The sequence below is a fragment of the Melospiza georgiana genome, chromosome 22 (assembly GCF_028018845.1).
Source record: "Melospiza georgiana isolate bMelGeo1 chromosome 22, bMelGeo1.pri, whole genome shotgun sequence".
Lineage (NCBI taxonomy): Eukaryota > Metazoa > Chordata > Aves > Passeriformes > Passerellidae > Melospiza > Melospiza georgiana.
Genome location: NC_080451.1, coordinates 8808197 through 8869144, shown reverse-complemented (window position 1 = coordinate 8869144; position 60948 = coordinate 8808197). Strand labels below are relative to the sequence as shown.

General features: G+C 44.6%; 3 protein-coding genes across 3 annotated transcripts; 1 reads left to right on the top strand and 2 right to left on the bottom strand.

Annotated features, from left to right (window-relative positions):
- The first annotated feature begins 834 nt into the window (after window positions 1-834).
- On the top strand, window positions 835-2588 carry LOC131092611 (transcription factor HES-5-like). The gene is made up of 3 exons (XM_058039394.1): window positions 835-1051; window positions 1268-1448; window positions 1578-2588. Exons 1-3 carry the CDS (start codon window positions 989-991, stop codon window positions 1817-1819), a joined length of 486 nt encoding a protein of 161 aa, XP_057895377.1. The 5' UTR covers window positions 835-988; the 3' UTR covers window positions 1820-2588.
- A 4626-nt stretch (window positions 2589-7214) lies between these two features.
- MMEL1 (membrane metalloendopeptidase like 1) lies at window positions 7215-28751 on the bottom strand. The gene is made up of 22 exons (XM_058039398.1): window positions 28588-28751; window positions 23846-23905; window positions 22614-22775; window positions 22147-22227; window positions 21115-21210; window positions 20751-20869; window positions 20121-20186; window positions 17433-17567; window positions 16768-16857; window positions 16399-16535; window positions 15847-15940; window positions 14444-14572; window positions 13467-13565; window positions 13011-13094; window positions 12655-12758; window positions 11783-11841; window positions 11088-11207; window positions 9997-10130; window positions 9410-9475; window positions 8407-8502; window positions 8075-8151; window positions 7215-7314 (listed from the first exon to the last, which is right to left on the bottom strand). Exons 1-22 carry the CDS (start codon window positions 28739-28741, stop codon window positions 7215-7217), a joined length of 2262 nt encoding a protein of 753 aa, XP_057895381.1. The 5' UTR covers window positions 28742-28751.
- A 12659-nt stretch (window positions 28752-41410) lies between these two features.
- TTC34 (tetratricopeptide repeat domain 34) lies at window positions 41411-54537 on the bottom strand. Its single transcript, XM_058039159.1, has 7 exons — window positions 52937-54537; window positions 52672-52897; window positions 50873-51065; window positions 49301-49467; window positions 48611-48875; window positions 47478-47692; window positions 41411-41929 (listed from the first exon to the last, which is right to left on the bottom strand). Exons 1-7 carry the CDS (start codon window positions 54535-54537, stop codon window positions 41411-41413), a joined length of 3186 nt encoding a protein of 1061 aa, XP_057895142.1.
- Between the last annotated feature and the right edge of the window lie 6411 nt (window positions 54538-60948).

Below are 60948 nucleotides of genomic sequence, written 5' to 3'. Positions count from 1 at the left end.
ACTTTCTAACATAACACATATAATATTCATTTTAATATTTGAGAAAAGCCAATAATAAAATACGCAATTTTGACAATATTCACTTTGATATTTGCATAAAGCCAATCAAAAACCACACATTTTTTCCCCAATATTCACTTTAATATTTGTGAAAAGCCAATCATAAAATACGCATCTTTCACAACATTCACTTTAATATTTGCGAAAAACCAATCATAAAATACGCATTTTTCACAACATTCACTTTAATATTTGTGAAAACCCAATCATAAAGTACACATTTTCCCACAATATTTACTTTATTATTTGCAAAAATCCAATTATAAAATACGCATTTTCCACAATATTCGCTTTAATATTAGCAAAGAGCCAACCATAAAATACGCATTTTTCCACAATATTCACTTCAATATTTGCAAAAAGCCAATCACAAAAATAGGCATTTTTTCACAGTATTCACTTTATTATTTGCCAAAACCCAATCACAAAATGCACATTTTCCAGAGGCAGGAGCTGCTGGCGTGTGCCCGGTGCGCCTGGGCGCGCTCCTGGAGCATCAATCCCGCCATGGGCAGCCGACCTTCCTCCTCCTCCTCCTCCTCCTCCTCCTCCTCCTCCTCCTCCCTCCTGTGACCCCCGTGCTGCCCCTGGAATGCCATGGATCCTTGGCATTACTCAGCAGCCCTTCCCATCCCCTGATACGCGCGGAACCGTGCTCGTGGCTTTTCGGGGAGCGGCGCACTCCCCACCTGCTCATCTGGGAGAAGGAGGTCATTATCCCCCAGCCATTCAGTGCCACTGGAGCATGCAAGAATAGCTGCTTGTCCCCTTTGTGCTGCCCCCGTGGCGGGGATTGGCTCTGGAGTGTGGGAAACGCCGCCGAGCCGCAGACCCACACGCTCAGCGCGTATAAATATCGGCCGCAGGCAGCCCCCAGCAGCACGTTCCTCCTGGATCCCACTCCAAATCCTCTCTCTGCTCAGGACAGATGGCTCCCAGCGCTGTTTTCCTGGAGCCTGACAACATGCTGACGCCAAAGGAGAAAAATAAAGTAAGTGCGAGCACAGCAGAGCAGTTTTTGCACTGGGTGAGACCTTGCCTGGTTCTGCTGAGGAGCACTGGGCAGCAAACAGCCCTGGGGAGGGCCAGGGAGAGGATCCTTTAATCACAGGGCTCTTTTCCTCTGCTTTTTGCACCTGGGGAATCCAATGGAGGGTCAGGGAGAGGATCCTTTAATCACAGGGCTCTCTCCCTTTGCTTTTTGCAGCTGAGGAAGCCGGTGGTGGAGAAGATGCGCCGGGACCGCATTAACAGCAGCATCGAGCAGCTGAAGCTGCTCCTGGAGAAGGAGTTCCAGAGGCACCAGCCCAACTCCAAGCTGGAGAAAGCCGACATCCTGGAGATGACTGTCAGCTACCTGAAGCAGCAGAGCCAGCTGCAGATGAAGAGTAAGTGTTGGGTTTTCTTTCAGTCCCCATTTTACCGCAATTCTGTGACTGTTGTATGAATCTCGAGCCATGGACAGCTGTTCTAAACTATTCTTTCTTCCCTTCTCCCTCTTTTCTCCCCTTCTCCAGCTGCAGGATCCTTCCATAAAAGCTCCCAGTTTGACTTCAGGGAGGGCTACTCCAGGTGTTTGCAAGAAGCTTTCTATTTCCTCTCTCTCCACAAAGTCCGAACTGAAACTCAGACCAAACTTTTAAGCCACTTCCAGAAGAGCCAGGCAGCTGCTCCAGAGGTCTCCTTCTGCCCTGGGAATGCCAGTGCCCTGAAACAAGTGTCTCCAAAGGACAGCAGCCCTCTCTGGAGGCCCTGGTAGTCAGAGGAATCCTCACTGCGCCAGTCCAGAGGAAGGATCTGACTGCATCTGATAGTCCAGCTCTGATCCTCTCTCCTGTAGGGAATTTTATTTCCCCCCCTTTGTTGTATTTATGTGTGAGAGAATGCCGTGCTTTTGGCTTTTTTTGGGATGCTCTGGCAAAAGCTGAGGTGTTCTGTTTAGTGTTGAAGCTGTGTAGGCACTGGTGCAGTGCTGCCCAGGCAGGGGCAATGTCTTCAGAATGAAGGAGGGTGTTTGTAAATGTTACTTTTGTGATGGACAGGAATTGCTGTAGGAGATTTTCTCTACTATTCCCAGTAAGAGCCATCAGCTTTGCTCTGGCTTGACTGACAACTCTGGTTGGCCCAGTCACTCTGGAGGATAAATTTATTTCCACTTGGTTAAAGTATTTCCCTCTGTTTGCTCATCAGTTGTGCAGCACCAAAAACGGGTTTGGAGTTTTGGTTTGGATTTCTCCCCCATGGCCCTTTTGTAGTCCTGTACATAGAGTGTGAGGGATGACCAGGAGTTAGGAAGTTATGTGGAATATTTCTACTATTTGATGCTTTTTTCAATTTAGAAAAAGAGTATGTTATTGCTTTATGTTAAAGAGAAGTAGTAGGTAACAGGTTTGATTTGTCAATGTTATACATTCTGGGTGTAAGCTATGCTTTTTTTAGCATTTTCATTATAATAATGATTTTTATCTGTATTGAGTGGTCGAATTCCTGGTGGATGATGTTTCTCCCAGTGCTGGGACTGCCCTATGGCTCACCTGCATACTGTGTATGCATCTCTGTGTGTGTAGAGAGCAATAAAATGCATTTGTGTGCAACTCCTGTGTGGGTCTCTCCATCTGAAGGATGTGCAGCTGCCTGCACCCCTGGGTAAAGTTGTCATTCTGAAGAAATTTTTTTTTTTTTTTTTTGTAAAGCTCAAAGAACTCCCATTCACGTTTACTCTGCATATTCTTGAGAATCCCACAGATTCCTGCAGAATCCTACTGATCATTCCCTCAGTCCTGTCCCAAATCCCTCACCTGAGCAGCAATGTCCTCCTACACCGGCCCAGAACCTGACTCCTATTTCCACACCATTTGTTCACAAACTCAGCCCACTAAGCTGAGTTTTGAGGGGTGGGTTTGTGCCAGATTTATTGGGGTTTCTACCAAGATTTAAGGGGTTGGTTTTCACCAGGGTTTGCGGGGCGAGTTTGTGCCAGGTTTAGTGGGGTTTGTACCAGGATTTGAGGTGTTGGTTTGCCAGGTTTTGAGGGGTGAGTTTGTGCCAGGTTTAGTGGGGTTTGTACCAGGATTTGAGGGGTTGGTTTGCCAGGTTTTGAGGGGCTTCTATCAGGATTTAAGGGGTTGGTTTTTACCAGGATTTGAGGGCTGGGTTGGCCAGGTTTTGAGGGGTGGGTTTGTGTCAGGTTTAGTCAGGTTTGTACCAGGGTTTAAGGGGCAGGTTTTCACCAGGTTTTGAGGGATGGTTTTTGCCAGGTTTAGTGGGACTTGTACCAGGATTTGAGGGGTTGGTTTGCCAGGTTTTGAGGGGTGGACCTGTGCCAGGTTTAGAGGGGTTTGTACCGGGATTTGAGGGATTTGTACCAGGATTTAAGGGCTTGGTTTTCTAGACTTTGAGGGATGAGTCTGGGCCAGGTTTTGAGGGGCTTCTATCAGGATTTGAGGGCTTGGTTTGCTGGGTTTAGAGGGGTGAGTTTATGCCAGGTTTAGTGGGGTTTTTACCAGGATTTTAGGGGTTGGTTTGCCAGGTTTTCAGGGGTGAGTTCATGCCAGGTTTAGAGGGCTTTTTTACCCTGATTTAAGGGCTTGGTTTGCCAGGTTTTGAGGGCAATTTAATTTTCTTGAGTCGTTTGTATCGTGCTTAGAGCGGTTGGCTTGCTGGGATTCCAGATATTTGTCAGGTTTTGAGGGGGTTGCCACAATTTAAGGGGTTTGTCAGGCTTTGAGGGGTTTTCTCCCATCACACCTGAGGAGGTGAGCACTTCCCCAGCTCCACCTCTGCCAGCAATCATGGAAATTCTCGTCTCTGTGGTTCTGCAGGCTGGTGCAGCTGCCCTCACAAATATCTGGCAAAGAAGGAAAAGTTATGTGCCCCGTAAATATGAAGAACATCACTGTAAAGGGGTAGCTTTGTAATAATATCCTGAATAATGGTCTTATTTCTCCAGCTGAAAATTCCCCTCCTTGCTTGTTGGTGGGGCTGTTTCCTTTCCTTTGCAGCAGTGCAGGAGTCAGAGGTGTCTCTCTTTTTTGGGTAATACATTCAAATCTGCTTTGAGAGTGACCCAACAGTGATTCTTGCTCTTAAGAGAGCAGTAGAATCCTGGCTGTTGGAGTGGAAAGAGCAGGATTTGCTGATAAAAGCTGATAAAAGCTGATAAAAGCTGACTCTTCATGCTCTGTGTTTCCTTTTGACATGGTTTTGGTGTTAATGAGGAGAAAGGAGATCAAACAACTTCTCCTGTGCAGGAACTTGGTGCCTACCCCAAAGAAACCAGGCCTGAATTGGACATTGAACTGTGACACACAATGGGGATGGTTAAAATACCCAAACACAACCCCCCTTTTTTTTTTCTTGTTTTTTTTTTTTTTTTTTTTTTTTTTTTTTTTTTTTTCCCTCCTAAATCATCATGAAGAGAAAGGCAGCTTGAAAATGAAAAGGAGGGTTTGCAAAGGAGTTCATGAAACAGCCCAGTGGCATCTTGTGAAGCATCAAAGTGGCAATAGCTGAGTGATCAAGGCATGGGAGTGTCACAGGGGCTGGAAACTCTTCCTTTTCACATCCCCTTCAGGAGCACTGGGCTGTGTGGAATGCCTGGATTTTTCTTCTTTCCCCATGGACAGTTGACACTTGGTATGCATTAATTGTTCCACTTGTTGCTTGTTGATGGGAAAAACTGCCTTTTTTTTTTTTTTTTTTTTTTTTTTCATTTTAAACATTCTGCATAATACACAATGCAGTTTCCAAACGGATTTTTGTACAGATTTTTTCAGTTTTTAGGAGAAAAAAAAGGAATTGTACACAGCAATTCCATGTAAAACAAATTAAAAAAAAATAATCCATTGTGTCAAGCAAACCATGTAGCTTTTAGTAAAGAAAGCTAACATCCTCTGTGTTCACTGTGTCTAAAAATAAAGTTTTTACTGAAGAAAACACATTCTCTTTATGGAGAGAGAATGCAAATTCTTACTGAAGAAATTTCCTGGTACCTGCAGAAGGGAAAACTCTGAGTTATGTGGCTGTTGGCTTTACCTCAAGGAAAAGGATTATTCTGAATGTTTTTAAGGAAGAATTTGGTGAGGATAGAAATGCTTTGGGTATCTGAATTGTCAGTAAAATGAGATGTGGAAGAATCTGGAGAGGCACAGAAGAAAGCCCTGAGTGGATGTGCTGGGACATCTGGGAGGTGACATCCACATGACCATGAGGAGTGGAAAAAATGGGAAATATTGGCTTTTTTTCTCAAGGAAAATATGATAGACAACCTCTTAATTTTTTCTAATTTTTTTTTTTTAATTTTACTGTGTTAGTTTTTTCAGCAGAATTAGTTCTGGGTGGTTTTTCAGAGTAAGGTGTTTCAGACACTCTGGTTTATAGGAATGCCTGTGCAAAATCCCAGCTGCTGTAGGGATGTCTGCACAGCCGGGGACTGAGGTGCAGCATCCACCAGGATCAGCAATCCACCAACTAAAAATGAATTTTTTTGCAGGATTTGATGTCAGCACCAGCTGTGGTTCGATGGAGCTGAAAGCTGCTCCTGTTGGATGTGAATTTTGGTCTTTTAGGAGCTGGAGCAGGATTTGTCACCAGGTGGCAGCATGGGAGAGGGAAAAGCTTCATTTCCTTCTGGGAAACATCAGGATCTTCTTTTCCTCAGCATCTAATAAAGCTTCTTCTCGCTGTCCACGATTTAAAACACCTCTGGGTGCACAACTTCCCATAGGGCTGAAGCATTTTGTGATTGTGGGGAGGTAACACAGTGGTCGGCAGGGATTCAGGGCCATTTCTCTCATCTCCAGTTTGTGTGTGGGCACAGCTGGACTGCTGTGACATCTTGGATAGAATAAACTGCATTTTGTATACAATAAAATGCATTTTGAAGAGCTGCCTGGAGTCCCACATCTCTCATTCAGGCTCTTTCAAGATGGGATAAGCTTACATGAAAAAAATAGAGGAACTTCCATGTGCTGTATGTGCAAGTGTTAATTCACTTGGAATTAACCCTTCCAGGCACATTTTAGTTTTCCCTTTAACAGTTGCATGTGCCAGAACCTTTAATAGCCCATCTCCAGTCACACAGGCAGTTACACCCTTGCTGTCAAATGATTCCTATGCTAAAAAGAAAAGCATTTGCTGGAATAATATTGAAAACTCACTATTAAATGCTGGAAGTTTAAGATATTCTCATTATAGCAGGATGCTTACCAAGGAAAGCCCCCCATATTCTCCATAGGGAAATCCTTGCTGAATTCACCACCATGATTTTTTTTCCTTTTAAATTTTATTAAAAATTAATACATGTTACATTTTCAAGTGTAAATACTGAAAAATAGCCTATGGCAAAATAAAAAGGCACAGGATTAAAACCAGCTTAATTGTTTCCATGGATACATGTCTGCTATTTGGCAAAAGGTATTTTATACACTTTCTACAAGAATAAGCATAATTTTAAATATATCTCTGAAGGGTGGGACCCTGTAATTTAGCCATAAAGACAGAATTTGTACTCCTACAATGTGATAATTGTGGTGATGCCTCACTTGAAGGGGGTTCTTTGGAGCAGAGGAACTCAAGTGCAGGAGGAGAGTGCGACAGGCATCTTGACACAGAGCTCACTGTCACCACAAATAGCAATCCATGAACCACAAAGCAGTGATCAAAGTGCAGGGGCACAGACAGCATGAGAGTTTACACCAGCCCTAACCTGCTCTGGGGGAAAAATGCACCAGAACCAGAAGCAGAACACTGGAAACGGAGCAGTGGAACAGTCTCAGACAGCATTGCTGAGCCCCCAGAAAGCGGGGCTTGGCGTATTAAAACTATTATTCCTTCCTGAAAAATAGATTCGTGGCTGCTTGTTGGTTTCGTTTCCTTGTGTGAGAACGAGTCCTTGTAACCCTGAAGCAGAGTCTCAGTAACAGTCAGGATGTCCTTGGAAACAGTCCTTGAGCCCGGGGACGCAGCGCGGCTTTGCCAGCCCCGGGCTCCATCCCCGCCACCCCTGTGAGGTTCCCAGCGGCTCTGGGACAGCTGAGGGCTTCCCTGGCTCTCCCTGCAGCAGCTGCCCCTGCTGCTGCCCCTGGGGCTGAGCAGGACGCCGGGCACATCCCTGCCAGCAGCTGGTTGTGGTGGCACCAGAGTGCCATGGCGGGTTACCACACGCGGCACGTCCCCGCGGGGTGCATGGCCGAGCCCTTCTTGCAGTGGAACACCTCTGAGAAGGCCTCAAAGTTCTGCAGGGAGCCCATCACCCTAAACAAAGAGAAGGGACTCTCATTCACATGGAAAATGCTGCCCTGGGGGATAGAAAGTGGTTTGGGGCCTCACGTTGGGGAAGATGAAGAAGGAAAGCCATGTAAATAGGATTGCCTGGCAAAAGATTTTGAGAATATGGAGACTATAAGCGAGATTGAAATGAAAGCAAGCTTTGAGATCCTTTAGTTACTGAACAACTGGAAAACAATGGTGTGGCTGGCTGAAGGTAATTCCCTTTTGATCAAACAACACCCTCTGCTTGCAGACAGGCCCAAGGCTCAGAGCAGACCCTACAGCTTGGCAGAAGGGGTCCAAAGAGGAGTTTTTAGGGTTTAAAATGTAACACAGTATGGTAATGTACTGATTCTTATAGGCTGTATGCAAATGCTATAGGATTTGTATCTTGGATTAGATTGGTTAGTGAAAACTGGAATATTCAACAGAGAAGAAGATTCATGGTATTGTAATGAGAACTTCTCTCTCTTTTAATCTTCCTCACTCTCTCATCCTCTTTACCACACTCTTGCCTTCTTGCTCTTTACCTCTCTCCCTTTTTGGGCCTGCTCTGAGCTGTGCCTGGCATCTCCCAGCAGGGCCCTGCATCCAGGTCCTTTGCAATAAACCCCAAATTTCAAGCCCTGGATTCAAAAATCTCTCATCTCCATCCATCCCACCCACACCTCAGAACTTGACTGCAGTTCAGAATATGGGATGCTTTAGGAAATGCAGGTAATATGGACAATGAATAAAAACGCACCTGTACTTCAGAGGGCTGTGCACATCTGTCTTTATGGACTGGCTGGCATATTCTGGTCTGTAGGAGCCACACCAAACCTGCACAGGGAGATTCATCATTAGTGGGTCAGTATTGGGAATTCATGTCGGGAACCTCTCAGCTTTCCTTAGAACCATCCCAGTTTGCTGTGATAACACTGGGGTATGTTTTATAGAGAGGTAGAATAGATGTAATTATTTATTAATTAGCTTTTGTTTTATCAAGGTCTGGTGCTCTGGGACGGATCTATCTGCCCTTGATTTCCTCCAGGGGTTTGCTCCAAGGGCCTGAGGCACAGCCCTGTGTGTTCTCACCTGGGCAAAGTTGAGGAAGAAAAGCTGTTTGTGGGACATGTTCAGTCCAGGCAGCTTTGGCTCCTTCCCTTCCTGTTCCAGCCACTTCAAATAGGCCTGGAAATGATCACAGAGCAACTCAGAGCAGCAGCAGGAGGATTTTGAATGGGAGGAGGGATTTTATTCACCATATGCATTAACCAGCATGCTTCCCTTCTGTATTTGTATACATTTTCTGTCTCTAATACAAACAGTGCAGAGAATTTTATGAAAAAGCTGTCAGCATAAGCACTGTTGACTTCATGGTCTCTTTCTACAGGAATTTGTATCTGTAAATAAAGTGTTAAATCTCTCTGCTTCTCTATAGTGATGATTTTCTCTCTTCAGGTAACTGCTCATTAAATAGCAGATAACAACCTTGCTCAATGTTAAATCCATTACCTGTTATTGTTGCACATTAATTGGCCAATTTGCTTTTTTTAGGTATATTGACATGATGGAGACAAGTTAATGTGCCCTCATGCTGGTTAATTCCCAACACTCTGGTTTCTGCAGCCTCCCAGGTGCTGAGACAATCCCAAAGCATGAAACAGAAGGGAGAATGAGGGTAAAAAGAGATCCAGCACCACAGAACATCCACGGATTCCGTGTGCAGGCACATCCCCTCCACGTCTGTCATGGCTTTTAGAACAATCCTAATGAAGTAATTAATTGGAATGGTGTCCCTTAGGGTTGGAATTTAGATTTCAAATTCAGGGTGTTCTCTAAACACCCTTAACACCACAGATAAAAGGTTTTACTGTGATATCTATTAGGGTTCTTTGTAGGGAAGGACATCCCCTCAGCTCCACCTTTGGGCTGCTTCTGGGTGCAAGAATGGCAGCAAGCCATGGGCTCATGAGCTTCCAGGTGTGCAGCTGAGGTTTTTGCTTTTGGAATATGCTAAAAACCTGTTAATTGTCAAATTTTAGCATAGAATAGTTCACAAAACAGGTAAAGTTAAGGTTTTAAAGGTGGGGATTACCTTATAAGCCTGTCGGACTCCTCCGTTATCTGCAATATTTTCTCCTAATGTGCTTATGCCACTGACCTGTAAAAATAATAATTAAAACAAAATAAAAAAGAATGACAGGCCAGTTATACAACAGCCTGACATGCCTGGAACAGAGAGAAGCTGTGACTTTGTGCTGGGACAAGAAAGGAGAGAATGAAATTAGAGAAATCACAGGGTAAGAGCTGTAGGTTGGAACAGGACACACACAAATATGACACGAATATGACCCGAATATAATATAATATAATATAATATAATATAATATAATATAATATAATATAATATAATATAATATAATATAATATAATATAATATAATATAATATAATATAATATAATATAATATAATATAATATAATATAATATAATATAATATAATATATAACACAAATATAATATAATATAGACAGAACACCACTGCACACAGACCCTGGGCTTTCTGGGCCACACCAGAGTCCCCAGTTCATCCCAGTCCTATAGTAGCTGGGGTTTATGCTTATCCCCTGTTAAATTCAATATTTGTGCATAGCCAGAGCTGTGGCTGTTATTGTCACTCACGTTCTGTCCCCCTGCCAGCTCCCAGGTGTAATTCCCATACTGGTGCACCATGCACAGGGACTGCTCCTTGAAATGCAGCGCTGAGAAATTGCTCCACCAGTCCAGCATGTTCCCATCCTTGTCAAAATTCCTTCCTGAAGGAAAACCCAGGGACAAAAGGAAAGTTTTGAGCAGGATTTTAAAACTCTTGCAGTGTAGCAGCCGGGATGTTGGAGCTGCACTCCCTCTTTCCTCCTTGGATTTAAATATTCTGGGCACAGTTTATTCTCTTTGTCACAAAGGAGTGGAATTGTGGGCCCTTTAATTCACTGATTTCCTGTTCAGTCTGCAGCCCAGGTATAGCTCCAAGGCCTGGTTTTATTTCCAAGTGGATTTTGCAGATATGGTGTAACAAAACCTTCCCTCAGCTCTGAGGTGCTGGTTCTGTGTGGCCACATGTCAGAACTGAGGTTTATAGAGAATTAAAAGCTGGAATTGATGTTCTGGAGTTTGTGTTCTTGGTTTTCTGGCTAGAAAAAGGCTTTTCTTTGCTCTGGAACTCAGTTTCTGAGGCAGTTTCTCTCATCTGCACAAACTTATTGAGCACAAAAAAACCACGTGGAAGAAACTCCTGACCTGTAGAGTCAGAAGTGAGCTTTTCCCCCAAATTCTTTTACATGACATTTGAGAAACTTAAAAAAGCCAATTTATTTCAAGCATTTGGGTCAGAAAAACAAAGTCTCCTGGGATTTCAAGACTCTGCTGACATTTGTTCTATCCCAAAAATGTTGTTCACAGATTTCACTGTATTCAGGAGCCCATGGATCTGCTTGCTTTGTGTTCCTGATGTGATGATGCTTTAAAAATAACTTTTTTTTTTCCCCTGAGAATTGTAATTTCCTCAATTTTTTTTTAAACATCTGATTAATTCCAGTGCTTTGTTCAGGAAACACTCCCTGCAAAACCTTCCATGGAGTGCTCCCAGTGTGCTCCTATTGCTGCTGAGCTGGATGTGGCTGTGCAGGGATTTCAATCCCAGTGCACTTTAATCCCTGCCATTCCTGCCACGAGTTTTAGCTGAAATAAAACCATTTTTTCAGTCATCTCCTCACCGTTGTCATCGAAGCCATGCGTGATCTCGTGCCCAATAACCATCCCAATCCCTCCGAAATTCAGGGCCTGGGGCTGGTGCTTACTGAAGAAGGGGGGCTGGAGAATCCCAGCAGGAAAAACTGCAAAGACGGGGAGAAGGAGGGAAATGCTGTAAAATGGCTTGATTTTGCAGATTGTTTGCTTGGTGTAAGGGTCAGGAAGGAACAGAAAATATAAAATGATTAGAAACAACCTCATGCCTCATGCGAAATCGTTTCTCTCTTGCTAAATGGAAAATGACAAGCTAATAAAGGTTTAATTTAGCACATCTGCAGCTGCAGTATCTCCCTGTTTGAGACCCAAGCAGCATTTACATTAAGCTCAGCCTAATTTCTGCAGACTGGGTGGCTCTTAGCAGTGTCATTGCACAGGGCAAATGCAGAGCTGCCCCATGGGCTGAAAACTCAGCAGCAGGAGCAGCCCAGGACACACTGGGGGCATTCTCTGGGTGCTGGCACTTGGCTTTCAAACCCAAGGCTGCTCAGTGACAGGGGATAATACTGAGGAGTTGAATATTCATCAATAAAGTGCTTAAGCTGAACAGCCAGGCAGCCTTGCCCACAATTCCTGGATGGGCACAGGCAGGTTTGCCTCTGGATGCAAACCTGAACTGTTTTGTGGAAAAAAACAGCTGGTTAAAAGTGTTTAAACTTACCTATCTGGTTCCTGTTGGGGGAATAGAATGCATTGACCACTGCAGCTCCAATTATCCATCTGAAAATAAATGTTGCATATAGTCAGTCATGATGGGTTTTTTTCCCCCAGACATTTTTTGAAATTTAATTCTGGTTAAAAAGTGCAAAATATATAGGAAAGAATTGTAAGGATATAATCCTTTCAGGGATTATTTATTTCTATAATCTATATAATCTATATCTATATCTATATTGATATCTGTATCTATATCTAATATATATATATAATCTATATCTATCTATATATATACCTATATCTAATCTATCTATATCTGTATATATCTATATCTATATCTATATCTATATCTATATCTATATCTATATCTATATCTATCTATCTTTATATATCTCTATATATATGTATATATGTATGTGTATATATATATGTATACATATATACATACACACACATATTTGTACTATATATCTATATATATGTAATATATATATATATATTCTCAGGAATGTATGGGTGGATATATAAAGAAATATAATTTCCTTGTTAGGAGAGGGAAGAACCTTGTAACAAGAAGGAAAAATCCCTTATAAAGAGATTATATAAGGCAAGAATTCATGTAGGAAAAAGGGTGCACTGATCACAGCTGTGAAGAATTCCTGAGACTAGGAAATTGCTGGTGGCTTCTTTATGGGCAGCTTTCATCCCAAACAAACAACATTCAAAGGGAAAAGCATTTTTCACTTCATCTTAGAATTGTTTAACTCCTTGATTATCTCAGCCCCAGGCATTCCCAGGTACCCACAGCATGAGCTGAACGCCCCCACCATGAACCCAGAATTTAGGTTGTGTCTGTGGTTCTGTCTGGAAACTCACATGTCTTGGTCAACTCTCTCTCTCAGCTTTTTCAGGCTCTTCTGGGCTCCAGCTCGCAGGTTTTCCAGGATGTTTTCAAAGTAGCTGTGCTCACTGAAGTTTAACTGCACAAACAGGGATCCATTGGTCAGCCGAGCAGGAAGAGGAACTCCTCGTCCCACTGAGTGTCCTCTAAAGGACGTTTTGGTTGCATGGTTTCACTGAATAGTTGGTTCTTTGCACCAATTATTTATTAATGTGTTTATTTCAATGTCCTTGGAAAGGGCAGTTGCACAGGTACAAATATTCCAGTGGGAAGAAAGCAAAGGCAGGGGTTTATTTTGAGGGATTTAGTGAGATATGCACAAAACACTTACATTGGCATATTCCAGGTCCAGTTTCTCATTGTGATCTTCCAAAATGTAATCTGGGTAGCCAATTTGTTCTTTGATTGCCATTGCCTGGAAGAAAAGAGTTGAATGTTTCCTCTTAATTGTGGTTTTTGTTGGTGTGCTGTTGTTGGGTTGTTTTTACCAAAGTTTGAACACAAAGAATAGTGAAATGTTTTGGTTTTTTCTTGGCTTTGGAATGGTGCTGATGGTCCTGAGGTCAATTAAAAGTTGGAAAAGGTTTTTTTGGGGGGAATTACGTCACATCCAGTTGGCATTTTTATTGATGTGGGCTAACAAAGGACTGAAAGGAAAGGAGAATGTAACAGGATCATAATGTCCTCTTTGCCTCTTGTTTGTGGAGAAACTGGATATGGTGATACTACAAAATTCCAAATATTTCATGTTCATGAGGGAAAACTGAAGTTCTTTGTTGTGTCTGACCTTCTCACGAGCTTTCTCCTTGGATGCCTCATCCATCCACTGTAACTCATCCAAGGTCTCCACGAACACTTCGCGGATCTTCTCTATTAAATCTCGGACCTGAAAGAGAGCCAGGGAGACACTCATCATTGCCATGCCCTATTCCCTGCTAGGGAGGGATGAAAAGCTTCCTGCTGGAAGGCCATGTCTCCAAATTCTGTGCTCTAAACCATGGTACTGAGCACCTCAAAGTGTGGATGTGACAGTTTTTGTCAGGGAGTCAAACAGATAACTTTCCCTGGCATTGTTCTGGGAAAAGCTGCGAGAAGCTCAGAGAAAAGAATTAAAACAATTCTTATCTTGGTCTGTGCACCTGGTATTTAGGAACATTTGGAATGTTGTACGTGACTTTATAGAGAGAAATGTACAAGAAAGCGTTGTTCCTAACTATCCAATGGCATGAGAAATATTGTTTGAGAACCAATCAGGTTCTGAGTGAACAATCTTGCCTATAAATATGGGGAGTTTGGTAATAAAGTTTTGCTTTATGCCTTCTGAGATTTTGGAGTGAAATGTTGTTCTTAATACAACAGTGACATAAAAGAGCATCACAAATGAGTCCTTGCACCTTCCTGACTGGTGGATAACTCTCCCAGGCACCAGAGGGAATGGGCATTGTGGATGTGTTGCTGTTGAGTCATGAACGACAGAAAACCCATTCCTTTTTATATTCTAGTCCACTACAGGCGGACCTGATTAGTCCCTTAATCAAAACACCATTAGCTAATTAAGAAGACACCCATTTGCAAACAACCTTATGGGCTGTAAACAGCTTATTACAAAACACCAGGTGCAGATTGTTCAGAATTCTTTCTCTCCAGCTCCCTAAACCTTCCCAGGCCGACTCATGGCAAAGCTCATTTGGCTTCCTCCCTCTCTCTGACCAGAGAGCTGCCAGCAGAGTGGATGTACAGTAGTATGAAGGGTAAACTACATACCATCCTCTTGCTCTCACCAGCAAAAGTCTCCCGGACATACATGGCTCCCACCGCGTTCTCCAGGTTGTTGTTGACGTAGCTCACGCACTCCCGCCAGCGCGCCTCCTCCAGCGTCGTCCCGTACAGGGCCTGCAGCAACACAGCCCACATCCACCCAAAGCTCTTCCAAACACCGACTAAACTAACCCAAACACTGCCTCAATTAACCCAAAGGTTCCAAACCACCGCCTAAACTAACCCAAACACTGCCTAAATTAACCCAAAGGTTCCAAACCACCGCCTGAATTAACCCAAACACTGCCCAAATTAACCCAAACACTGCCTAAATTAACCCAAAGGTTCCAAACCACCGCCTAAATTAACCCAAACACTGCCTAAATTAACCCAAAGGTTCCAAACCACCGCCTAAATTAACCCAAACACTGCCCAAATTAACCCAAACACTGCCTAAATTAACCCAAAGGTTCCAAACCCCCACCTAAATTAACCCAAACACTGCCTAAATTAACCCAAACACTGCCTAAATTAACCCAAAGGTTCCAAAGCACTGCCTAAATTAAGCGAAAGCTTTCAAACCACTGACTAAATTAAGCCAACGCTTTCAAATCTTTCAAACCGCTGCCTAAATTAATCCAAGGGTTTCAAAGTACCACCTCAATTAACCCAAAGGTTCCAAACCGCTGCCTAACTTAACCCAAAGCTTTCAAAGCACCACCTAAATCAACCCAGTTGTTTCAAACCACTGCCTAAATTAACCCAAATGTTTCAAAGCACCGCCTAAATTAACCCAAAGCTTTCAAACCGCTGCCTAAATTAACTCAAACACTGCCTCAATTAACCAAAAGGTTTCAAACCACCACCTAATTAACCTAAAGGTTTCAAACCGCCACCTAAATTAACCCAAAGCTTTCAAACCACTGCCTAAAATAACTCAAACACTGCCCAAATTAACCCAAAGCTTTCAAACCACTACCTAAATTAACCCAAATCTTTTAAACCACCGCCTAAATTAACCCAAAGGTTTAAACCTACCACCTAAATTAACCCAAAGCTTTCAAACCACTGCCTAAATTAACCCAAGCACAGCCTAAATTAACCTAAAAATTCCAAACCACTGCCTAAATTAACCCACCCAAATGAACCCAAAGCTTTCAAAGCACTGCCTAAATTAACCCAAAGCTTTCAAACCACTGCCAAAATTAACCCAAAGTTTCCCACTGCTGCGATTGGGCGTGTTTGAGCATTCCACAATGTGATCCCAGTGTCTAGAATGGTTTGGGCTGGGAGGGAGCCTAAAGTTCATCTCTTTCCAAAGCCCTGGCTGGGTTTTTGTGCCAGGCAGGCTGGGTTTGGTGATGATGAAGGGGCAGTGGTGCTCTCCTCTTGGTGAAGAGAGGAAATACCTTCCTGTAGCTGGCCCGAGCGTCCTTGAAGCGCCGGCTCAAGCTGCTGACGCGGTCGATCACCAGCCGCCAGATGAGGTAGTTCTGGATGGTGCTGTGTGGGAAAGCAAAGCTGAGCTTAACCCCCTCTAAAAACCAGCCCTAGGGCAGGCAGACAGAGGGGAATCTGAATTTTGGATGGAGACAATGAAGGAAATCATTGCTGCCAGTGCTGGGTGTCACAGCATCTCATTTAACTGCAGTTATCCAGCCCGAGGATTGGGCTGTCGTGTCTGTTCTGGGATTCATTTCTTATTTTTCTTCCTTCTGGAATGTAACAAGAGCTAAGCCTGTCATTGTTTTTTCCTTCCCATTTAACCTTTTCTAAGCAAGCAGCAAGTGAGGCACCTTGTGCTGCAGTATTTGGAATTTGAAACCTCCAAAAGCATTTCCTGTATTTTACAGGAGTCTCAGTTTCCCTCAGAAGCTCAGAACTAGCAAAGGGGGTCCAATAATTGACATTTCAGCAATCCTCCTGTGACTTTTGTTTTATCTATCCTGCAGTTTCTTTACCTGGCTGAGTACTTGGAGATAATTGCTTTCAGCTCTTGCAGATAAGGCATCCCATACACAACCACCTCCTCCTCTGGGTCCACCTGAACACTCACTGAAGACATGACACGTTGGATGAAGAAGGTCCAGTTAAATTCCTAGGCAGAATTTAACAGAGAGACATTCCAGTGTTGGATGATTAAATACCTCAGTAACTTTTGACAATCTTATGGCCTTGAATGCAGCTTTTAAAGAGATTCTGAGGGTAAAATCAGGAATGGGAATGATTTTATACCTCTTTGTTGAAGCACTGACCAATTCACAAAGCCATTTCCAACTGGCAAGTAGTTAAGAGACCCTGAAGGATGAGACTGCTCATGAAACACTTACATTGAATGCAAACTTTTCCTGCAGCTCTGCTAAGGTCATTTTGTTGTACAACAGGGTCACATCGTGCCTTTCCTCTGCTGGGGTGGTGGCCTGAGGACATTCACAAGGTTATTACAGGAATCAATGGCTGAAATCACATGCAGGTGCACACACACACACACACACTCTAACAATATTCAGATTAACCAGTTCGTTTTGGGGAAAAGGAAAATCATTTGGTTGTGCCCAGTGCTGCTTCCAAAAATTCAGTACAGGAACCAATAATGTTTCAGGGATATGTTGAACCAAGTGGTTCCTTCTGTTCCCTTTAGAGTGGAAGGATTTCTGGGGGATTTTTAGGGTGCTGTGGGTTATTAAGGATACAAGGGAGCCTGCCTGCCCTGGTGTTATCCCAATGCATGGCTAGCAGAAGGTGAATTAGCCTGCTTTAGAATAGCTCCAAATAGAAATAAGGCTGGGACTGGAGCAGCACAGCAGGCAGAATTAGAGACACAGGGGCTCTGATTTTTGGGCTGCTCATGGCACAGAAAATCTTCTTCCCCCACTTGTTCTGGTCTGTGGCTTTTCTTCTGCATTGAAAACTCCTGCACAAACCAGCAGGAGACTCTTCCCCCTCACCCCTTGTCCACACAGCTTCCTGAGGATTTCCTGAGCTCTCTACTCACATTTGCAATCTCTGTTTCAAGCTCCATGACCTTTGCCATCTCCTCCTGGACAAAGGAATCATCCCTGGACACGTTCTTGTCCTCGCGGATCATTTTGGCGATGGTGATCATGAACTGCAGGTAAGCCTCCCTCACCTGCACTCGGACACAGAACAGGCAGGAAAGGTTTGCTGTCCATCATTTCATAGAATCCCAGAATGGTTGGGGTTGGAAGGGACGTTAAAGCCCATCCAGTGCCACCCCTGCCATGGCAGGGACACCTTTCACTATCCCAGGCGGCTCCAAGCTTTGTCCAACCCAGCCTTGGATGCTTCCAGGGATCCAGGGGCAGCCACAGCTTCTCTGGGCACCCTGTGCCAGGGCCTGCCCACCCTCACAGGGAGGAATTTCATCCCAGTTTCCCCTCTAACTCTACCCTCTGTCAGTTTGAACCCATTCCCCCTTGCCCTGTCACTCCAGGCCCTTGTAAAAAATCTCTCTGTCGCAGACATCTTTTATGAAAAATCCTTTCTTTAGGGTTTTTCCTCCTGAGAAGCTGAGAGGCCTCAGGAACAGAATGTAAACATTGATTATCTGCTGCTGTGGAATGCAACAGGTGCATCTGTGATTGGCCCATGTTGGATATTTGTATTTAATGGCCAATCACAGTCAGCTGGCTCTGACACAGAGCCGAGCCACAAACCTTCGTTATCATTCTTATTCTATTCTGAGCCAGCCTTCTGATGAAACCTTTTCTTCTATTCTTTTAGTATAGTTTTAACGTAATATATACCATAAAATAATAAATCAAGCCTTCTGAAACATGAAGTCAGATCCTCATCTCTTCCCTCAACCTGAGACCCCTGTGAACACCAGCACATCTCTCTTCACTATTTCTGTGGTTCATCTTCACATTTCTGATCCAGCAAATCATTCTCTTTCTCATGAATACCTTACAGGGCACTTGCCAGCCTCAAAACAAAAATTCTCCTTCTCTGTGCCATGCAAGCCTGGCACTCTGGGTTAGAATTACTGCTTGGGCAAAGAGGAGGCTCTGTGCTTTGAGTTACACTATGGGAACAGCGATCCAAAATTCCAGGGCGAACAGGGAAGGTTTGAGTTCTCTGAAAGTAATACCATAAATCTGCTCAGGTCTGGTTTTAGTGTCTGAAAGGAGAGCTCTGTTCCAGACAGTTCCCAGTGGCACCTTTGCTTTATTCCTGATGGGGAGGCTCTGACTGATTTATGCCTCAGAAAGGGCCTTGAAAAGACATTTGGCTGCTGAGGGAGTGCTGATCCCTGATGCAGGAAAACTCCATGCTACCTGTTCTTCTCCTCACATGTTTTTCTCCCTCTGTAGAAGCCAGATAAACACAGTGGCTGTGGTGAAATTGAGTCTGGGCACTTACAGATGATGATTTGTGGTTTTAGGCTGAATGCTGAGCCTTAATCAGGCCAGACTCCCCCAGGCCTCAGGAGGAGTTTTGCCAAAAGATGCTGGACTAAGCACGGGGGGAGTTTGGGTCATCAGAGCTGGGCTCATTGTCTGGGGGCAGCGAGCTGGTAAATACAAATAAAAAGGGGTTGTGTCTCCTCCTTGGTCATTAGGATTAAAAGCACAGCCTCAGCCCCCCTGCTTTGTGCCTTCAAATTAAAGCTGTATTGAGCAGAACTGGTTTTCTTCCTCTAATTTAGGATTGTCTCTGCACTCTACCTGGTTTCCTACCTCCTCCAAGTCAATCTGTGTCTGACCTTCATGCCCCAATGCATAAATATCCCTTTTTTCTGCTGTGGGTGCTGCTGTGGAGGTGACACTTGCAGGGGAGATTCAGCAGCTTTCCACACTTTTCCATTTCCAGATTGTTTTGTCCCAAAACCTGGCAGCACCTAAAGGTGCCCGGAAGGTGTGGGGACAATCTCCTGTTATCCTCACAGGGCTATATTTTAGCTAAATTCTCTATAAAATGCAGCCAAACACACTGAAGTGAGAAGAAAACTCTTCCCACTGATGTTTTCATCTGCCTTTACAGCCACAAGACAAAAGAGACTCAAATGCTGATTGTTGTCCCTCTGTATTCCCTTCCATTCTTGTTAGGAAAATTGGTTTGATGTTGGGCTGCAAATGCTCTTTGTTAGCAAGGCATAATTGAGGAAAATAAAATGTACTAAAGCAGTATTTTCATCTTGGAAACAGACAAATTATCTGGCTCTGTTTGCAAGAGCTTTCTGTGTATTTACAGAAACTGTTTTTGCAGAATCAGTGGTTTTGCCCCGAGCATTGGCAGGGGAAAGCAGCTAGAAAATAATCTCTCACAATTTCATGTAATTTTGGGGGAAGGGGAGGGTAAGTGGCAGCAGATTCCTGCTTGCCGAGCATCAGGGATTCAGAGGGAGATACAAGCAAATCTGCACTGAAAATGTGAAGCTTTTCTTCAAAATGAGAGACTGCCTAAGCTACAAAACACAATTTTATTTTCTCATAACCTTCTTCAAGAGTTGCCCAGCTTAGTATTTATACTGTTGTTCAGTCTTTTTGTAAACTTTACAAAATGTTGGTTTAATTAGGAAAAAAACATAGCAATGGATGCCACAGCCTAGTTGTGGTTGTTGCACAGTGTGAAAATTCATGTATTGGAGTTTTTGAAGGAACAGGGATAAGGAATAAAGTTGTTTTAGTGCACAGAGTAAATCAAAACAAGGGATACTTACTCTCTGATAGTTGCCCCCATTAAAGTAGTAGTCTCTGGATGGCATCCCCAAACTTGGCTGGTCAATCTGAAGGAAAATGCATTTCTCTGGTTAGTGGTCAGCAGGAGCTGGAGGGTGCAGCTCTTATCTCTGGGTTTCCAGGTAACAACAGGGTGGATCTTAGTGTGGGTTAAAAAGCAAAATTTTTCACTAACCATGAAGACCCAAGAACAAATTTAAGTAACTTTTCTACATTGCTTGATTTTAAGGCTGAACTTCTTGCACAACCATCCATCAACAAACTCTGAAATACCCTTTATGTGTTTTAAACCCATGGTTTCCTGCTATATCTCAAACCTCATCCTCATTTTTTTTTAAGTCACAAGAATTTACAGCCCTTAAATGCTGTAAATCAGCAAAAGCTCCATTGATCCTTATTTCTTTTGCTGAAACAAAAATTCTGCTGCCATAAAACATTTCCCAATATGTCTTTGAGACAGAACTGACTCTCAAGGTACAGAGTTTTATACAAATTACCTACATTTTACCACTATTGTTCAATGAGAAACTCATCTCTCTGCAGTGTAAATAATGATCCATTAGGATTTTCTGGCATATAAAAAATTCCCTGTCCTTTTTTTTTTTCCTTACATAAATGATGTGTCTGCTGGAATCCCTGTCATCATTCCACACGAACATGTCGATGAGGACACGTTTGTTAAACCTGGAGTTCATGATGGAAAGGGTTTCCTCCATGCTCCAGCTTGGCTCTGGGAGATAAAAGGGAAAAAATAAAACAGAGTTAATTTGTCAATCTGTGTCAGACTGATTGAAGCTGTGCAGTTCACGCGCTGAAATTTTGGAGATCTATTTAAATGGATCAATGAGTGTTAAATGTGTGATAGCCTGACTTGTGTTTGGGAAGAGAACTGAAAATGGAAGGATTTATTTTGGTGACAATGGCTTCCCTGCTTCAGTAAATAATTCTGATGAGCCCTCCCAGGCCCAGCATTACCTTTGGTCCTACTCCAGTCTGCAGAAGCCACTGGCCAATCTCCAACCATCCTCAAGGCCTCCAGCAGGGGCAGGGAATCTCTTTGCTCTATAAGACCTGAGGGAGCAAAGACAAATTCTGCATTGTTTTCATACAAAAATAAAATTAGGAAAAATAGGTAACGGCCTAACAGCTTGAGTTTGCAACTGAATGTGTCATAAATAAGACAGCAAAAAATAAGAGATATCCTGAAGCCATTCTTTATAAGTCTTCAGAAAAGGAATGAACATACTTCTGCATAAAAATAAAATAAAATAAAATAAAATAAAATAAAATAAAATAAAATAAAATAAAATAAAAGTAATATATTAATATAATATATGCTATATAATATATAATGTATGATATACGATATATTATATATGATATATGAATATGATATAAAATATATAATATATAATATATAATATATAATATATAATATATAATATATAATATATAATATATAATATATAATATATAATATATAATATATAATATATAATATATAATGTATAATATATAATATATAATGTATAATGTATAATGTATGATAGAAGATAGAAGATAGAAGATAATATAATATAATATAATATAATATAATATAATATAATATAATATAATATAATATAATATAATATAATATAATATAATATAATATAATATAATATAATATAATATAATATAATATAATAATTATAACTTCTGCAATACTTCCAGGGCTGATTTGGAGTGGGTTGGTTTGGGAAGGATGAGCTGGGCCAGGCTTGTGCCTTCTAAAGGAAAGGCTTTGCATCCACACCAGGGCTGGGTACCAACATCCACCCTTTCCACATCCCAAATGGGTATTTTGAGGTTTAATGAAAAACCAAGGCATTTTCATCCATCTGAAGATGAATTTTCCAGGCAAGGTCACGTGGATTCGACAGATATTGACTGGATTTTGCTTAAAATGCTTTGGTTTCTCTGTACAGCTGGTTTTGAACAGGGGAATTGCTGCAACAAGACACTCACTCTCATTCATGCAGGACTTGTAAAGGATTTTGGCTTTCTGAAATGCTTCTCTGTCCCCTTGGTCTGAAGTCTCCAGCACACCTGGGGAAGGAACCATTGCAGTGAGATTTGTGCCCTGGGGACCTTTGATCATTTTACAGAAATCCCTGAGGCCTCAGGCCTGTGAAGTGTGGGCTGCAATTACTGTCAAACCAGAGAGCTCTTCATGCTATTAGTGGAATAAAGTGTCAGGTGAAGGCCCTGCAGACAGCTTGTCCTGCTCCTTTTGGAGTCAGCACCCAATCACCTCTGGATAATTTTTAGTGGGAACAGGATGTCCCCACAAAATGGGAGAGATAAAAGAACCAGAGGGAAAAAAAAAAATCCCAATGAACGCTTCTGTGCAAATTTAATTCTCTGTCTGGTGTGCAGCGAGGAAGCTCTGAAATGAGCACAGGTTTCTGGGGATGGAGCAGCTCCATGCCTACCTTTGAGGATGATCTCCAGCTCGTCCCTCAGGATGTCAAAGATGCTGTATCTGGAGCTGGTCTCTGGGATCACGTGCCTGTTCAGCCAGCCCCCACAGGCATACTGGTAGAAATCCTGGCATGGGTCAGCTGTGGGGTCCATGTTCTGGATGATTCTGGCAGCTGGGCAGCAAAAGTGGAGAGCTGAATTCTACAGAATGCCCAGGAGCCCCTGGGACTGCTGGGGACACTCATGGAGCTGCTTGGCAAGACTCAATCCCTGCATGTTATGACCTGAGAAATCCTGTTTTCTGCTTAGAAAGGGATCTGAATGGCAGGTGTGGAATGGCAAATGTGGAATGGCAGACGTGGAATTGCAGGTGGAGAATGGCAGGTGGAGAATGGCAGGTGTGGAATGGAAGATCTGAATTGCAGATGTGGAATTGCAGATGGAGAATTGCAGATGTGGAATGGCAGGTGGAGAATGGCAATTGGAGAATGGCAGATGTGGAATTGCAGATGTGAATGGCAGATGTGGAATGGCAGAAGGAGAATTGCAGATGAAGAATTGCAGATGAAGAATTGCAGATGAAGAATTGCAGATGTGGAATTGCAGATGTGGAATTGCAGATGTGGAATGGCAGGTCTGGAGAATTGCAGATGTAGAATGGAGATACAGAAATACATCTGTGGAATGGCAGGTGCGGAATTACAGATGTGAATGACAAGTGTGTAATGGCAGATGTGGAATGGCAGGTGTGGAATGGCAGATGTAAAATGGCACATGCAGAATTGCAGATGTGAATGGCAGGTGTAGAATAGCACATCTGGATGGCAGAAGAGCTGTCCCAGAGCACAAGACCTTGCAGGGAACAGTGCCCAGCGCTCCCCTGAGCTCCAGTTTAGGCACTGCCCAAAAAACCAGAGTTCCCATGGGGGTGTTGGGAACATCTGTGCTTTACCCTCACCTCTCTTGAGTGTAGATGCCACAAATAAAAACGTGAATGTCCCATGAGAGAGAAAATTCAGTCTAAAGGGAGTTTTATTCTGCTTACAGACACAGATTGTGTTGGTGAGTCCATGGCCTTGGCCACCCTGGCAATTTTCCTGTGCCTCTCATGAATGATATTCCTTACCCAAGGGGAAATCTCACTCCTTTTCACCTTAAACTCTGAATTATCTCTTTTTTTTCAGGTTCAGTGCCAGCCCTCACAGCCTCCCCAGTGTAGCAGGAATCCCCAGCACCCCATTACCTGCTGTCACACACCCAGGGGTGGTGCAGATGCTGCCCGAGTTGGTGCCATAGTGGGAACCTGCAGGGAGAGGAGGAAAGCAGATGGAATCACTTGTTTGGGAAGGGAATTCCTCCCAAAATCACTCACCAGAGCCCAATCTCGGTGACAGCTCGGCGCTTTGAGAGCAGGAGAGTGAAATGTTGGCGCCTGTCAAGGACATCAGATGACAACTGTGAAGAAATCTGGGGATTTTTGAGGGAAATTTATTGGCAGCAGCACTTCAACAGCCTTGACAGTGAGTTTTATCTCTCCTGGAAGGAGAATGAGACCATCTTTTCTACCTGCTAACTGCCTCCACAGTCTGCTCAAAGCGTGGGATCCTTTTTTGGATAATTATTAAAATGCTCTGAGCATCTTCAAAGCCACTGAGGCTGAGGGATCTGGGGGATCTCCTTGGCCTGGGAGATGGAAATTGATTTTGCTGCTTTAATTTCCCATTTAAAAAACTGGATGCCTTGCTTTGCTACCCTTATATCAAATGCTTTGCTACTTATATCAAATAGGCAACTATGTGGTTCCACTCTGAAAAACAAAATCTTGGTCCTTTCCAGCAGATTCAGCCATTTTTAAGCTTTGTTTTTGATCCTTGCTTGCAGAAAAGAGTTACCAAATAATCACTTTCATTGCAAGTAAAAGTGCTTTACATGAGAGCAAACAAGATTACAGCGATTCAGAGGGAAATAAAACAGTGGGGGAGAAAAGAGGGCTTTGAAGTTCATCACTGGAAATGACATAAAAAGCCCCCACTGTGCTGGGGAACGTTCAGGGCTCAGCTGAGCCTGGCTGTGCTGGGTGGGAGCACATCTGCAAGAGCAAAATTCTGTGTATTCTGTGTCCTGCCCTGAATTTGGGCTGTCCTGCCCAAATTCTGAGTCTGGAAACCCAAACAGTGGAGGAGCAAAATGCCTGGAACAATGGGAAGCTTCATAGAGATAGTTATATATTTTTCTCTTTTTTTCTCTTTTTTTCTCTTTTTTTCTCTTTTTTTTTCCTTTTTTTTTTTTCCCTTTCTTTTTTCCTTTTCCCCCCTTTTTTCATTTTTTTTTGGTGTTTGTTTCAGCATTTGTTGGGTGTTATTTTTATGTGCCGGATGAAGCCAAGCCAAATTTGTGGAGTTTGTTAAACCCTCCCATAATTAAACAATTTTGCAAAAACCAAACCTAAAAGCCCACTGAATCTCCAAGGGGGAAATAAAATACTTGGAGGGAAAGAAATGAGCAGTTCAAGGGCAAAAAGGAAAGGAGCAACAGCAAAGAGCAACGTGAGGAAGAAATCATTGTATTCCAAGAATTTTGTGGTAGAATCTGTTAAGATTTGCGGAAACAATTTCTCATTGTTTCCCAGGGACCAGGCAGGACTGAAATGGATAATTTATTTATAGATTTATCTATATCTATCTATCTATCTATCTATCTATCTATCTATCTATCTATCTATCTATCTCTATATCTATATATAAAATTAATTAATTTATTAATACATTTATTTATTTATTTATTTAATTTTATTTTAGAAACAACAGTCCAAGTTTTCAGTAGACACACAGTTATTTATTTATCTCAATTACTCTTCTAGAACAACAGCCCAAGTTTTCAATAGGTATTAATATAAATATATGTTTATCACAGGTATTTATATATTTATATTTATTTCTATTTAATTTATATTTATATATTTATTTTTCAATAGGTATTTATATATTTATCACAGGTATTTATATATTTATCTCAATTAATTTTCTAGAACAGCCCAAATTTTCAATAGAAACACAGGTATTTATCTATTTATCTGAATTAATTTTCTTGAACAACAGCCCAAGTTTTCAGCAGAAATACCCTCAGATGAGGGTGGTTTTTTGGGTCTGAAAAGTTCCTTGGATGTCAAAAATCCCCAGATTGTGTCCAGACCTCTGTAACTGCACTGCTGTGAGAGCCTGAGTGTTTTTGTTGGCTGGGAATAGAAATAAAAATCCCAGTCAGCATTAACAGAACTCCAGGAATTATTGCTGTGCCCATTTCATGCACCACAGTGCTCTTCTGCAAGATGGACACAAGCAGAAAAATATTCCCCCTGAAGCACAAAGCCTAAACATGCCTTCAGAAATGAAAAGAAAAAAAGTGAATGCAAAGCAGGACAGGCAGTGCTTTAATTTTCTAATTTAATTCCTAATTACAAGTGAAAAAAAATGATTTTTGGAAGCCTGGATAGTATCACTGTGACCAAGGGTGCATCAAGGTGAAGTGAGAAATGTGGATCTGCTCTTGGTGAGCAATGCAGTGCCCCCTGCACATTGCAAAATTAACATTTCAGTGGAATTAGCAATAGGAGATGCCCAGGATAACACTGGTGTGACATGAAGGGTGCTCAGCCACATTGGGTATTTTTTCCTTTTTTGTGGTTTTTTTCCTGATGTTCTTTGGGATTTCTGTGGCACAGCTTTGAGCCAGAGGTGCCTTTCCCATGGGGAAAAGGGATTTGAGCATTGGGAATGGGCTGAGAAAAACAGAGCTAAGGGGGGCACTGGGACAAAACTTTTCAAGACAAATAAAAAATAGATATTTCTGCTGCAGGAAGAGTCTGAAGAGCTCTCATTGCTTCAGTTCCTGACCCAGGCAGGGCATGTGGGCAGTGGTCTGTGAGGATGGAGCTCCTGCTGCTCATTTCCCACCTGGAATCTCATTTCCTACCTGAATTTTCCCTTCCCACTTGGAATTTCCCTTTCCCACCTGGAATTTTATCTCCCACCTGTAATCTCATTTCCCACACAGAATTTTATTTCCCATCTGGAATCTCATTTCCCACCTGCAATTTCCCTTTCCCACCTGGAATCTCCTTTCCAACTTGGAATTTCATTTCCCACCTGGAAGCTCATTTCCCACCTGAATTTTCCTTTCCCATATGGAATTTTATCTCCCACCTGTAATCTCATTTCCCACTTGGAATTTCCTTTCCCACCTGGAATTTCCTTTCCCACCTGAATTTTCCTTTCCCACTTGGAATTTTATCTCCCACCCGGAATTTCCTTTCCCACCCGGAATTTCCTTTCCCACCTGGAATTTTATCTCCCACCTGGAATTTCCTTTCCCACCTGGAATTTTATCTTCCACATGTAATTTCATTTCCCACATAGAATTTCCTCTCCCATCTGGAATCTCATTTCCCACCTGGAATTTTATCTCCCACCTGGAATTTCATTTCCCACCTGGAATCACCTAACACTGGTGGCTGCTCCAGCTGTGGGCTGGGATGGGGACAGAGGCACAAAGTGGCTCCAGGGCACATCTGGACACATCTGGTGGGGTGTGAGGAGCACAGGGCGGCAGAACACCAGCCCTGCACTCTGGGGAACACTTCCAGGGAAAGTTTAATTGCAGATATGAGAAAATATTTAAGTTTGAGATCTGTTTTTCTCACAGATAAGCCTTCCTTAAACACATGTAATGAGCACAGACCCCGCCTCTGGGTTTGGATGAGACCAACACTTGGGTAAATATTATTAATACCTGAATTCTGCATTGTCTGGAGCCAGCAGAGGATGTGGGGCAGATTTCCCAAATCCTTCCTGCATGCAGGCAGCAAAACCCAATGCCAAGCTCAGTGTTTGATACAGAAACTCCTCCTGCAGGACCTGGCTCTGGGGAATTTCTCTCCTGAGCTAACAGAATCAACTTTCTGATGAACTTTATGAATACCAAACACTCAGATTTTGCTGGTAGCAAAAAAAGGTGAACAATAACAATGGTTTTTCATGAATTATTGCTCAGCATTGTGCAGCGTTTCACTCACAAGTGCTGGAAATGCAGCAGGGGAGGCAGAGACTGTGTTTTGCTGCTGTGTTTTGCTCCAGTTTCGCTGCTCCCACTTTAATTTCGCCCTCCAGTGTTTTAACAAAGCTCCCAGCCCAAGAGGCTTTAATGGAAGTGGCAAACACGAGGCAGAGCTGCTCCCCAGCATTTGATGCTTCACAGGGTTTCAAAGTGGGGCTTTGCACTTGCTGTGCCAGTGGGAAAACTTTGGTTTTACCAAGTGTGCTCTGCAGTTAAAATATTTAAATATTTAGGCAAAACACTTCAAACTAACGTGCCTCAATGCCAGGTTTCTGGCAAGATATTTGCGTTCAAGTCGCTGAAGCAAATCACACTTAGAGATCCAACTGCCTGATGGAATATTTGAAAAGTCTCCTTTTCCTCAGCAGCAAGTGGTTTTTTATTTTTCTTTTTAGGCTTTCACATTGTAATAAGCAATTTCCCCTTCAGGGAGATTGTTTTTAGAAGTGTTTCAAAGCAGCTGTTGCTTTAAAAACCCTGGCAATAATGAATCTTGGCTTGTGCTTGGATAAAATGGGGAAATGTCAGTCCTTACACACAGACACATACCTTCCCTCTTAAAACAGCACATCAGCTTTGTCAAAACAGCTCTGAAAACAACAAACTGCACAGAATTAAATAAAATAATAGAATTTTGCAGAGCATAACTCAAAATTTCAGTGAAAGCCAACACAATCTCTGTGCACAAGGCAGGGAGAGCTCAGTCCCACACAGAGGTGACCTCATGGTCTCCCTGTGTTTTTGTTTTCATTTAGCTCTGAGAAAAAAAAAAAAGGGGGGGGAAAAAAAGAAAACAACAACAACAAAAAAGGACTTTTCCTGCTGTTTGCAGAGGGAAGGGGAAGATAATTCAGATTATTCCCGGGTTCTTACCTCTGGTGCTGGCATAGAGGATCACCAGGGCGACGGCAGCGCAGGTCATGAGGAGCAGCAGGACAGCCAGCCCGATGGCCACAAAGCTCCAGGGCTTCCTCCCAGATTTGGTCGATTTTTCCACAATATCCATTTGGCTTTCTGATTTCCCCATTATTGTAACGCTAAATCAGGGAGGGGAAAGGGTTAACAGCACGGCTACATCAGGATAGGAGAAGGAAAAAAAAAAAATAAAAAGGAAGCAGGATAAGAGCAAAGACAGCAAGAAAACTTCCAAGTTATTACATGTATTTGTCCATTTGATTGTCCACAGATTTGCCAAGCTCATTCTCCATCTCCCGAGCCTGCGCGTCTGCTCTGGGGGCAGCGCCACAACTTCAGGAGCCTCTTTGGGAAGTGTGGAGAAGTCTCATGACCAGCTTGGGCAGCTCCTTCCTGGCAGGCAGGGAAGGAGGGGGGCAAAGAGCCGCTTCCCCTGCCCGCTCCCAAAGCGCTCCCTGGATAATCGGAATAATCCCTGCGCGGCGCTGGGCTCCGCCAGCAGCAGGGGGAGCCGGGCTGGGACTCTGTCACCTCTGCCACCACTCAGAGAATCAAGGCTGGGACTCCTGCAGGACTCTGTCACCTCTGTAACCAGTCAGGGTATCCGGGTTGGGACCCTCGCAGGGCTCTGTCACCTCTGTCACCACTCAGAGAATCAAGGCTGGGAGACTCCTTCAGGACTCTGTCACCTCTGTCACCACTCAGGGAATCCGGGCTGGGGTCCTGTCACCTCTGCCACCATTCAAATAATCCAGGCTGAGATTCTGTCACCGCTGTCACCGTTCAAGGGATCCGAGATGGGACCCTCGCAGGGCTCTGTCACCTCTCAGGGAATCCGGGCTGGGACTCTGTCACCGCTGTCACCATTCAAGGGATCCGGGTTGGGACCCTCGCAGGGCTCTGTCCCCTCTGTCACCTCTCAGAGGAGCCGGGCTGGGACCCTCGCAGGTTCTGTCCCCTCTGTCACCATTCAAGGGATCCGGGCTTGGACTCTGTCACCTCTCAGATAATCAAGGCTGGGACTCCTGCAGGGCTCTGTCACCTCTGTCACCAGTCAGGGTATCCGGGTTGGGACCCTCGCAGGGCTCTGTCACCTCTGCCACCATTCAAGGGATCCGGGCTGGGACCCTCAGAGGACTCAGTCACCTCTCAGGGAATCCGGGCTGGGACTCTGTCACCTCCGTCTCCACTCAGAGAATCCAGGCTGGGATCCTGTCACCTCTGCCACCATTCAAACAATCCAGGCTGAGATTCTGTCACCGCTGTCACCATTCACGGGATCCCGGCTGGGACCCTCGCAGGTGCCCGGGAGCGGCTCCGGGGGCACGGGATGGGCACGGCGGGAGGCTCCGGGCGGCTGCGGCTGTGCCCGGCTGCTCCGAGCCATGCCCAGGCTGGGCAGCTCAGCCCCGAGCCCTTCCCAGCGCCGGGAGATGCTCCGGAGGGGAGGAGGGATGGGATGCGATGGGATGGGATGGGCTGGAGGCGCTCCGAGCGGCGGCGGCGGCTCCGAGATCCGCGGGGCTCTGTTAGCCCTGAATCCATCCGGGTTTCTGTTATCCCTGAATTTCCATCTGGAGTTCTGTTAGCCCGGGATTGTGTTATCCCCGGGGTTCTGTTAGCCCGGAATCCATCCGGGATTGTGTTATCCCCGGGGTTCTGTTATCCCGGGATTTCCATCTGGAGTTCTGTTATCCCTGGATTTCCATCTGGAGTTCTGTTATCCCGGGATTGTGTTGGCCCCGGGGTTCTGTTAGCCCCGAATGCACCCGGGATTGTGTAAGCACGGAATCCACCCGGGGTTCTGTTAGCCCCGGAGCTCTGTTAGCCCGGGATCCACCCGAGACTGTGTTATCCTCGGGGTTCTGTTAGCCCTGGATTTCCATCTGCAGTTCTGTTATCCCGGGATTGTGTTAGCCCCGGTGTTCTGTTAGCCCGGAATCCACCCGGGATTGTGTTAGCCCGGGATTTCTACCCGGGGTTGTGTAGCCCTGAATCCACCCGGGGTTCTGCTGTCCCTGGATTTCCACCCGGGATTCTGTTACCCCTGGAGCCATCCCGTTATTCTGTTACCCCAGAATGCCCCCCTAGATTCTGTTATCCTGGGATGCCACCTGGGATCCTGTTATCCCTGGGTTTCCACCCAGGATTCTGTTACCCCTGGAGCCACCTGGGATCCTGTTATCCCTGAATTCCACCCAGACTCTCCTGGAGCCACCCCATTATTCTGTTATCCCTGAATTCCACCCGGGATCCTGTTATCCCTGGAACCACCCCGTTATTCTGTCACCCCTGAATGCCACCCATTATTCTGTCAGCCCGGAATGCCACCCGGGACTCTGTTATCCCTGAATGCCACCCAGAATTCTGTTGCCCCTGGATTTCCACCCCGGGATTCTGTTATTCCCTGCGATTCCACATGGGATCCTTTTACCCCTGGGATGCCACCCAGGATCCTGTTACTCCTGGAGCCACCCAGGATCCTGTTACCCCTTAAATGCCACCTAGGAACCTGTTATCCCTGAATTCCACTCGGGATCCTGTTACCCCTGCAGCCACCCCATTATTTGGCCGCTGCCCTTGCAGGGAGTTGGGAACCCACTGGAGCTCTTCAGCTTCCCCGAGCACGGGCAGCTTTGGGGTGGGATGAAGGAGAAGTGTTCACAGAGTGTAAATCAGCAAACAGGCTGATTTATGGGTTGGTGCGGGCAGTGCACACAATCTCTGAATGGAAATGTGGCTGGGAACAGCTGGGACAGGCATAAAAGCCAGGGCAGGGTGGGTTTCCCATGGGTTTAGTTTCACCCCACTGCAGACAGACCCCGGGAGAAGGGAAGGGTGGGCTGGAGGTGTTTTCCTCTCACTGCAGGATTTCACACGGCAGAAATGCCAGGTTGTGCCTCTGCACTCCAAGTTTTGTGCGTGAGCTCAGGAGGAGGTGCTGGGGGCAGAGCAGAGGCTCCTTTGTGGCTTTTTGCTTGGACACTCAGCGTTCCAAGAATAAACACCAATTCCTTCTCCCAGTCACCATTCTGCCTCAAAACCCCCTGGGAGAACTTCCCTTTCACTTTTTCCTCTCCAGATTCAGGTTCACTGGGTCTCCAGGCAAGTGTGAAGGCAGCAATTCTGATCCCAGCAGCTGAGGGGGAGCAGGAAAACCCAGGGATGGGAAATGCTCCTGGGTGTCCATATGGCAAACAGAGCTGCAGCAGGCAGGGGCACTGCTAAGCACAAATCTATACATTTAATTAGGATTTAAGTAGGATTTAATTAGGATTTAAGGCCTCTCGTTTCTGTTTGCAGAAATTTCTGCAGCTAACTAGGATTAGTTTATGGGAATCTTCCTTGTTGTGGAGTAGTTTTACTCTTACTTTACAACTAAGCTTGCTCCGAATAGGATCTACCTGGTTGGCATCCATAAAACTGCAACAGGCAGGGTACTCACAGGACTTAATGTGGCAATTTTTGTAGATTGAATGTAGCTAATTTTGTAGATTTAATGTAGTTAATTTTGTAGATTTAATGTGGCTATTCTCATAGATTTAATTGGCATTTTTTGTAGATTTGACGTGGTTAATTTTGCAGATTTAATGTAGTTATTCTCATAGATTTAATGTAATTCTTTTTGTACCTTTATGTGGTTATTGTCATAGATTTAATGTGGCATTTTTTAAAGATTTATTATAGTTAATTTTGTAGATTTAATGTGGTTATTCTCATAGTTTTAATGTAATTCTTTTTGTCGGTTTAATGTAGCTATTCTCATAGATTTAATGTAGTTTTTCTCATAGATTTAATGTATTTATTCTTACACCATGGCCATAACACACTATTATTTTGCCCATTTTAGAGGTGGAGAACCAAGATGCCAAGAATCTAAGAGCTTTATTCCTTCTGCTGTGCTAGGTGAAAAAAACAAAAAAAAAAATCCAACCCAACTCAAACAAAACTCAAGAAACCCCTTATTTTCTGTGTGAGCAGCACCAGCAACTGTAAAGGACTTATTTGCAGAATCATTAATTTTGATTATGTCGAGCAGCTTGGATTGGTCACTGGAATGGAGCAATCCATCATGCTGGCAGTGCAGCAAGGTCCCTGTTCTGGTCACTGCTTCGGAGGGGACAGAGCTGCTTTGATTTCTGACACTCTCACTCTCACCTTGCAGCCTCTGTGGCAAAGGCAGCTCCGTGCTGGGAGGTGGAATGGGCTTGCTCTGTTATTTATTTTCCCCCTAAATCTCACATTCAATTAAATTATTCATCATTTAATCAGTACCCGCAGAAATTCTCATCTGCTGGTTCGCCCCGCCTTCTATCAGCCCTTCATTTTACAAAAGAGCTTTTCTAAAAAGCTTAATTCCTCTTTGCAATGCTGGGAAAGTGAACACTTTCTCTGGGGGTTTCTTCTTCCAGAGATTGAGGAACTGTGGGGGTTTTCAGTTCTTGGAAAACATCCTCTCTCCCCAAAGCAACGTAGACACAAACCAGATGAAGCAATGAGGCATTTGCTGTTTGGGTTGGGCCACTTTGAAAGGACTTTTTCCCTTTTTGCTTACTTTGGAACTTTGCGAAGGAGGCTCTCCTGTTACTGGAACTTGGAAGTGTAAAGAGCTCAGAGTGTGGCAGGGTTACAGCTTGGAAAAAAACCTCAAATCAGGGAATTTTACCCTTGGATCCTGCAGGGATGGGGTTTGAGCAGCCAAGCCTCTTTGTGGGGTGTGTTTAGTGGGAATATTCACCCCACATGTGAATATTTACTCCAAAGATGCTTCCTCAGACATGAAACATCCCAAACTGCACAGAACTCCTGAACACAGACAGGGAGCAGCTCTGGGGTTTTATGCAGTGCTTTTCTCTTTGGGAAAAAATCTCATTTCTGGGGGGGAACTTAGGGCAGAGATTCCAGCCCTGGACAGCAAGCATTTGAGCTGGTGTTTCACCTGTCTGGGAGACAGCACTTGAATATTTTTGTCTTCATATTTCCCCTGGAGAATCTGGAATAAATACCTGGGATGAGACTCTTCGAGGACTTTTTTATCTTGCTCAGAAGTTTGGTTGCTGTGTCATAGTTGCCATAATGTCAAGTTGACCTTCAACTCCTCCTTCTGAAGGAATTGATTCTGAAGATAAAAATTATCAGAAATTGTATTTTTTCCTCTCTTCCTGTGTTTGTTTTGTCACCAATGATGTGAACCAACCTCAAAAACTTTGTGCTTATAAGAATACATGAGAATATATAACCTAAAATTATATATATATGCATCTGATAGTATTATATCAGAACATATTACCTACTTTAGTTGCCTGCCCAATTTTTGCACAGTTTTTAGTGTTGATATTGATGGGATTGAATGCTCTGGGTCGCCTGAACAGATGATCCCATGGTTGCTGCTCCCAGAAATCCAGGGAGTGGATGTGCAGTGGAGCAGTGATTTCCCAGCTGGAGCTCTGGGGCTCTCCTGCAGGAATTAAACAGCTCCACCAAATGTGAAATGTGAAAACAACTCCATGTCCTAAAGCAATCTGAGCCAAGCAGGACGTGGCAGCATCTTTAGTGGGATTTGTCTTAAGAGTTGTTGCCATGGAAACAAGGTCTCCATCTCTATCTGGTACATCCTTATAGATATCTATGTAAATATATATATATCTGTATCCATATCTGTCTGGGATGGGAGGGAAATTCTCTCCCCTCTGGCTGTCAGGGTTTGTAGTTTGCCCTGAATCCTTTGCCTGTGCATAAAATAAAATATTTGAGGCAGTTCTGTGTCAGTGGAATTCCAGATCTGGAATCACCTGTAGTGTGTGAAGTGCAGGTTAGAAATGATCAGCTCTTCTGTGTGAGGAGCAGCTCCAAAACTCCTCCAAGACTGCTTAAAATCTGTTTTATTTTTTACTTTTTTGGCTTTAATACAATAAAGAACCATGAGTCTGGAAAGAGAGCTGTTACCTGGTGTCATCTGAGTTTCAATGTTCAGCTTACACAGATACAAAATCTATTTCTTCTGTGTGTATAAATTAACCTAAACAGGAAAACTGACCTGAACCAAGATTTATAATGCATGTGTGAAATGGTCAGTTTAGTAACCAGAACAGTGTCCAGTCAAAATGCCAACAAATGAGATTATGATACACTTTTTACTTAAATCTGAAGCTATAGGGTGACATTAAAACAAAAAAAAAAAAATAAGCCCAACCCAGCAGCCTCTCCCTGGTGAATCAGCAGATGCCTGGCTCCAGGACAATGGCTGGATGTAGCCTGTGATTTATTGTGGCAGGGATGCTGCCCACAGAGGAGAACTCATTGTGCTCAGAAATAATGGGTTTGTCTCTGAGAGCCAGCAGAACCCTGTCATCTGTCAGCCAGCAGAAAAGAAATAAAGCTCAGCACTGAAATATCTCCTTGGAGCAGGTTGGCTGCCAGCTGAAATAAGTCCTGGTAGAGGCACAGCTCAAACAGTTGAGAATTGGGAAAACCTCGAAGTTTCAAAACTCTTCTCTTGCTCTCCCTTTTGGGATGAGCATCCTTGGAGCACCCCCAGAATTAAAAACGATCAGATCCCAAATGTTGTTATGCAGGAAAGGTCCAGCAGCTCCTGCCCTGAGTTTCTGGCTGCATTCACTGCAGAGACAAGCAGGTAGAAAGGTGAAGGTGCCTTACCTGGCTCGTGTGGAGGAGGATTTTCAGCTGCAGAGGTGCCTGGAGCAGTCTGTGGGGTGGAACTGGGCTGGTCGTGTCTCCTGGCAGTCAGAAAGGAATTTTATTCCTTTTATGGACGTTCCCAGCACTGAGGCTCTCCCCAGGAATGGTCCTTGCACAGTGCAGTGCCCAAATCTCCCTCTCTCCCCCTCTCTCACACGCAGGGGGCTCCCAGTGCCCAATGAATTAAATGCTCTGAGACTTCTCTGGGATTTAACCCCTTCCAACACGTCTGAAATCACTTGGTTTGATGTCTAGACTGGAAATTAGGAAATTAGCCCTGTGTAGTAGGGCTGCCTTTAAGAGGACAAGGTGATTTCCTGGCTTCTCAGCATTTGGAGAATTCTCTTTATTCCAGTAATTAATTCTTAGGAAAGTTCTCATTTTCCATAAGGTACTTTGCCTTTTTTTCCTCAAGAGGCTTTTCAAGACTTCTGGAATGCAGGTGTCTCATTTTCACACCCAATTTGAGTATTATAATTATTTCAGTATTGTAATGATTTCAGTATTGCAATTGAATTCTAAATGAAAAAAACACTTCAAAATTCCACGTACATAACTAGAAAGGCATAAAGGTATTTTTTTCTACCTTGCTTTGCTGTAGAGGAAGACAGATTCCAAACAAACCAAATCTCAGTTATTTTACCTTAAATTATTTTCAGTTACAGAGCACATGCAAGTTTCAGAGGTTTATTCCTCAAGAGGTTTTTCAAGACTTCTGGAATGCAGGTGTCTCATTTTCACACCCAATTTCAGTATTGTAATTATTTCAGTATTGCAGTTATATTCTTAATGAAAAAGAAAACACTTCAAAATTCCATGTACATAAAGGTATTTTTTTACCTTGTTTTGCAGTATAGGAAGACAGATTCCAAACAAAATAAACCTCAGATATTTTACCTTAAATTATTTTCAGTTAACAGAGCACATGCAAGTTTCAGCTGTTCCATTAAATGTACTGCTTTTAAAAATGGAAAGGAGATAATTCCTATTTTCAAGGGGCTGGGGACAGGGACAAGGTGCAGCTTTTTGACAATAATAGAAAATGTACAAATAATGTCATCTTCAAAGCACCATGTACCCAGAACGAAGAGGTACTGACAGGCATCTGAAAGAGAGAATTATCCCCATTTTACAGATGAAAGGGAGTCACACAGAGAATCAAAGTCAGCATTAGATTAATAGACATTGATGCCAGAGGAGCTATTATGTCTTGTCTGGCATCTGGCAGAACAGAGCAGAGAATTTCACACAGATTGCTCCATTAAATCCCTAATCTCTGTTTGGGCTGAGGAAAGACCTCCAGAGCTGCCACAAAGACACTGCACCATCTTCAGATAAGTTACTTGTGGGGCACTACTGGAATTTCACATCCTGTCCCATCCCAGTAGGAGTTTATTCAATTTCCTGCTGTCTCGGCTAATTTTCTTTGAATTATATTTTTAAGAGCCTCCCCCCTCCATATCACCTGAAATCTCCTTTGCATTTGTGCTCCCTCAGGGTGATTATTGATTTATTTTCACGTGGGAGACGAGGGCCAAAAGGATGTTGGAGTGGGAAAAGTTTAATCTTGACTTAATCTTGATAAAAGAATTATTTTTTTGCCAGTGAGAATAATCAATCACTGGAAGAGCCACCCGAGGGACATGATAAGGTCCAGCTCAGTGGAATTTAATAAGATTTCCCAGGCTGGGCAGCGTGCTGGATAATTTTATGTAGGACCCCTTTTCCACTCAGGTTGGCTCACATGACATTTTGGTGTCCCTTCCAACCTGGGCTGTTCCATGACTCTGTGTAAAAGGTTTTGTACATAGGAAAACTGGTGCAAATGTGTGTTTAAAAGTTGTGTTGGATCAGGTGCTGGGCCCCAAACCCAGCCCCAGTCAGAGGGAATGTTCCCAGTTTCCCAGCTGAGAATGGTTTGGATCTTCCCAAATGACACAGCCTATTCTGAACTGTCACTCCAGTGGCATTTTCCTCTGCATCTGTGCTTGATGTGTGATTATCCTGCAGTTCATCAGGCAGGTTTATTAGGAGTCTTAATTGGATTGCATTAGCTGGCATTTAAGGCGTCCAAGCCGTTTGAGAATGCAATCAATTAAAACATCCAAGCACATTATTGCTGTGGACACAGGGCAATTTCTGTAGATGGCTAATTAATTACCTGCTTACTTCAGGAAGCTGATCAAGAATGGCCAAATGATGCACGAGAAGAAAAGAAACAGCATTGCAAAAAATCCTCTTGGCAAGGCTGCAAAAATTAGCACAAGGCAAGGTATAATTGTTCCCATTGTTCAAATCTACAGAGGGAGAACAAACCCTGCACCGTGACAGGCACTCAGAGGTGTTCCCAATAATTTCAGATTTGAAATTTGTGACTTGCAGAGAACAGATGGAGCACATTACCAGTGCTGGAATGTCTTCTAACAGCACATCTGAGCTTTCCAAGCAATCAAGAAGCTCTCTGAGGTGGTCATTTCAAGTGGGGAAATGCCAATCCCTGTCAGTTTTCCATTTCATCCACTACTGATCTGGATCTGAGCCTGGGGCCCTGTGGGGACTCCAGGTCCCTCACTCTGGGTTACCCCAAGGAGGTTTTTGGTGTGGCAGCACCCACCTGGAGATGAAAGCACAAATGAAGGGGATAACAAAATGCAAACCAGGGTGGAATGGAATCATTAACATCCTCCTGCTCCCTCCTACAATCCTCCCCTGGCTTTACAGCTAAATTTTCTCATTTACTGATGCAGTTCAGGAATGAGGCGTGCAAACTGATTATGAGCTACTGCTCTTAATTTTCTTTGGAGTCCAGGGGGAAATTCTTGTTCTCGTTCATTCTCTGCAGCTCCTGACTCTTTGGCGTTGTGTAGAGAGCACAGAAACACAGAAATTATCAGGTTGGCTGGTGGCACACCTAAACCACAGCTGCTCTGGCACAGAACGTGTCCCCAGTGGCTCTCAGGGACACAAGGGAGCCTTGCCAAGGTTTCCAGGAGGTTTTGGCCATACATGTTGTGCCCAAGGTAGACTTTGGAAGTGAATAAATTGAAAATCGCCTGGTTGCACACCTTAGAGGTGAAGGTTCCACACTTGTATTGAGGTGTGGGACCCAGAGTGTCAGTGGCACCAGGCTGTGACTTCAGGGAGGGCCAGGACTGGAGCTGTTTTCTCACTTTTCTCAATTGCTGGTTCATTAGTGAGGCATTAAAACAGCATCACTCTGATCATGAATGGTTTCCACTCTCAGCTGACATCTTTGGGACTGGCTCATGTTCTCCAGCCTCCCATTTTGGGGTGGAAATTTGTTCCCCACCCATTCTCAAACATCTTCAGCTGCTGAGAGCTACAACCAGCAATACCAGATGTGTTTGTTTTCTGCCCTTCAGGCACTTCTGGGAGCCAAGAAACCACTGCTCCAGTGCTCGGGGTTGTGTGTACACGCCTGTGGGCAGGTGCAGTCTCTGGAAAAGTCATTCCTGATATGGAAAATATTCATTCCTGAAATGCACAGCAGGAGCAGGAGGGGAAGGAATCTCCCGAATCCCGCAGCTTTGGACTCTAAACAATGACCTGCCTTTTCTTGAGGTGCCACTGAGTAATGGCTGAGAGAAGCAGCAGATCCCAGCCCAGATCAGCGTGGCTGAAATCCAAGGGAAGCAGCCAAGGCTCCAAAGGCAGGCGGCAGTGCCAGAGATCATTTCATGTACCACATCCAATTTCTGGTGGCAGCAGCTCCTTGGAGCCCTGGCAAATTGGAAACTGCTGGATGCAGCAGCAGCACAATGATAACAGTTTATCTTCTGCAGGGGCATGATGGTGAGAGAAATGGCTTTTAGATTAGCTGTCATTAGAGGGGAACATCTGCCCCTGCAAGCCAAGGGGACTGTCCTCACTTGGGCACAAGGAGACTCGTTAAATTCCTGGGTTTGCACAGCTCTGGGCCAGAGCCACACTTCCACCAGCTCTGGAGCTGGGAAGGACAATGACCTGGGCTCAAAGGCAGGAAAAAGAATTCCCTGGAGATGTGTCAGCTTCCAGAGCAGCTGCAGAAGTTGGTTCCTGTGTTTGGGTTCCCTCAGTACCTGGGAGCGCACAGAGAAGCGAAATAGGAAATATTAATGGGAGTGATGGGGTTTGAAAGGAAATGAAACCTTCTGAGATCACAAAAGCTCAAAGTTTAGCTCTGCCTGAACCCTGAGGAAAAGCATCCAGTGGAATATTTAATTCCAAACACATTGCCATAATTTCTAAGCTGTTCTTTGCCTGCTGGACTGCAGAGCACTGAGGTCAGGAAACTTCCCTTGTCTAACTCTGTTTGTGATGCAAATATTCTCACATCTGATTTTCCTTTCACATGCTTTGAAGGAATGTTGAATATTTCAGAGGGGGAAGCCTGGCAGGGTGCTGTTTGTGCAGGAACATTCTCAACCATGATTTCACATTTTCTTTCAGCATTCATTACCTGGTGATGATGTGCAACACAGTTAGCAGAATATTTTGAAGGAACAAAATTTATGGAAAGCAAGGAAATAGTTGGTAATGTCTGTACAGAGCTCAGAGCTGAATAAACTACAGATATTTAAGCTGTAATTAATTAATGACTGCAAGCTGGATTACAAACAGGTATCCAGTTTCATCTTTTATTGGGCTGTATTTTCTTCTTGATTACATTAATCTTGATTAATATAAATATATTTGAGTTCTTCACAGCTGTGTGACATTTCCAGCAGAATTCCTTGAGGATATATCCTCAGCTTGCAAATGAAGCCAACAGTTGTTTAAAGACATAATTTCATGCTTGGAAAGAAGCTCTCCCACATCATCTCGATGCCCATTATGGGGGAAAAGCCTCATCAGTGTCACAAGGATTAAAATTGAATTTGAAGGGCAAGAAGCTCAGTCTTACCTGTGCTCTTAGGGCAGAGAAAAGGAGCATGCAAAGAGGAAAAGGTGGAAGGTTCCAGGTTGTGTCTTTGCTGTGGGCTGATCCCATGGCTGCTGAATGAAGTTCCACCCTGGAATGTTGCCTTTGAGACAACAGCACAACAAAAAAAGAGAATGCTCCCTCTTCCCTTTCACCCTAATCAAAGCAGCAGGGCACTCCTCAGCATTGCTTTCATCTCTGTTTTCAGCAGCAGATTCTGTTTTTCTCCATGGTTGTGCTACCATGCTCCAAAAACATTGGGACAACTCCTTTGGAGCAGCCAAAACAAAGGAAGGAGCTGCAGCTCTGGGCCCCACTTGGGTCCTTTCTGCTTCTGTTTATGTTATTTCACTATTCTGGGGCAGCAGAACAGTTTATCTGTTATTTCTTTGTTCTCTGGGGCAGTAGAACAGTTTATTTGGGATTTCTGCTGCCCCATCCCTGATATTGGTGCTGATCCTGACAAATCCACTGCATTCCCACCAGGGCAGATCCTTCATCCAGGAGTGGGGTAGGAGAAGGGTGTAAGACACCTCTTCAAATTATATTTTAATCCTAGTGACACTGATGAGGCTTTCCCCCCATAATGGGCATCAAGATGCTGTGGGAGGGCTTCTTTCCAAGCATGAAATTATATTCTTAACTGTTGGCTCCATTTGCAAGCTGAAAAATAAAATTGGATCAATTTTCTTCCAGTGGTAACCAACAGAAAGACCCTTCACAAACACCTTACGGGAGTTATTTTGACTGATCCTTTTGACTGGCCCATAAAAATAAAGCAAATTGATGGAACAGCAAGTGTTAAAGCTCATAAAATGCTAGCTAGGAAATACATGATTATTATTCATGGGCTGCAAGTGATTAGAATGTTTTCTGTAGAACTGGAACCCCTGTGTTAGAATTTGTTGTTTAACCAGAAAAAAAGGTTTTTTTCACAACGGGGAGTTTACATAATCCACAATAATTTTAAGGAATCCTGAATGCTGCAATTTGCTTTTTTTTCCTCATTGCTCTCTTGGTCAGTTTTGTTTTGCTGCTCCATGTCCAGTGTCTGTTGCATATTTATCATCAGCATCTCATCCTTCTTATCTTCCTCATCTTTCCTTCATTCTTGCAGCCTCCCAGAAAGCAATCAGACTGGAAAATCCCCAAACAGAGCAATCAATGTATGCTGCAGCTCGATGCCTCCCTTTTCAGTCTCGCTTTCAGCTTCTGGAGCTCAGAACTTTTATCAATTTTAAGCCCATAGTCCGTGATTTTCCAGGCCTCTTCGTAACGCTGCTTCTCAAAGTTATATTGTGCAATTTTGTGAAAGGTTTGGGTTAAAGATTCCCTGCCAGGGCACTCAGTGATGGTGCCCAGGGCCAGGGGCTCATCCAGCTGCAGGGCTTGCATGTAGTGCTGCACTGCTGCCTCCTCCTGAGCCAGGGCCAGCAGCAGGAAGCCCTGGCAGCAGTGATCCCCAGCCTGGGTTTTTGGGCTGTTACAGCCATGCCCTTGGATCACTTTCTCCATGTCTTTCAGAGCTTTTTCGTATTTTTTCAGGTGCATCAGGCAGGCAGCTCTGTGCCTCAGGTACCTGGGGTTGGCCCTGCTGGCCAGCACAGCCAGGCTGTGGTAGCCCAGAGCCTGCTGGTGGTTGTGGCCCTTCATCAGCACCTTCCCTTCCAGGGCTGCTGCCTGTGGGGACAGAGGAATCCATGTTAGTTAATAAAAATGCCCTGATTTTTTAAGATTTTCTAAGCTTTCTGATGTTTATGAACTTTCTCACGCACTTTCTGTAAATAACTTCTTATTTTGCATTCTTTTATGGAAGAAGAAAAATTTGGATAGATTGTTAGTTTGTCCAGTGTCATTGGAGAGGTGGCACTGTCACCCTCCAATCCACTGTCACTTTTAGAAAACTATAAATGTTATAGTCAAAAAATAAACTTCCCTTTTTTCACCTTCAGAGCAGCAGTGTGCACTTGTGTTGGTTTGTATTCTATAGTGACATAAAGGGAAAAAATTAGGGCAAAGAAAAAAATCTAATCTGGATTGGTAATACACACAGACACTAAGAAATGTTAGTTGTTTTATCACACGTCACTAAAAGTTTGATTTTGGCTTCCAGACTGAAATAATTGCATCTAGCTGGAGAAATAAAAATTGGTGTATTTTCGCATACAGATAAGGTTTCAGCTGCAACCTGCACGTGGCCTTGGAGGAGCATTTTTGTCATCAGCCTCATTGCAGGTGAGCTGGAAGGGCAGGAAAATCCTCAGAGTGCATCCAAGGGCAATTGGAGTCCAGCTTGTCATTAAAATTTTGATTTTGGCTTCCAGACTGAAATAATCCAGATGCCACCTGGAAAGGTCCATGAGTGGATCCCTGGATTGTGTCTCTGTGTCCCTTTTTTCAATCTATTCAATCTTATGATATGACCAAGAGCTGTTATCTCAGGAGCTTCTGAAGTCTTTTGTTTCTGCACAGAATTTCTTCTGAATTTGTTTAAATGACTTAGGAATAATGAACAAAAAGGTGCCTGGACCAACATCTCCAGGTGCTGTCCCACAAATGCAAGAGGTAAAAATGAATTTTTTCTCTCTACTGGAGCTTACCTAAGCTGTAGGAAAAAAAAAAAAAGGCCAACTGGTGGCTTTGCTAATTGTTAATCTTGAGTACAATTTGAACTCTCTGCCCTCATCTGAAGGGAAAAACAACAACAAGAAAATAGAGAAGGCTGAAAAAGCCTCATAATTTTTAGGTTCATGGAGGTCAATGAGGAAAAGTCCATTAGAAGTATTTGCCTGAAATGGATTTCTCATTATTCCCCTTTATTGGTAATAAATAAAGCTTTTAACGTGCTGCAGCAGAGAGAATATTCAGGTTATAAACAAGGCTGCCATCAGCAGCTGAGGGCTTACAAAAGGCTGGGCCAAACAAGGCTCAAGCAAAGGATAAATATTTGCATCCTCCTCATTTCAGGGGTAATTCCTGTTTGTGGAGGCAGAAATCCAGTTAGCCCAGCCACTGTTTTAGTAGCCACACCTGAGAGCCAGGTCAGGTTCTCCAGTTTCTTTGTGTGGCCCTTTTATTCTGCCTGACTGAGGTTGGGATTGATTTCTGTCTGCCAGGACTGAGAACAGGTTCTGCAGGAAAGGGATCAATACTGCAGGGCAAGTCCCAGCACCTCATCTGAGAGCAGTGCCATGAAATAATTTAGCCTGTCCTCATGGTTTAGGAGGAATTCTGCCCCAGTTATTGCATTATAATGCACAAAAAAAAAATAAAAAAAAAATTGCTATTTATATACAATATATGAAATATATATATATTTGATATTTTTATATACAGCAATATATATCTCTATATAATATATATTGCTAAATAAATATCATATATATATATAAAAATATATAAAATATATGAAATATATGCATATTGCTATTTTTCTTGATAAATATATATGGCATATATTTTCTTGATAAGTAAATGTGACCTAATCATATTTATTAAGGAGTCTCTCAGCTTCCTCACAGAGAAATAGCAATAGGACTTCTCCCCAAATAGTGTCAACCCCTGGCTTTAACAATTGTGGCCATAAATTTTCATTTCAGATGTCTTTGTACATTTAAAGAGCAGCACATTTGCTTTGTCCTTTGAAATGTTTTTAAGACAACTCCTCAGTGTCCCCTCAGTGGCAGGAATTTAACAGGGATCAAGGTGGAACTGCAGCTGCCTGAGGAGCATCTTGGCAAGAGAAGGTGTTTTTTTTCCCCCCTAGAAATTCCAGAGTTCTGGATCACATTGTTCCAAGGAACTCAGTGCAGTTCCTCAAGATAGCTTTGTGTTTGTGTAGTTAAATTGTCATTTTCAGCCTCTAAGGCGCATTTGTTGTCTCAGAGGCAGAAGAAAACACAATGGTTGTTGTTGTGCTGAATGCTAAATCTGATGTTGGAGGTTTTCATGCTCTAACCTGGGGCATTTGGGGTTATTGCACCACAATATTGCATTTCTTCACTGAGCAATATTTCAATGTTGCATTTTTTCACATTTCCCTGAGAGTCCCCACATCAAGCCATGAGATTCTGCCTTTCCTGCCACACTTGGAGGAAAAATCCCATCTGAAAATCAAGGATTCCCTTTCACCCTTGCAGATGGAGCAAGGTTGGGCAGCTGGAATCTGGATTCTCTTTTGAGAATCTCTGCCTGATTTAAGGGACCTGAGCTGGGACATTTTTGGGGTGTAACAGGGAAAGATTAATCAGCAGCTTGCACATTGTCTCCTAACAGAGATAAAGATGAAAACCAGGCTCAGGGAGAGAAGGCAAGGGAAGGCAGAAGGGGATGGCATGGCTGAGTTCAGCTGCTCCCTGCACGTGGCCTTGGAGGAGCATTTTTGTCATCAGCCTCATTGCAGGTGACCTGGAAGGGCAGGAAAATCCTCAGAGTGCATTCCAGGGGAACTGGAGTCCAACTTGTCACTAAAAGTTTGATTTTGGCTTCCAGACTGAAATAATTCAGGTGCCACCTGGAAAGGGCCATGAGTGGATCCCTGGATTGGGTCTCTGTGTCCCTTTTTTCCATTTATTTACCTCACTGAGTGTAAAGCACTGAACACACACATATTTTTGTGGCATTTTTGGTTCCAGTCCCTAGGGACCAATCTTATGACATGACCAAGGCTTAATTCCTTAGAAAGAAAAAGAGTGAGGAGTTTACTGGGCATGGAATCATGGCCAAGGGTCAGACCCTGAGCAGCAAATCCCAGCAGATGGAATGATAAACTCTGAGCTTTGGCAGAGGGTTGGGTGCTTCCAGAAGAGTTTGGAGCAAATCTTTCCTTCTCCACCTGCACATGCCATGAAGGACATGAGGAATGGCAACTTCACCTAATTCTGGCATAGACCATGTAGTTTTGGAGACCTTTTTTGTAGGAATTTGGATCTCCACAGCAGCTGCAGCCCTGAGGATCTGTGTGAGGGGTTGGGAATCAGTCGAGCATTTACCCCTGACTTAGGAGAGCCAAGGGTTGAAGCTGCACGAGCAGCAAAGCAAACTCCCTTCCTCTGACCTTTTGCAGCTTGATAAATCTTTCAGATTCCTGCTCCCATGGGGCTCTCCCAGTTGTTTACAAATTTCTCAGCATGGGACCCCTTTCGCTATAAATAATGGGAGAATTTTATGGCTTTGTTTTCCATGAAATAAGAAAGAGTACATCAAGGAGCTCTCTCCTTCCTCCACCCTTTCCTATTCAGCTTATGGAGAACTATTTTTAGGTCTTCAGACCTGGCTCCAGGATAATGATGACACGTTTTTAAAATGCCTGTAATTCCAAATTCTCAGAAAAACAATGTGGCAGAAATGCTTTTGTGCTGGAGTGCTGAGACTGGGTGTGAGCTCTGAACTCTTCTTCTCCTACCTGGGAAATTCAGGAACAGAGCAAACTCCCTCTCCCAGGGTAGGAACCTTGGCAAAGTCAGGCCATCATGAGGAATTTTAGCATTAATTCTGTATGAAAGCTTTTAAAACTTTCCTTTTATTGAGATCTTTTCACAAACCAGAATAACCTGACAGGCAAAAGGAAGTGCTGCTGGGAAATCCTTTGAGACACTGGGCAGGTGGATGAAACAATTCCTTCCACACCCCAGAGAGCACACACTCATCCCCTGGTCACAAAATACATCTAAAAACACCAGGTGCTCAAGTTCAAACATTTAAAAGCATGAGATGAAAGGGAGCAATGTTTTCTTTTTAAACTGCCAGCCCTGGTATTGGGCTCCAGTTTTGAAATCAGCCTGGTCACACCTTTTGTCTCAATCTCTCATGATAAATCAGCCACAGTGAGGGGTTTTATTTCAGACAAAGCTGCCAAAAAGAGACAGAAATAAGTTTCTCTCCCACTTTAGAGGCTTCACTCACCTGTGGCACCGGTGAGTTCTCACTTGTCAGAGCAGTAAAAATGATACAAATGTTAGTTTGATTTTTTTCATTTCATTTTTCTTTTCTTCCTGACAGCAAAGAACATCCTCCTGTGCTGCTTCAGAAGGAAAGCAGGGTGGATGGACTGGGCTGTGAGACCCCCACAGAAGGAGTGATGTGAAGCAGGGGAAATTCAGCTCTAAAACGTGTCTTCATTTACAGACACCTCCTTAGGGCCTCCCTAGTCACAGCCTCAATTGTTCCTTTATCAGCTTTCTAAAGTGGAAGATTGCAAATTGCCTCTGAAATCTTCCAACTCTTCCCCCTAAGACTGAACTTTTTACATTATTTAGAAGAGAGGGGCTCTTTTCTCTGTAATGGGCCATGTCTGGGGACTGGTAAATTAATACTTGTTTACTTATATCCTCCTGCTGTTCTGTTCAAATACATTCCAAGGGCTCCTCTTGCTGCATTAAGGATATCAGCATGTTGTTTGTTTTATAACCTGGGAGAGCGCATAACAATATAGCTTCTCACCAGGGTGCACACCAGCAACAAATTGAATAAAAGGAAGCAAACTGATTCTCAGAACGCAGAGCTTCTGGGTAATCAGAATTGCAGATGCTTGGCTGAGTGTTAAAACTCTTCACCATCAATCTGACCTTCTCTTGTCTTATTATTGGGGATGCTTTCTGGGTGTACTTTGGGGGAGAAATAGGAAAAATGGTGAATAATAAATGCTTGGGGGGGAACAGAGCTTTGTGGCATTGCTGTGTCAGTTTTAGCTAAGAAAACCAGCCTCAAAGCCTTAAATTTTGTGAAGATGAGATCATATTAGAAATTCTAAATGTTGCACAAAAGAAGGATGGAAGAATTTAATGTCACTGAATTGAAATATTCAGCTCTTTTCACCAAGAAAATGAACAAAGCATAAATCCTCCTTCACCAGGAGCCATCCATGAGCCCCATGTATCCCCCAGAGTGCAACAATTAGCAATGATCTGTTAAATCCCTACCTGCCACCCTCACACCCCCTGAATTTCAGTGTGAGCATCACCAGCTCTTGTGCCAGGCAGAACAAAAAGGAATCCTAATTTCTCAGATGTGGCAATGGTGGATTATTAGAGACTGATCAAGGTCACTGCAGTGGAAGAAATTTGGCTCCAAATTTCTTCCTGATCTGGCTGGAGGAAAAGCCAATTTGTGCCCTGACAATCTGCTGAAACTCTCCACACAGGAGAAATCCCTGCAAAATCCCAGTTTTGCTTCCCAATTCTTTCCCCACTGAACCCACAGATGTGGGACCAAACAAAAAGGGCTGTACCTGAGCGAGATGCTGCTGTTTCTTGGTGTCTACAAAGTTGAGGAGAAAGGCCAAATCCTTCTCATCTCTCCTGGCCAGGGCACTGAGCGGGGCAGCTGCTCCTGCCACGTTCCTGCCCTGCAGCTGCAGCACAGCCAGGCGAGCCCTGGCTGTGTCCTCAGCAGGACAGTGGCCAAAGGCCTCCTGCAGGTGCTTGAGGGCCTCCTGGTGCCTTCCTGTTGGGGAACATCAGCACAAACTCCATAACACATCCCATGGGGAGAAAGGAACCCAGAAACCACAGAGAGGCAGGGGTCAGGCAGCCAGTCCATGTCTAAAGGTGTTAATTTTGTCATATCCTGTTGGAATTCAGCCCAAGATGCCTGTGGTTTTTATTATGACCCATGGAGCAAGTTACCAAACTTATATGAGCATCTGCAAGCCACAAAGTCTAACTAGAATAATAATCAGTTTGTCACGGGGTGGAAAATAGATTTTTGGGGTTTTTAGAATGGGGGTTCAGGGGGCAAAAAGGAGGAATCTGGGCATGTCCAACCTTTCTCCTTCTTCTTGTTGGCCTCCATCTTCTGGGTGATGTTGGCACTTTTGGGTTGGTTTAGAGTAGAAGCTCACTGTCTGACATAGGTGATAGGTATTGGAAAGTAATTGTAAATATTGTACATGTAGTTTTTAGTATAAAAGATAACACCAGAGTGCCTCTGTCTGACCTGCTGAATGGACCTCGGCAGGCCTGGAGAAAGAATTTTATAGATAAGAAAATAAACAACCTTGAGAACGAGAACTGAAGAGCTCTGACTCCTTCTTCGACTGCCAGGCTGGGAAAAGAGAATTTCTAACACATCTCAGGGTCACTCTGGGCAGTTAAAGTCCCAAGAATACCCTGTCCCAAAATGTTTTGAAACTTCTCTTGAGAAGCACCATCCAGCACTGTCCAGCATTGTCCAGCATTATCCAGCACCATCCAGAACCATCCAGAACCATCCAGCACCATCCAGCACTGTCCAGCATTATCCACCATTATCCAGCACCATCCAGAACCATCCAGAACCATCCAGCAACACCCCTGACATTTCATATTCCCTTCTATCCATTTTCTGCTCCCTCACCAGCTGTGCTGAAGGACTGGGACTCACCATTTGCCATCAGAACATCAGTGTAGAAGATGTGATGTTGTGCAGCCCTGCAGACTTTGGTCAGTGCTTTTGCCATCGTGAGAAGGTCCCTGAGGGTTTCTTCTGGGACATCTTTGGTGGCCATGAGCTCGCTGAGAGTGGCCCTGCCATGCTGGAGGAGCCACCCAGTGACCAAGCCCTGGGCTTCAGGCTTCAAGGACAGGATTGCTGGGATCACTGCTCCTGCCTCCACCTTCAGTGCTGAGATCAGGTCTTGCACTGCCTCCTGTGGAAAAACAACACCAAGGAAAGAAATGGAGGCAATAATTAAGTATTGATCACTTGTTCTTTCAGCTGCTTTAAGTTCTCTGCTGAACCATGGAAAAACTTTGCTCTTCCCTGTCCTTGTGCTGCAATTTTTCCATTTGCAAAGCTGATAGGAGGTCATAAAGGCAGGTTTGAATCAGTGTTTGCAAAGTGCTTTAAACTCCTTGGGTTATCACAGAAAATCGTGACCAAGGCTTAGCCCTCCTCTCCCCAGGCTTGGGAAAGAAAATCAGTAAAGCCAGATGAGCTGTTCATACACCCAGCCAAACCCAGAGCATTTCACTGTCCAAATTCTGTGAGAAACTCCTGATTCCAGCGATTCCACAACAAATTCTGTGATGTTTACACTCATATTGTTCAGAAAAAGCCCCACATGGACTGTACCTTCTGCTGCTTCAGAGCGAGGTGAACAAACCCTCGGCCACTCAGAGCTTGCACATTGCTGGGATCCTCCTTCAGGACAGCATTAAAATCAAAAATTGCAGTTTTCATCTGCCCAAGGCGCCCGTAGCATCGAGCCCTGGTGAGGAGGCAATCCTCAGCATAACCACCTGGAGGACAGGGATGCAGCCATGGTTACTACAAGGATACTCACAGGAAGCTCCAAAAAGGCTCCACTTGGCCTGAGGATACCTCAGGATGAAGTACAATGAGAGTTTCCTTAAGTGGAAGTTTCCTTTATTGTTGTTGCAAGTGGAATTCCTGCCACGTGTTGAGAGGAAAGAAGAATCTGTGTCAGGTTGGAGTGGGAGCAGCAGGAATGAGAGGAGAAAGCCCCAAGAGGGAGATCTGGGATTATTGAGAGTGGAGGTATGAAGCCATTTGGCTGTTTTAATAAAGTGGGGTCAGAATCACAGAATAGTTTGGGTTGGAAGGGACCTTAAAGAGTCCCCAGCCCCCTCCCACGGGCAGGGAAGGTACACATTGTTTTGGAAAAATGAGTTATCCAGATGGGACTGACTAATTCCCTGCCAGAATTAATATGCACTGGGATTTGTGATACTGAGCTGCTTTTTTTCCCCTTTTCCCCCCTCTGTTTTCACACAAGTGCTGCCCAAATAAACACATAGAGTTTTCAGAGAAAATCCTGGTCCCTCCATTCCCTGCCTGCAGAGCATTTCTGTGCCTGCCATCCACACATCCCTTCCTTCCAAGGCAATTTCGATAAGGATCTTAACATGCCCAGGGTTGCAATCAATAACTGTGGCATCCAATATTGGATGATAAATCATCAGTGCCACTGGAAATATGTTTTCATAGGGAGGTCAGCAAATGCAGCTGCCTGCAGGGATCAGCCAGCAGACAGGCTCCAAGCAATTCCTCTGCAGTAATGAGGCTTTTATTCCCTCCTGATTTGCTCCAAAACTTCTGCACCAAAGGTTGTTATCACTCTGGAGCTCTACCAGTTGGCTCCTCTAAAGACAATATCTATTTCTTAACAAGCATCTGTTCTAGCAGGTGGGGAGCTGATAAGCTGGAATGCACGGGCTGTGAAATGGAACCATCTCCAAGCAATTAACAGGGTTTTTATTCCATTTCCACCAGCCAGTCTCTCTTCTTCTCAGTGCTGCTGTCATAACATTTGCTCAGAGTGAAAGGCAGATTTCCACACAAACATGGTTTTACTTGGAAGAATTTCCTTGTCAGCCTGGTCTCTCTCCTGAGGGAAAGCTGGGATGGTGAAATGTGTGAGGGCCTGCATTCACTTCTTTGCACAGGGTGAAGGAGAGGGGGTGATGTCCCTGTAGAATTATGCTGAACCCATTTAAATTCCTTGAAATTTAAAATTTAAAAGTTTTGAAATTTAGAAGTTTTGAAATTTAAAATTTAAAATTCATGTCCCAGGTGAACGTGCTGTGTCAGCCCTCACCGGGGAGGTGACAGAGGACATCTGGACATCCTGTCCCACCCTGATTTGCTTAGCAACAAATCCCCACGGGCATCCTGGTGTCCTACCTGCAGCAAGGATGGCAAAGGACAGGTGGGCAATGGCCTCTCTGATGGCAGCAGCCTCCTGTTTGCCCTTCAGGATGGCCAGGGCTCGCCAGCGGCAGTGGCTCTGCAGCAGCTTTCTGTCCTCGTCCTGGAAAATGTCCAGCACTGGCAGGAGGCAGGAGGAGTCTCCAATTCTGATCAGCCTCCTCAGCAGCTTAAGGATGGGAGAGGAAAAGGCAGCAGAGAAAGAGTTGAACGGGGTGTGAGGTTGTGTGTGAGAGATTTGTGTCCTTCCTCAGCATCCCCACCTCTCCCTGGGGCTTCAGCCAGCCCAGGATCACAAATCTCTGATTTATCTCCTCAGACAGCCCTGCTGTGAATGCAGGTTGGAGAAAACAGGAATTCTTATCTTTTCTCACCACCACTGCAGCTGTGGAAATAATTCTGGGCAAGTACCTGGTGCTGCCTGCTTTGTTTTGGGCAGCATCCACATTGGCAGTGGAGTGTTTTTATAAATACAGGATGATTGCCCAAAAAAGAGAATGTTCCTGTGGAACACAAGGATTCCAGTGACATTTTTGACTGCAAAATCAAAAACACTGGACTAATGGAAAATTAGAGAAGTGCTGTAAGTTATTTTTAGTATTGTTATTGGTAATCTGGGAAAAGCATGGATTCAAACCTACAAAGTCCTGCTGGAAAAGAATCCTGTCTGACCTTTGGTATCTTTGCCTCAAAAAGAACTTTTTAAACATAATTTCCAATGAAAATGAATCAAAAGATGGTTTTACAGTGCTCAGCAGAGACTGAATATTCAAATCTGAGCCAGAGAAGTCTGGACAAGAACAAAGTTATCCTGATGTACCAGACACATCCCTTGAACTCATAACTTTCTCTATTTTATTGATAGATAAAAGTGATTGGCATCTGACAGGCAGGTGAGATAAAATATTTTGAAGAGAAATTTTCAGATGTTTCATGCAGAACTTGAAGCAGAAGCTATAGATGGAAATCCAACTTCCAAAGAGAGCACTGTAATAAAGCCACACCCTTCATTAACAGCCATCCTAAAAGCAGCAAATTACAGCAAACTTTAATTTTTCATAGGCAGTAGTGAAGTGCTGACAACAAAACCTTTCTCCTTGTGGGTTAGCAGAAATTATATGGCATTTTAAAATGAATACAACAGTTCCCTCTTATGGCAGAGCCTGGGATTTCAGCTTTGTAATCCTGGCTAGGAGAACCAACTTTGCTGGAATGGCTTTCAGGGTTTCCAGCACAATTTATCAACATTGGAGAAAGAAAACTGCAGACTGATATTGGAATTTCTGCATTTGTGTCTTTTTTTCTAACAATGGGGAGGTGGCACTTGTGCCTTCTTTTCTCTAAGGGAACATTCCCAAACCCATAATGTTGTCCCCAGGGACAGGATGCTCTGCCTGATTAAAGTGCTGAGAAATCCCATTAAAAAGCACATGAGGAATGAGCTGGATTTAACTGGGACTCCTTGTGTGGCCTTTTCCAACACAAATTCCTGATTCTATGATTTCATAGCAATATCAGCCCTGTATTTACACCTTTAAGTTCTGCTAGAGGTTCTGCACGTGGGCTCCAAGTTTCACTGCGTCACAGCTCTGTCCCTGCTGCTATTCAGGGAGCTCCTAACAGCAAAGTTTAGTTATAAAGGGGAAATATAAAGGGAAAATGCACCGAAACCACTGAACACGGGGATTAATCTGTAATTTAATGTGAAAAATCTGGCAAATCAGCTGTTGAGGAGGGAATGACCCCGAGGATGAGGCTTTCCAGGTGCTCCTTACCTGGTTGCCATCGTACACAGAGCCCCTCTTGAGCTGCAGCAGGGCCAGCCTGGCCAGCACAGGAGCCCTCTGGGGGTTTCTGGAGAGGGCCAGTGACAGCATCTCATGGGCTTCCTCCCCACGGCCCATCTGGTACAGGGCATCAGCACAGAGGATCCGGGATGCCTCGTCAGAGCTGTCCAGCTCCACCAAGAGAGAAGCCAGCTGGAAAACCCCAGGGGCATCTCTGGAGTGGGGGGAAAAAAAAAAGCCAACAAAACAAAACACCTTCAAGGTTAGGGATGTGCACAGCTCTGTTTGATTTTTCTGAAAGGAAACTGAGCTGCCTCCTGGGTACCTCTTCTTCTGGAGCATCATCTGTCCTTCCTCCTGGAGCACCTTCAGCAGCAATCCCCTCTGGTTCCATGGCACGTAGGACTTGATGGTGAAGATGGTTTCATCCAGCTTTAGCTGGCAAGCTGTGATATAATCCAGAGCTGTCAAGTAATTGCTGCCACCAGAAATGCGGATCAGCCCACGCCCACACAGGGCTTTGATGCAGCTGCTGGGGTGTGGGGACTCGTGCTCGATGACCCTCTGGAAGTCCTGCAGGGCTCCATGGTGGTCCTGGGCGTGGAGGGAGCAGAAGCCTCGCAGAGCCAGCAGGGTGTTGTGGTAAGTGCTCTGCTCTGCTGCCAGCAGCTGCTCACACATGTCCAGGGCAGCCCTGGGGTGTCCCTGCAGGAGGTGACAGTCTGCCAGCCGGACCCTGAGCTCCCGGCTGGACGCTGGGCAGATGTGCAGGAGCAGCTGGATTGTCTGGATGACAGGAGGGAGCAGCTCAGTGCCACAGGTGCCCCTGAGCTCAGCCCGAGCACGCACAGCCTCCCTGTAGGCTGCAAACCTCCCCTCCAGGGCAGCTCTGGCCTGCTCCTTGATTTTCTCAGCATCACAGGCTGAGAAAAGCTCTTCAAAGCATTTCATTGCCTGGGCAGGGTCTGCTGCAAAGGCTGCTGCTAAATCCTGCATCATTTCCTGCGTGCATCCTCCCAGGAAGAAATACCCAGCAGCTCGTTCAAGGAGCAGAGCCAGAACGTCCTCACCTCTGAGATTCTCAGCTGAGATTCCCTCAAGAGCCTTGGTGCAAACAGCCACACACTCCTGAAACTCTCCTTTTTTTCGCAGGTGGGCTGCCCGTGCTCTGCACACCCAGGCATGCCCTGGTGCCACCGCAGCCAGGAATCTGTAGCACTCACCCAGCCACTGCTCTGAGGAGCTGCAGCTTGGGCTTTCCTCATGGCACGTGGAGAGATGATCAGAAAAAGCCTGGACAACCTGGGGCAGGTGCTCCCTTTGCCTGCTGCACACGTAGGCTGCAGCCTCAGCTTGGTGAAGCACAAAGGCTTGGATATAATCCACAATTCCCTTCCCGACCTGTGTCCCTGAGAGCACCCGTGCCAGCGCCCTCAGCAGCAGCAGCTCCATGGAACCCCTTGGGTTACCCTCCAGCAGGAGATTGCATTTCCTCACCACCTCCTCCGAGCACCCTCGCCTCAGCAGGGCCTCCAGCTCGTACACTGAGGCCACCATGTTGTTCGGGATGAGGGTGGAGAGGAAAATCGCAGCTATTCCCACGCTGAGGGACACCACGGCCAAGTTCCTGCTCTGGATTTTGGGGATCTGAGCCTTGCCTTGGCACCAGGCCTCCAAGGTGGCCACCACTCTCTCCCAGAGCGCGTGGGCCATGGAGTTCACTCTCTGCACTGCTGTGGGGGCACAGCAGCTGAAGGCAGCCAGGTAAAAAGCTGTGGCTGCTGGAAATTCCTGCAGGGAGAGGCGCTCGTCCCCTTCCCCACAGAGCAGGGTGGCGAGCTCCTCGGGGGACATGGCCGGGCCTTGGGCCTTCACCGAGCGGCGTCACGGGCCGGACATGGCCGGAGCCTGGAAAACAGAAATGAGGGGATGTGGAACAGGGTTTGGGCAAAAAATCTCAAATGAGGTGCTGTGGAGCAGGGTTTGAGCAGAAAGTCAGCCATAAGGAGATGTGGAGAAAAATTTTAGCAGAAAATCAGTAATGAGGGACTGTGGAGCACAGTTTTATCCAAAAATCAGCAACGAGGGGTTGTGGAGCAGAATTTGAGCAGAAAATCAGCAGTGAGGGGCTGTGGAGCAGAATTTTAGCAGGAAATCAGCAACGAGGGGCTGTGGAGCTGGGTTTTAGCAGAAAATCAGTAATGAGGGGCTGTGGAGTAGAATTTTATCAGAAAATCAGCAGTGAGGGGCTGTGGAGCAGAGGTTTGATAGAAAATCAGTAATGGTGGGCTGTGGAGCAGGGTTCTAGCAGAAAAAGAGCCATGAGGGGCTGTGGAGCAGAGTTTCAATAGAAAATAATCAATGAGGGGCTGTGAAGCAGAGTTTTAGTAGAAAAACAGCAACGAGGTGCTGTGGAGCTGAGTTTTGACAGAAAATCATCACTGAGGGGCTGTGGACCACAGTTTTGAGAGAAAATCATCAATGGGGGACCATGAAGCAGAATTTTAGCAGAAAATCAGCCGTGAGGGGCTCTGGAACACAAGTTTTTCCATTTGGAGGGAGCAGCTTTTCAAATTCCAGATTCCAGCAAGCCCAGGCGCTGTGAAAAGCCAGAGTTTGGTCTCTGCCAGGTTTCTGGGGGAGTAAAGCCACTAGGAGAAACATCACAGAGTTCACAGAGGTTGGAAAGCACCCACCCTCCTTGGTCAGTGTTCCCTGCCCGTGGAATGAGGCTGGGACAACCATTTGATAAATTTTTAATCATCAATGTCGCCGCTGGTGGGGACACGGAGGAGACAGAGCCACACCTCGATGCATCACCCACCCCTTACCTTTTCTCTTGGCCTGGAGGAAGGAGGACAAATTTGGGTTTTTTTCCAGCCAGCGGACAGGAGGAGGCTCCTGCCCCTCATCCCGCACACCTGAGCCTGTCCCTGCAGATACCTGAGAGGGGATGAGACGGGGCTGGGACGGGAGGGATGGAGGAAAGGAAGGAGAAAGGAGGGAGGGAGCACAGGGCAGGAGCTGTGTTGCCTGGAGACAGCAAACACTGCCCGGCCCCGGTGTCCTGCGGGGCGGGGACGGGAACCCAGCCAGGGCTTCTCCCTCCTTATCCCGAGGGACCGGGAGGGATGCTCAGGGCATGGCCAGGGCATGATCCCCTTCATCTGACAGAAATGATACCCCGCACCTCGGGGAAAGCATCCTCCTCACTTTGGGGAAAGGATTCCACTCACCTCAGGGGAAGGATTCCACTCACTTCGGGGAAAGGATCTTCCTCACTTTTGGGATACGATCCTCCTCACATTGGGGAAAGGATCCTCCAACACTTTGGGGGTAGGATCCTCCTCACCTTGGGGAAAGGATCTCCATGATTTTGGGGAAAGGATCCCCATCACCTCGGGGAAAGGATCCACCTCACATTGGGGAAAGAATCCTCCTCACCTTTGGGATAGAATCCCCCTCACCTTGCGGAAAGGATTCATCTCACCTTGGAGAAAAGATCCCCATCACCTTGGGGAAAGGATCCCCCTCACTTTGGAGAAATATTCCCCATCATCTTCAGGAAACTAATCCAGGTCATGACCCTCAGCAGGACACGATACAGGGAATTACATGAAACAGCAAACTCTGAGATGCAGCCTAAACTTTTAACCTTATTTTTTATTAATAAGCCTTGTATTTTCATCATAAACATTATTTTTAATAGTAATACTCATTTTTAAATAACTACTCCTACTTTTTAAATAATAACCCTTATGTTTTAAATAATAACCCTTATGTTTTAAATAATAACCCTTATTTTTAAATAATAGCCCTTATTTTTTAACAATTAGAGTGTTTTTAGCAATAGATCAACTCTGTTTTTAGGTGAGTTTAGCCTGATGGTGCCCCTTTAAGCCAGGGCCACTCTGAAGCCCAACTCTTTCTTTCTCCTCATTCTTTGACATTCAAAAGAGTAAAAAAACCTCTCTATGATGAATAGAGATTTTTTGACATTTTATTAAGAGTTTGCCCATTACGTTGATTTGATTACTTTCACTTTAATTACCCTAATTAGCCATCAAGATACAATTTAGCATTGCTGTCACATTGGGCCACAGGTGATATTGCCAGGAAAAGACTCAAGGGCACGACAGAAGCAGTTCCGAAATAGAAATCACATTAAGGGGAGCTGGCTTGATCAAATGCCTCTGCCCCTCCTTGGAGGCTCAGGCAGAGCTTGTGGGAATAAAATTGGGACTGGAGCCTCCAACAGAGCCTGGCCCAGGCTGCAGAAATCGTTACCCATCATCTGACTTTGCTGCATGACTGAGTGGGCTGGAAGTTGCTTCCAGCCACGTTTTGCCCCGTAGATACAGAGAATGTGAGGATGGCATTGTCCTCCATCCATCATTTCCAGCTGGAAAAGGCTGGTTTGGGTAAGGATCCCCTGTGCTCCCTGCTGTACACGGATGGTTTAGGGGATTCTGTGCTTGGCCAAAAAGGCAGCAGCCTCATGAAATGTTGTTGTGTTGGCTTAAGGTCCACAAAAATTGACGTTGTGTATAAACTTAAATCAGTTTAGGTTCCTAACTTTGGAGCTTGAAGGAATAAGAGGAGCAACATCTAAGGAGCTCAGTGGGAAATGAGAATATTTCTCTGTGCCCTGGTGTGATCCCTGAGAGTGTGAGTGTTTAAACCTGTTGTCTAAGAGGTGGAACCAGCAATGTCTCTTAAAGACTTCCAGGTTCTTCTCAAGCCCCCAGACAATTTGCTGCGTGGCCTGTGGGGCAGATAAGACCAGCTCCTTTCCTAGAAGGGTCATAAAAACCCAGGGCAGGGGAGGGAAATGGTGGAGATGTTTATCTAAACATTAAATATTAAGTCTGCCACACACTCATTAAATAGTAACTCTACTACAACAGCTCCTCGGGATGTCTCTGATTACTGATGAATTTTTAAAGGAAGGTGGGTGGGGAGGGAGTAAACACAGAACAAGTTTGTAAACTTTGTTTTTCTTGCTTTGCAGAGCAGGAGGTGCACAAACACATCTGCAACAGCCCTGCTCAGAGTCAGGGCTGAGAAATCCTGCACTTCTTTCTTTTAAAGGCTCTCAATTCCTGCAGTGTAACAAGTCCCTTCTCTTACAGCTGTTAAATGCCACGTGTAGCTCTGGCTGAGGCTGAGAAACCAGCACTTTGGGGCTGAAAATTTGCCTTAAAAGGAGGATGACCTTTCTTTGACAGAAAGGAGCATAATGGGGTTCGGTATTAATAAAGTAAAAAAATCTTGTATTTATTTGATGACCATTTTTCACTCTGAGCCGTACCTGGGCTGGAGAGCAGACAGCAAATTCTGCTCTCTTTAGGATGGTGTAAACAACACCAAATTCTGCTCTCTTTAGGCTGGTGTGAACATTCAGGCTGGGGAATGAAGATGTTTCTTCTAAATGGTCCAGGCTGGGTGCCCTCCCCACAGAAGCCAGAGGAGCTCTGCTGGTGTGTGAAGCCACAGGATGAAATTTCATCCCAAGGCATCTTTATTTCCACGCCCTCAGTCTGTTGGGAGAGCTGGGAGCTCTGTTGTCAGATCCTGAAGCAGGATCTCCTTCTTCTGTGGAGGGAATTTGCAGCCCTGGCACTGTGTCCCCATGTCCCCACAGCTGCTGCTGTTCCTTTGGGTCCCAGCAGAGGTCTAATAGAGACCTCTTAAGGGTTCTTGGTGACAGATCTGCTTCCTAATGCAGTCTGGTAGGAATTATTCATTTTCAGGATGTTTTCAGTCTTTTAAGAGTGGATTTTATCACAGAATCATTGAGGTTGGGAAAGATCTCCAGGATCAGAGCCCATCCTGTGCTTTATCCCCACCTCATCACCAGCCCAGGGCACTGATTGCCATGTCCAGCCCTTCCTTGCACATCTCCAGGGACGGGCACTCCAAACCTCCCTGGGCAGCCCCTGCCAAGGCCTGATCACCCTTTCCATGGAGAAATTCCTGCTGATGTCCAAGCTGAGCCTGCCCTGGCCACCTTGGGGCAGTTTACCCTCATCTTGACCCTTTTTCCCTGAGAGCAGAGCCTCACACTCCTGTCAGGCAGTTGTGGAGAAAGAAGCTCCCATTTTGAACCTCCTTTCCTCCAGGACTTATATTCTATATTCCAGTCCTATATTCCTGTCCTATACTCTATAATGGGACTAAAATCCTATTATAGGATATGTTAGACAGATCTTCAGTCGGACTTTTCTGCTCACCAGGTATTCACAACCTCGTGGGTGCATGAAGGTGTGTGGGCACAGAAAGCCAAGGTGATCTCTCCATGCACTGGATTATTTTCATCTCTGCCCACCCAATAAGAATGACAAGGCAGAGGATTGCAGGGATCCTCCTTAAGGAGCAGGATTAAGATGCACTTGAGTGAGATTACAAGAAAAGCGTGGTTGTTCCATTAGAAAAAAGGAATAATCCCTTTGTTTATGTTCTGGAGATTAAAGCAGTGACAGCAGAAAGCACCCAGAGGTCACCACACACAGACTTTGCTGTCTCAGTGCCTGGCTGGGCAGTGGCTCTGTGATTCAGCAGTTGCAGAATTTAATTTAATCTGTTCTTTTTGTGCTGGGAGCTCTGCAGAGGCTCCATGTGAGGCAGGGAAGTGGCTCTGCCTATTCCACAGGCATAACGGTTGTGCTTGACCAGGAGTAAAAATCTGTGGGGTGAATGAAGGAGGTTCCCCTCTGACGTTCATGGTGTTCCCTCAGGATGGTCACACACCTGCCTTCCCCTCTGAGGCTGCATCCTCTGATACAGAGGCTCGAGGGTAGAAATTTCCAGCTGAAGTCCAGAGAATTGTGAGGTTGGAAAAGGCTTCCAAGATCATCAAATCCAACCTGTGACCACCTTGTCACCCAGACCAGAGCTCTGAGTCCTTGTCCAGTGATTAAATTGGTGTTTAGGAAAACTCTCAAACATGTGGGTGGGAGGTGGCCCAGGCCAGAGCAGTTTTATCCTTTATCATTTTCTAATCTGACCCAGTCAGTCAGGATCTGGCTGAGTAGTTCAAAATTCACCCCCTGTAATCTTGTCCTTTCCTGCTCTGAGTTATTCCACTGGAATTTCCCAGCCTGGCTTTGCAAATCCAGGATTTTCCAAATGGAAAGTGCTGAAATCAGGAGCAGTTGGGCCATGTGTGACTGGGGACCAAGACCAACCTCTGGATATCCAAACACTCCAAAATCCCAGACTTCCCACCCTCATAATCGGGCTGATTTTCCAGCTGGCTCAGCACCTCTGTGGCCAGTGAGGGACATTGGAACAGGTTGGTTTGAACAAATTCCTCCATGTGCCAAGCAAGGGGCATTCCAAAAGAATAGCTGTGCCCTCTGCTTCTGTTCTTCCCTGTGCAAAGTGACAAAGTCACCACATTTCTGGTGTGATGTGTGATTTTCCATGTTTATTTGAGGCTGAGGACAGTGATGAGTTTGGTGGGCTGAGCCTCAGAGGGGACTCCCAGCACTGCTAAAACTTGGAATAAATGAGGGATAAAAATGGGAAGCTGTTAATGTTGCCAGCTGAAATTAAACACTTTTAACCATCCCACTTTATCCCTCCTCTGTTCATATTGAATCTTTCTGCTTTTATTTCCCCTCATTCCTTCCCTGCTTTCCAAACAACCAGGGATAAGAGGATGTTGTTAAGGGATAACTTGTTTGGTTCTGCTGTTTCCAAGTCATCTGGGCCTGCAGTAAGTTTATCAAGCAGCCATGGCAACATCAATCACCCAGAAAAATAGCACAGAGTGAAATGACTTTTCAAAATGTCGTTGGTATAATTATCATCCTGGCCATTACATTAAATGCCACCATTTATAACTGTTATGTTTAAGTATGCAAACAGTAATTAACTTGGTAATGAACTGAGGACCCCTGTGCCTCTCTTCCCTCAGCTAATTTGCATGTTAATTATCATTAGCAACCAGGGAAACAAGTTATAAACAGCTTAATTAGCAGCTTAATCATTTTTACAAGAAAACGTGCTGCACTTTGATACACGAGCAAGAGTTGGATTAATGAAGTCAGACGAGGGAGTTCTCCCTGTGCTGGTCCTGCTGCAGGGCTGGGCTTGTTTTGGGTTTGTTTTGGGCAATTTGGGGTCCCCAGATGTGCCCTTACACACCGCTGTGCAAAATGAGGCTCTGGGCACCCTTGCACAAGGCTCTCTCAGCCTTCTTGACTGGTATCTACTTAAGAAATCCTGAACTTCCTAATAAAAACTAATTTACTTTAGTTT

Coding starts and splice junctions, on each gene's coding strand:
- LOC131092611 (XM_058039394.1), top strand. CDS start 989: ATGGCTCCCAGCGCTGTTTTCCTGGAGCCTGACAACATGCTGACGCCA. Junction 1,052..1,267: donor CGCCAAAGGAGAAAAATAAA/GTAAGTGCGAGC, acceptor TGCTTTTTGCAG/CTGAGGAAGCCGGTGGTGGA. Junction 1,449..1,577: donor GAGCCAGCTGCAGATGAAGA/GTAAGTGTTGGG, acceptor CCCCTTCTCCAG/CTGCAGGATCCTTCCATAAA.
- MMEL1 (XM_058039398.1), bottom strand. CDS start 28,741: ATGGGGAAATCAGAAAGCCAAATGGATATTGTGGAAAAATCGACCAAA. Junction 14,573..15,846: donor CTCGGGCCAGCTACAGGAAG/GTATTTCCTCTC, acceptor GTGTTGCTGCAG/GCCCTGTACGGGACGACGCT. Junction 8,152..8,406: donor TCTTCCTCAACTTTGCCCAG/GTGAGAACACAC, acceptor CTCCCTGTGCAG/GTTTGGTGTGGCTCCTACAG.
- TTC34 (XM_058039159.1), bottom strand. CDS start 54,537: ATGTCCCCCGAGGAGCTCGCCACCCTGCTCTGTGGGGAAGGGGACGAG. Junction 51,066..52,671: donor CTGTGTACGATGGCAACCAG/GTAAGGAGCACC, acceptor CCCATCCTTAAG/CTGCTGAGGAGGCTGATCAG. Junction 48,876..49,300: donor TCGCTCTGAAGCAGCAGAAG/GTACAGTCCATG, acceptor GTTTTTCCACAG/GAGGCAGTGCAAGACCTGAT.